Below are 72089 nucleotides of genomic sequence, written 5' to 3' on the forward strand. Positions count from 1 at the left end.
ACTCAATGTAATCAGGTCGAAGCTCTCTATTGGCTCATCCGAAAGAATTTTACCCATGTGTAATATTCATGCTTAGTTACCATGGAAACTATCATAACAATAAAGTAAACAATCTATTTGTTCATGATTGTAGTCGTTGTCGTGGAGATTTGAAATAACCACTTTCATTCTTGAAACAATGTCATACATACATCCTTGGTATCACGTTTTACAAAAACATTATATAAAATTTCAAACTCGCATATCTCCGTTGCTATAGAAGATACAGATGTGATTTTACACTCAATGTAATCAGGTCGAAGCTCTCTATTGGCTCATCCGAAAGAATTTTACCCATGTGTAATATTCATGCTTAGTTACCATGGAAACTATCATAACAATAAAGTAAACAATCTATTTGTGCATGATTGTAGTCGTTGTCGTGGAGATTTGAAATAACCACTTTCATTCTTGAAACAATGTAATACATCCTTGGTATCACGTTTTACAAAAACATTATAAAAAATTTCAAACTCGCATATCTCCGTTGCTATAGAAGATACAGATGTGATTTTACACTCAATGTAATCAGGTCGAAGCTCTCTATTGGCTCATCCGAAAGAATTTTACCCATGTGTAATATTCATGCTTAGTTACCATGGAAACTATCTATAACCGATGTGCCAATTACAAATCCCCAGATGTGCCAATTACAAATCTCCATTGCTTTCCCCCAAGATCTTAATTTCTGCTCTCTGAGAAGAAAACCAGATGCCCCGAGAAGCCAGCAAAGCCAGCGTTCATTCCCATGAAGCCTCCCATATATCACCGCCCCTACTTCAAGAGGAAGGAAACAGTGTGTCCGGCAATAAACTCCCATATCTGTCCTGTACAAATTCATCTAAACTCTGGCTCACGTCAAGATAATTTCAGCCCAGATGGAGCCTATCAAGATAATTTCGGCCGAGAAGGAGCTAATCACCTGGAACTTCAGGCATTTAAAATTTAAAGGCCCCAAGAAGATTTTTTCCCTCGCTTAAACAAGGACTCTCTGTTCTCGTGAGATGCTGCAGGTGGCCAGGCTCGGATTCTAGACAGTCGCCCTACACATGGTGCTCTCCACGAGACGCATAAATTCCACAACCACCGCCCGCTAGTCTGGCTCATAGACAGCTCAGTGACAATAAGGATTAGTATGGAATTTTGAACCTCAACCCCGCCAGAACATTTCTCTTCATATCTCCTCGCTTCGATGTGATTTCGACAGCAAAGGAAGGAATAACTTTACCGAAGTGTCCGAGTTGTGTGCGATAAAATTTGAGCTGAGAGCCATTAAAATTAATTAGAACAGATGCTTTTCATTCCCCGAGACCAGCTCTCAAACAACGTGCTATTGTGTTTTCATGCTATGCGATTATCGCCTCTCAGTAAGCGATTCTCGCCCTTAACACCCCCGTGTGTTACGATTATCGCCCCTACAGATGAAGTGACCACGTGTGGGCGGAGCAAAAAGTTCAACGACCAATAGAGTGAAGGACAATTCTTCGGAGAACGGAAAGAAAAGACGAAGTAAGGACTTAGAAAATAGAGTGAAAAAGTTAGAGTGGAAAGTTAGGGTTCGATTTGGGAGTTCGACATTCACTTTTTAGAGAGACAGTTTTAGAACATTCACAGTTAAAACTTTCAGCACCTTTATAGTTCGAAGAGAAGTTGTTTTCTCTTCTCTGGACCATGCATAGAGTCCTAGCTTTGTGATATCAAAATTCTCTAACGTAACTGATTAGGAAATGGTGCTAGAGTATAGTGTTTACGTGCAGCGTCAAACATCAACGGCCTGCGCTGCCAGCTTGTTTTAACGCAGTGCATTATGGCCCCTCGAGTGTTTTGTCTGGTGTAGGTGACGACAGAAATTGTAAGTATTTCTACAGTGATGTATTAAATATTATATTGTAACATGTCCTAGTGTTCTGATTTCTGATTTTTCAATTTTTGATTCCTACCTGTAAACAACATTTGGCTTGTAAACGAAGACCAATGCAGAGGGAACATCTTCGTCTTTCTCCATTGGCCGAACCAGTGACCGTTCACACAATGTACAATTCTAACCTTATCTAATTGAAATTGTGTAAGTACATTGTAATTGCTCCTTACATGAAAGAACATCCATGCCTTAAATAATGTAACCTTGGTTCGAACCCCCTAAACGCCCCTTTTATTAATTTCTTATTAATTTTTTATTTTTAACTATTGTTATAAATGGCTTTTCCCGAACAGGGACTTGTTTACAAAGCCAAGTTGTCATTTGTTAGGTACTGCTAAAATTCTAAATTTGCCCTAAATTTTAAAAAGAAATCAGGACACTGCAATAGTCTTTTTTTTTCATGTCACGCGAGTGCACTAACCTCCGCTAAAACTAACAACAAACACTTGTTTGATTTTTTTTCTCTCTCTCTCTTTCTCTCTTGTAAATTTCGAATGCCCATAACCAGAAAAATGGCATTGACCATGGAAGAGCTTAGGGACACCCTAATGGAAATACTCAAAGATACTAATACGAAATTAGAAGCTAATAATAAGAAGTTAGAAGCTAATAGTGAGAAGTTAGATTCGTTAAGTAAGGAAGTGAAAGCAACCAGGGAGGAATTGAATTCTAAGATTGAGGCACAGATAAAGAAATGTGAAGTAACAAGAGGGAAAGTAGACCAGTTAGAGAAGAGGGTAGAGAAGTCAGAGGGAGAGAATAGAGAGTTAATTGTTAGGGAAGTACAACAAGCAGAAGGTAGACTTAACAGAGAGGCTGTTAGCTACATGAACTCGTTAAGGGATGCAAGGGAACATGAGTTCAATACCTACAAGGTTAGCTTTGAAGCGAAAAGTAAAAAAGAGCTTGAAGTGATCAAGCGCAGAGTAGCTGGTATTGAAGATCTTAATAAGGAAGGGAATGATCAGGTGAATGCTAGGTTGGGTGAGTTAGAAAAGGGAAATGCTAAAATACTGAATAAGTTACAGAGCAGATTAGATAGAATTGAGAACCTATCTAAAAATGTAAAAGGAATGAAAGATAATAGTGGGGAAATTACCAAATTAGAGAAGGCTGTCGAAGAGCTAGAAAAAAAATATGAGAGCAATCAGGGGGAGATTAGCCAGCTAAAGATAAAAAGGGAAAAACAGGCGGTTAAGCCTAAGGTTCAATCCCAAAGCACCCCTTATGCTTCCTCGGACTCGGATAATGACTCCGGGGTAGAGCATAGGCCAAGGAAAAGGACTACCGTCAGGTTTGGGGACCTAGATAAACTCCCCAAATTCAGTGCTGCAAGACCTGAGTACCTAGCTTCTCAGTTCTTGGCAGACATTGAAGAGTCGTTTTGCTTGCTGGGTGTGCAGGAGGAGGATATTTTATCCTACCTGCCAAAGTTACTAACAGGGGTAGCCAAAAACTGGTACCTCCAAGTAAAGGGGAATTTTGATACCTATTCGGGGTTCAAGGCATTGTTTCTGTCCACGTATCAATCAGATACGTGGAAGTCAACATACCTAGCTAAGGTAATGAATAGTAGGTATACTGACCATAGCAAGGGCTCCATGCTTTCCTATTTTTGGCAGCAAGTCAACTTGCTTAATAACATACAAACTGGCATGACAGACCAACAAAAGACGGTCATCATAGCCAACCAGCTCCCCAACAAGGTTAAGGAAGCTCTCTTAATCCACCCCTATATTAGCCTAGAGATGGCAGCCGAGATTGTAGCCAGGTTAGACATAGTGTCCCAATCCAGTCAAAGGGAGGACCAAAGGAGGTTCCAACCCCGGTACCCCCAAAATAGACAAGAAAACTTTCAGGCTAGGCAGGTCAGGGTACGAAGACCTAGGTTCGAACCCAGTCCCCCACGAAGAACTGAAAATAACTTCCGTCGGGGTAGCGCTTGGGATAACAACCCGCGGCGCAACAACTCATACCGGGGCAGATCGAGCACATACTCCGATAATCGTAATGGGGGAGGTAGTAGTTTCAGCTACCGTAACGGGAGAGGAAACTCCCCGGTACGTAGGAACAACAACCAGGCTAGCCAGGGTAGGGGTCCCACTTATGCACAAGTGGTGGCTGCGGATCGAACCCGAGCACCAGAACAAGGCCCCACCTTAAATCCTAACAGCCCTCCATTTAGAACTGGTAACCAGCCTACCAGATCTTTAAATGCTTAGGCTCCCCTCTTACAGAAGGTAGGCAAGGGGGAAGCTCCATTGATACTGATGACAGGGAAACACAAGTAAAGCAACTGGTGAATGATGAAAATAAATATGAAATTTGTAGGGTTGACTTAAATTTTTATGAGGATTTTGAAGATAATGAGGAATATTATAGTGCAAAAAACCTTTCATTGCCAGTAAATATCAGGAACAAAGTAAAATGTAGTTCATTTGTTAATGTAAGTTTCAATAATAAAGAATATAAGGCACTTGTAGACTCGGGAGCAGAAATTTCTGTAATGGCTGAGAGTGTTTGGAGAGAAATAACAAGTGAAATTTCAAGACCTACCTTGCTTAATACTGATAACATAATGCTGATAGATTACAGTGGGAAAAGGAGACAAAAATCACTAGGGAAATTTATTACAGATGTGAATATTGGAGGTAAAGTAGTAACCGTACAATTTTTAATAGTCAGAGAACTACCAGCAAGAATTTTGATTGGGTTGGATTTACTTTTTGCACTAGAGGCTAAGCTAGACCTGAAGGAAAGAGAATTGTTATTAAACACAGAGCAAGGGAGTAAAGTAGTACCATTGTTACCCCTACCACTTGCTGAAGGCACTCAGGATTTAGATAATCCTTGTAACCAGGTACACAGGCAACCTAGGTATACAGTACCATTTGGGAATACTGATTGTAATACACAGGCCACATCCCAAGAACTTTTTCAAAAAGCACAAGATGCAGAAATTTTAAATCCTACTGAAAAGGATATACTTTTAGATACTTTACTAGAATTTAATGATCTTTTTGATGACAAGCCTGGGTGTTGCAATAAGTATGTACATAAAATAGAGGTAGATACCGCAGAACCTTTGGTAGCGAAGACTTATCCCATACCGTATAACTATAAATCTCAAGTCAGGGAACACTTACAGAAACTTTTAGAGTGGGATATAATAGAATTTAGTGAATCTTGTCACCTCAACCCCCTGGTGGTGATACCGAAATCTGATGGGTCGCTACGCATTTGCACTGACATGCGTAATGTCAACTTGCACCAGAAATTGATTCAAACAAAGCCTGTTAGGATAGATGAGGCTTTGCAAGGTTTTCAAGGCAAAAAATACATAACCACCATAGACATGTTTTCAGGTTTTTACCAGATTTTGATTACCGAGGAGTCTAAACCACTTACAGCATTCAGTTTCGATGGTAAACTATACCAGTATAAAAGGTTAGTTTTTGGTTCTTCAAACGGAGTGCAAGCTTTTATTGAAGCTATGAATAGAACACTGGGGGATACACTTTCAGATAAGGTTATGATCTATGTAGATGATTTGTGTATTAGGACAGAGACTTTTGAAGAACACATAGAGCTCTTAAAAGAAGTATTTTCAAAGATTAGGGCTGCTAACATGACCATCAAACTGAAGAAAAGTTTCTTTTGCAAAGAGAAAATAAACTATTTAGGCCATACAATTGATCAGAAAGGGATTCACATAAATCAGGATAGGATACAGTCAATAGTTGAACTTCCTAGACCTAGAACTAGGAAACAACTACAGAAAATTTTAGGTGCTTTTGGTTGGTTGAGAAAATTCATTCCCAGTTACTCAGAAATTTGTAAACCACTAACAGACTTGCTTAAGAAAGACAAAAAGTGGGAGTGGGGTAGAAAAGAAGAAAATAGTTTCTTATCTATGAAAGATGCCATAGCCAGGGATGCTACATTACACCACCCTGACATGCAAAAGGAATTTTTCATACAGACAGATGCGAGTGGAATTGGCATAGGGGGATATCTATTTCAAATTGATAACGGGGAGCCTCGTGTCATCTATTATGTAAGTAGAACATTGAGACCATATGAGGAAAAGTACACCATCACTGAACTAGAGTGTTTGAGTATAATCTTTTGCATTTCTAAATTTAGACAATATGTAGCTGGTACTAAATTTACAGTCATTTGTGACCACCATGCTTTGCAGTGGCTAAACAACTCAAAAAACTGGAATGCTAGGCTAACCAGGTGGTCTTTACAGTTGCAAGCCTACCAGTTTCAAGTGCATTACTGAAAGGGCAAAGAAAATGGTCTGGCAGACCTGTTAAGCAGGACTTTTGAAAGTAAAGAAACCGAAAGCTTACATATAAATGCCACAAGTGAACCGTTCCGTAACGAGATACTTGACTTTTCCGTTGAATTCGTAGCTGCGGAGCAACGGAAAGACCCCATACTTCTTCCTATCATACAGTTTTTGGATGGTACGCACACAGAAAATTCAACCAGGTCTAGAAATTGGTTTAAGTTTTACAAAATTTTGCCAAATAACTTGCTAGTTACTAGGGATTATCATTTTTTGAATGAATGGAAGCTCTGCATACCAGAATCATTTGTTCCAGTAGTTCTTAGAGCTTACCATGACAATTTAGGACATTTTGGGGTAGATAAAATGATGAGAAGGATTTTAAAACTGTATAATTGGAGAAATATGAGGAAAGATGTCAGATCTTATGTTGCAGACTGCATAACATGTCAAAGTACTAAAGATAACACACACCCGCCTAGACAAACGCTGTTAATGCACAGTATGGAAGGTAGAGATATTGTTTTGTTCATAGATATTCAGGGCCCATTACCAAGGGGTAAGAGAGGTGAAAGATTCTTACTAACTATTCAAAATGCAAAAACTAGGTTTCTAACCGCATACACCTTACGTAACAGTACTACCGACAGCATACTACGGAAGCTAATTGATGTCTATTTTTTACATTTCGGGATCCCAAATTTAATAGTAAGTGACAATGGAGTTCAGTTCAAGGCAAATAAATATGTACAGTCATTAGCCTCTCTAGGCATAAAGGTTGCTTACACCCCGGTATACAAACCGAGCAGTAACCTAGTAGAGAGGATACACAAAGATTTGAACCGGCTTATGCGAGTAGTCTGTGAAGGCGCGCATAATGCCTGGCCAGAGCATGTCACCAAAGTTGTTAACTTATTGAATGGAAGTGTCAACCATTCCACTGGTTTCGCACCCATAGAGCTTCAATTAAATTATCCCATTGACAATGCAGTAAAAGCACACTTTGAGTTGCCACCTGGTGAAGAAATGAACTGGGAACACAAGCTGTACATGGCTAATATTAATACAACGGGTGAAAGGAACAAAAGAAACACCAGGATAAATGCACAATTGTCCCAAAGGCAAAATGTCTCTGTAGGTAACTTAATCTTTTTGAAAACACACTTTCTTAGTAGCTTATTGGATGCCATAACCAGGAAATACTGCAATACCTTTTCCGGTCCTTATTACTGCTACCAGGAGGAGAGAGTTGATGTGTTCACGCTGTTGGACTGCTGTACCGGCCAGATGGTAACCAATCAGCATGTGGAAAACATGAAGCTATGGCACTGTACCGAAGGTAAAAGGACATTGTACCTCAGGATGTTGAAGGGTAAGAGACCAGATCTTTTTCCACAGGATGTTAATAATACACATGTTACATAACACACATACTTTCAAAGGGAAGTCCTCTTAAAGGACTGGAGGCTGGGAGACTCTTTTACACTTGATTCTCAGGATGGCGTAAATAGAATCTTGTTCTTTATTTCTCCTTCAACCTAAAAATTGGTTCTTAAAAACAATATTTGGCTTATCTTTCATTTTCCAAACTAAAAGCATTACGCTGTTAAATAAGGCACTTAAAATGAATTTTGAACATAAAAGCTACAAATTTTTACATTTAGAACTTAATAATAACAATTAAACTATAAATTACTTAAATATAAAGAGTTAAGCTTGTATTGCTTCATAAATTTGAACTACTGTGACATAAAAATCCAAATTTTGTCTGAACTAGTACTTTTGCGGAGAACTTTAATTTTAAATCAACCATAAAATGCTTAATTACAGTTGGATCTTTATGAAAACTAATTACTGAAGTCATAAACAGACTACCCTTGAGGAAAATTACAAAAAATCAACCAGGACTTGCATAATTTTATTTTTAATTATTCAGTTTTTATACGAAGGTGTCGTATCGGAGGCTCGTAAACCGAGAAACTTTGAATTTATGTAAAATTTTTACTTTTATTTCAGGATATCTACTTCAAACTTGTTTAATTATTTAATATAAGTGTTCAAGAAGTTTTGCAACCAACTACCATTTAAAGTTAGTGAAAATCAGTGTTGCCAGCTAATTTTTTTTGAAAATTTTTGACGTTCCGAGGAATTATTTTCCGAAATCACCTTTCTTCGATGTACTGATTTAACCAGCATACCTGTGACTTGTGTAATCATACAGTATAATAGTTACTAGGTAACAATTCATTATAAATGGTTTTGCAACCATCAACTTGAATATTTTTCTCAGCAAGCGTGCTTACCTGTACCTGCTGAATGCGACGGATGACCTGATGATAGATAAGAATTTATAATGAAAGGGAGACCAACTTCTTCGTTTTATATATCTCCCTAGGGTTAATTTCTTGCTATAGAGAACCTCAAAGATCAAAATTTCTATTCTCAAAGGAGACTAGAACCCAAAATTCATTTTTGCCACCATTTTGGAATACTTTTGGTATACCCCGGGTAACTTGAAAGATTTTTTTTGGTGTGGAGGTTTAGGAGTTAGGAAGAGGAAGATTGGAGCACACCGCGTGTCACCTGTCCTCCCAACCGCTCATAAGACGCTATGGCAGCGTGAGCTAAACATGATTTTAATATGGATTTGACTTAATCATTGCGGAATTCGACAGTTTTCATGCGCGGAGCATATTTTATTTTACACTTTGCCTTCTTTAGGCTTTAAGGGATTTTTTTTTATTATCAACATATTATCTTGCTGTCGGATTCAAGGGGGGGGACTCTTTTATATATACATGCGGGTTGGGTTTGGACGTGTTCGGTTCCTGGATTCTATCAGCCACGTGACAGGTCGACATTTGGCTGCTAGAAGTTAGGGCCTAACTACGTAGTCCTCATAAAATAGCCTTGCGGGGCTAACACATTGCAACAATTGCTTAAGAATAAGTAAGACAACAATTACACTCGACCAAAAGCAAAATTTCATACACATGCATACACTCGTAATATAGTTGTATTTTAATCTTTTGATTTGTGTTTATGATGTAACTAACAGAAGGTGGTGTTAGATCTTCTGTTTGTAATAATCTCATGCATTTGCTCATATTAACTTCTTTATTATATTTAAACAATCATGTCATCTATTATTTTTGTGTGTTTAAATTTTATGTTTTTATCATTTTGTAATCCTAATTTTTGTAAACTTGTGTAATCAGGTGCAACACTATATAGGCACACACGTGACTCAGTAAGTCACCTTATCATTTTATTAATGTCTAGTTAGTGGAGAAACTTATAATTTTGTTTATTTAGCACAGTCATAGTGCCATGTAATCTTTTTATTTTTATTTTCTTAGGAGAAGTAGTTGTTTAGATTGTTTCATTTATTTGTCAATATTTACAGAAAATATTAATATCAATTGATTATTGTTTGATCTATTTCTATGTTTTATCTAAAGAGGTATTTTGATTTATTATAGTTGATATTTGATAGGCTAGACACACCAGACCAACCAAGGCATGGAACGGCCAGTGATGTATGATGAAGGAAATAAGTTGGGTCTGTATAGTAAAATAAGGATTATGTTTTTATAATAACTAGTTTCATGCACCATTTAACTTTGATCAGGAGAAAATGGAGGCTAGATCTCCATAATAATTATTCACTGTTTGCTTTTTATGTTGATAAGGAGAAAATTTAAATTTTTGCATCTTAAGTGGCTCAAGTTGCATAATTTTACTTAATGTAAGGTATAAAACACAGAATAAATACATCTACCACATACACTTGCCAACAACACATAACAAGGATGGTATTGTTATAAGAAGTTTGTAATTTTTAATTTGCCCAAGGAGGCCTATGCTTTACATAGCATAATGACGGTGCCTATGATGCACACATAATTCCTGCCATAGAGCAGAAGGTTTGCCCATAGTGGCCATTATAGTTTTAAGTATGCACACGTAAGGGGCTAAGTGCCCGTGCAGTAAATACTGCCTAACCTATGAAGTGTGTTAGTGGAATAGACTTGTGTTGGTAAAGCCTTGAGCCCATAATGAAATATGAAATAAGCTAAAAGCAATGAGATAAGTTGAAGAGAAGGGTGCATGAAGAAAATAAAATAAAGGGAATTTCCTTATTTTAATGTGTGTATTGGTAATTTTTCAATTTTTAATTTCAAAACTAGCCAACAAATTTTTATATAATATTTTATTAAATCCTGTATTGATTTTCATACTATCTTTATAGAAGCTACAAATTTTTGTGTAATTTTCAATTTTCATAAAAATGTAATCAAGAGACATAGTGGTCAAGTGCACAAAGACAAGGAACTTAAAGTGGTAAAGAGACTTGAAGTTGTGACATGTGAAGAAAGTGCATGAAGATAGGTTAAGACTTTCAACTAAGCATATTCTAATGCCTTTAAAACTTTCACAGAATAAGACACTACAGCCAAAGAGATGGCAGGAGAAGAGGCACCAAGGAGACTCCGGACACATTTCTCCAGCTGATACGGGAACTCCAGTCAGGCAGACCAAATGGCAGAAGGAGAAGCCAAGACAGGCTACCATTACAAGACGACTAGGCAATGAGGGCGTCCCGCCATTATTACCGACCGTATCCCTGAGCCACTCGACACCAGAGTTAGCAGTTGGAAGAGGGAAGAAGATGCCAGGGACACCAAATGAAGCAGCAAGGGCACAACTCACTTGCCCAGAGCCAATCCAGGCAGGAGGAGAAGCAGCAGAAGAGAACTACAGCCATGAGAGAAGGAGAGAGGCAGGCAGACTTGCCCATAAGAGGCAGATGTGACCCGAACACTTAAGTCTACGGGTGCTAGGGTTACATTCTGACCTAAGTTAACATCGGTAGGCAAGACACATCAGAAGTCCTGCAGGAGGCAACGCAACAGCTAGCTGAGAAAATTTGCTTCCCTACAGTTCAGCAAATTTTATTCGGGAGCAGGGGGATGTATAACCGATGTGCCAATTACAAATCCCCAGATGTGCCAATTACAAATCTCCATTGCTTTCCCCCAAGATCTTAATTTCTGCTCTCTGAGAAGAAAACCAGATGCCCCGAGAAGCCAGCAAAGCCAGCGTTCATTCCCATGAAGCCTCCCATATATCACCGCCCCTACTTCAAGAGGAAGGAAACAGTGTGTCCGGCAATAAACTCCCATATCTGTCCTGTACAAATTCATCTAAACTCTGGCTCACGTCAAGATAATTTCAGCCCAGATGGAGCCTATCAAGATAATTTCGGCCGAGAAGGAGCTAATCACCTGGAACTTCAGGCATTTAAAATTTAAAGGCCCCAAGAAGATTTTTTCCCTCGCTTAAACAAGGACTCTCTGTTCTCGTGAGATGCTGCAGGTGGCCAGGCTCGGATTCTAGACAGTCGCCCTACACATGGTGCTCTCCACGAGACGCATAAATTCCACAACCACCGCCCGCTAGTCTGGCTCATAGACAGCTCAGTGACAATAAGGATTAGTATGGAATTTTGAACCTCAACCCCGCCAGAACATTTCTCTTCATATCTCCTCGCTTCGATGTGATTTCGACAGCAAAGGAAGGAATAACTTTACCGAAGTGTCCGAGTTGTGTGCGATAAAATTTGAGCTGAGAGCCATTAAAATTAATTAGAACAGATGCTTTTCATTCCCCGAGACCAGCTCTCAAACAACGTGCTATTGTGTTTTCATGCTATGCGATTATCGCCTCTCAGTAAGCGATTCTCGCCCTTAACACCCCCGTGTGTTACGATTATCGCCCCTACAGATGAAGTGACCACGTGTGGGCGGAGCAAAAAGTTCAACGACCAATAGAGTGAAGGACAATTCTTCGGAGAACGGAAAGAAAAGACGAAGTAAGGACTTAGAAAATAGAGTGAAAAAGTTAGAGTGGAAAGTTAGGGTTCGATTTGGGAGTTCGACATTCACTTTTTAGAGAGACAGTTTTAGAACATTCACAGTTAAAACTTTCAGCACCTTTATAGTTCGAAGAGAAGTTGTTTTCTCTTCTCTGGACCATGCATAGAGTCCTAGCTTTGTGATATCAAAATTCTCTAACGTAACTGATTAGGAAATGGTGCTAGAGTATAGTGTTTACGTGCAGCGTCAAACATCAACGGCCTGCGCTGCCAGCTTGTTTTAACGCAGTGCATTATGGCCCCTCGAGTGTTTTGTCTGGTGTAGGTGACGACAGAAATTGTAAGTATTTCTACAGTGATGTATTAAATATTATATTGTAACATGTCCTAGTGTTCTGATTTCTGATTTTTCAATTTTTGATTCCTACCTGTAAACAACATTTGGCTTGTAAACGAAGACCAATGCAGAGGGAACATCTTCGTCTTTCTCCATTGGCCGAACCAGTGACCGTTCACACAATGTACAATTCTAACCTTATCTAATTGAAATTGTGTAAGTACATTGTAATTGCTCCTTACATGAAAGAACATCCATGCCTTAAATAATGTAACCTTGGTTCGAACCCCCTAAACGCCCCTTTTATTAATTTCTTATTAATTTTTTATTTTTAACTATTGTTAAAATTTCAAACTCGCATATCTCCGTTGCTATAGAAGATACAGATGTGATTTTACACTCAATGTAATCAGGTCGAAGCTCTCTATTGGCTCATCCGAAAGAATTTTACCCATGTGTAATATTCATGCTTAGTTACCATGGAAACTATCATTACAATAAAGTAAACAATCTACTTGTGCATTATTGTAGTCGTTGTCGTGGAGATTTGAAATAACCACTTTCATTGTTGAAACAATGTAATACATCCTTGGTATCACGTTTTACAAAAACATTATATAAAATTTCAAACTCGCATATCTCCGTTGCTATAGAAGATACAGATGTGATTTTACACTCAATGTAATCAGTTCGAAGCTCTCTATTGGCTCATCCGAAAGAATTTTAACCATGTGTAATATTCATGCTTAGTTACCATGGAAACTATCATTACAATAAAGTAAACAATCTATTTGTGCATGATTGTAGTCGTTGTCGTGGAGATTTGAAATAACCACTTTCATTGTTGAAACAATGTAATACATCCTTGGTATCACGTTTACAAAAACATTATAAAAAATTTCAAACTCGCATATCTCCGTTGCTATAGAAGATACAGATGTGATCTTACACTCAATGTAATCAGGTCGAAGCTCTCTATTGGCTCATCCGAAAGAATTTTACACATGTGTAATATTCATGCTTAGTTACCATGGAAACTATCATTACAATAATGTAAACAATCTATTTGTGCATGATTGTAGTCGTTGTCGTGGAGATTTGAAATAACCACTTTCATTGTTGAAACAATGTAATACGTCCTTGGTATCACGTTTTACAAAAACATTATATAAAATTTCAAACTCGCATATCTCCGATGCTATAGAAGATACAGATGTGATTTTACACTCAATGTAATCAGGTCGAAGCTCTCTATTGGCTCATCCGGAAAAAAATTACCCATGTGTAATATTCATGCTTAGTTACCATGGAAACTATCATAACAATAAAGTAAACAATCTATTTGTGCATGATTGTAGTCGTTGTCGTGGAGATTTGAAATAACCACTTTCATTCTTGAAACAATGTAATACATCCTTGGTATCACGTTTTACAAAAACATTATAAAAAATTTCAAACTCGCATATCTCCGTTGCTATAGAAGATACAGATGTGATTTTACACTCAATGTAATCAGGTCGAAGCTCTCTATTGGCTCATCCGAAAGAATTTTACCCATGTGTAATATTCATGCTTAGTTACCATGGAAACTATCATTACAATAAAGTAAACAATCTACTTGTGCATTATTGTAGTCGTTGTCGTGGAGATTTGAAATAACCACTTTCATTGTTGAAACAATGTAATACATCCTTGGTATCACGTTTTACAAAAACATTATATAAAATTTCAAACTCGCATATCTCCGTTGCTATAGAAGATACAGATGTGATTTTACACTCAATGTAATCATTTCGAAGCTCTCTATTGGCTCATCCGAAAGAATTTTAACCATGTGTAATATTCATGCTTAGTTACCATGGAAACTATCATTACAATAAAGTAAACAATCTATTTGTGCATGATTGTAGTCGTTGTCGTGGAGATTTGAAAGAACCACTTTCATTGTTGAAACAATGTAATACATCCTTGGTATCACGTTTTACAAAAACATTATATAAAATTTCAAACTCGCATATCTCCGTTGCTATAGAAGATACAGATGTGATTTTACACTCAATGTAATCAGGTCGAAGCTCTCTATTGGCTCATCCGAAAGAATTTTACACATGTGTAATATTCATGCTTAGTTACCATGGAAACTATCATTACAATAAAGTAAACAATCTATTTGTGCATGATTGTAGTCGTTGTCGTGGAGATTTGAAATAACCACTTTCATTGTTGAAACAATGTAATACGTCCTTGGTATCACGTTTTACAAAAACATTATATAAAATTTCAAACTCGCATATCTCCGATGCTATAGAAGATACAGATGTGATTTTACACTCAATGTAATCAGGTCGAAGCTCTCTATTGGCTCATCCGGAAAAAAATTATCCATTTTAATATTCATGCTTAGTTACCATGGAAACTATCATAACAATAAAGTAAACAATCTATTTGTGCATGATTGTAGTCTTTGTCGTGGAGATTTGAATTAACCACTTTCATTCTTGAAACAATGTAATACATACATCCATGGTATCACGTTTTACAAAAACATTATATAAAATTTCAAACTCGCATATCTCCGTTGCTATAGAAGATACAGATGTGATTTTACACTCAATGTAATCAGGTCGAAGCTCTCTATTGGCTAATCCGAAAGAATTTTACCCATGTGTAATATTCATGCTTAGTTACCATGGAAACTATCATAACAATAAAGTAAACAATCTATTTGTGCATGATTGTAGTCGTTGTCGTGGAGATTTGAAATAACCACTTTCATTCTTGAAACAATGTAATACATCCTTGGTATCACGTTTTACAAAAACATTATATAAAATTTCAAACTCGCATATCTCCGTTGCTATAGAAGATACAGATGTGATTTTACACTCAATGTAATCAGGTCGAAGCTCTCTATTGGCTCATCCGAAAGAATTTTACCCATGTGTAATATTCATGCTTAGTTACCATGGAAACTATCATAACAATAAAGTAAACAATCTACTTGTGCATTATTGTAGTCGTTGTCGTGGAGATTTGAAATAACCACTTTCATTGTTGAAACAATGTAATACATCCTTGGTATCACGTTTAACAAAAACATTATATAAAATTTCAAACTCGCATATCTCCATTACTATAGAACATATAGATGTGATTTTACACTCAATGTAATCAGGTCGAAGCTCTCTATTGGCTCATCCGGAAAAATTTTACCCATGTGTAATATTCATGCTAAGTTACCATGGAAACTATCATAACAATAAAGTAAACAATCTATTTGTGCATGATTGTAGTCGTTGTCGTGGAGATTTGAAATAACCACTTTCATTGTTGAAACAATGTAATACATCCTTGGAATCACGTTTGACAAAAACATTATATAAAATTTCAAACTCGCATATCTCCGATGCTATAGAAGATACAGATGTGATTTTACACTCAATGTAATCAGGTCGAAGCTCTCTATTGGCTCATCCGGAAAAAAATTACCCATGTGTAATATTCATGCTTAGTTACCATGGAAACTATCATAACAATAAAGTAAACAATCTATTTGTGCATGATTGTAGTCGTTGTCGTGGAGATTTGAAATAACCACTTTCATTCTTGAAACAATGTAATACATCCTTGGTATCACGTTTTACAAAAACATTATAAAAAATTTCAAACTCGCATATCTCCGTTGCTATAGAAGATACAGATGTGATTTTACACTCAATGTAATCAGGTCGAAGCTCTCTATTGGCTCATCCGAAAGAATTTTACCCATGTGTAATATTCATGCTTAGTTACCATGGAAACTATCATTACAATAAAGTAAACAATCTACTTGTGCATTATTGTAGTCGTTGTCGTGGAGATTTGAAATAACCACTTTCATTGTTGAAACAATGTAATACATCCTTGGTATCACGTTTTACAAAAACATTATATAAAATTTCAAACTCGCATATCTCCGTTGCTATAGAAGATACAGATGTGATTTTACACTCAATGTAATCAGTTCGAAGCTCTCTATTGGCTCATCCGAAAGAATTTTAACCATGTGTAATATTCATGCTTAGTTACCATGGAAACTATCATTACAATAAAGTAAACAATCTATTTGTGCATGATTGTAGTCGTTGTCGTGGAGATTTGAAAGAACCACTTTCATTGTTGAAACAATGTAATACATCCTTGGTATCACGTTTTACAAAAACATTATATAAAATTTCAAACTCGCATATCTCCGTTGCTATAGAAGATACAGATGTGATTTTACACTCAATGTAATCAGGTCGAAGCTCTCTATTGGCTCATCCGAAAGAATTTTACACATGTGTAATATTCATGCTTAGTTACCATGGAAACTATCATTACAATAAAGTAAACAATCTATTTGTGCATGATTGTAGTCGTTGTCGTGGAGATTTGAAATAACCACTTTCATTGTTGAAACAATGTAATACGTCCTTGGTATCACGTTTTACAAAAACATTATATAAAATTTCAAACTCGCATATCTCCGATGCTATAGAAGATACAGATGTGATTTTACACTCAATGTAATCAGGTCGAAGCTCTCTATTGGCTCATCCGGAAAAAAATTATCCATTTGTAATATTCATGCTTAGTTACCATGGAAACTATCATAACAATAAAGTAAACAATCTATTTGTGCATGATTGTAGTCTTTGTCGTGGAGATTTGAATTAACCACTTTCATTCTTGAAACAATGTAATACATACATCCTTGGTATCACGTTTTACAAAAACATTATATAAAATTTCAAACTCGCATATCTCCGTTGCTATAGAAGATACAGATGTGATTTTACACTCAATGTAATCAGGTCGAAGCTCTCTATTGGCTAATCCGAAAGAATTTTACCCATGTGTAATATTCATGCTTAGTTACCATGGAAACTATCATAACAATAAAGTAAACAATCTATTTGTGCATGATTGTAGTCGTTGTCGTGGAGATTTGAAATAACCACTTTCATTCTTGAAACAATGTAATACATCCTTGGTATCACGTTTTACAAAAACATTATATAAAATTTCAAACTCGCATATCTCCGTTGCTATAGAAGATACAGATGTGATTTTACACTCAATGTAATCAGGTCGAAGCTCTCTATTGGCTCATCCGAAAGAATTTTACCCATGTGTAATATTCATGCTTAGTTACCATGGAAACTATCATAACAATAAAGTAAACAATCTACTTGTGCATTATTGTAGTCGTTGTCGTGGAGATTTGAAATAACCACTTTCATTGTTGAAACAATGTAATACATCCTTGGTATCACGTTTAACAAAAACATTATATAAAATTTCAAACTCGCATATCTCCATTACTATAGAACATATAGATGTGATTTTACACTCAATGTAATCAGGTCGAAGCTCTCTATTGGCTCATCCGGAAAAATTTTACCCATGTGTAATATTCATGCTAAGTTACCATGGAAACTATCATAACAATAAAGTAAACAATCTATTTGTGCATGATTGTAGTCGTTGTCGTGGAGATTTGAAATAACCACTTTCATTGTTGAAACAATGTAATACATCCTTGGAATCACGTTTGACAAAAACATTATATAAAATTTCAAACTCGCATATCTCCGTTACTATAGAAGATACAGAAGTGATTTTACACTCAATGTAATCATGTCGAAGCTCTCTATTGGCTCATCCGGAAAAAAATTACCCATTTGTAATATTCATGCTTAGTTACCATGGAAACTATCATAACAATAAAGTAAACAATCTATTTGTGCATGATTGTAGTCGTTGTCGTGGAGATTTGAAATAACCACTTTCATTGTTGAAACAATGTAATACATCCTTGGAATCACGTTTGACAAAAACATTATATAAAATTTCAAACTCGCATATCTCCGTTTCTATAGAAGATACAGAAGTGATTTTGCACTCAATGTAATCATGTCGAAGCTCTCTATTGGCTCATCCGGAAAAAAATTACCCATTTGTAATATTCATGCTTAGTTACCATGGAAACTATCATAACAATAAAGTAAACAATCTATTTGTGCATGATTGTAGTCGTTGTCGTGGAGATTTGAAATAACCACTTTCATTCTTGAAACAATGTAATACATCCTTGGTATCACGTTTTACAAAAACATTATATAAAATTTCAAACTCGCATATCTCCGTTGCTATAGAAGATACAGATGTGATTTTACACTCAATGTAATCAGGTCGAAGCTCTCTATTGGCTCATCCGAAAGAATTTTACCCATGTGTAATATTCATGCTTAGTTACCATGGAAACTATCATAACAATAAAGTAAACAATCTATTTGTGCATGATTGTAGTCGTTGTCGTGGAGATTTGAAATAACCACTTTCATTGTTGAAACAATGTAATACATCCTTGGTATCACGTTTTACAAAAACATTATATAAAATTTCAAACTCGCATATCTCCGTTGCTATAGAAGATACAGATGTGATCTTACACTCAATGTAATCAGGTCGAAGCTCTCTATTGGCTCATCCGAAAGAATTTTACACATGTGTAATATTCATGCTTAGTTACCATGGAAACTATCATTACAATAAAGTAAACAATCTACTTGTGCATTATTGTAGTCGTTGTCGTGGAGATTTGAAATAACCACTTTCATTGTTGAAACAATGTAATACATCCTTGGTATCACGTTTAACAAAAACATTATATAAAATTTCAAACTCGCATATCTCCATTACTATAGAACATATAGATGTGATTTTACACTCAATGTAATCAGGTCGAAGCTCTCTATTGGCTCATCCGGAAAAATTTTACCCATGTGTAATATTCATGCTAAGTTACCATGGAAACTATCATAACAATAAAGTAAACAATCTATTTGTGCATGATTGTAGTCGTTGTCGTGGAGATTTGAAATAACCACTTTCATTGTTGAAACAATGTAATACATCCTTGGAATCACGTTTGACAAAAACATTATATAAAATTTCAAACTCGCATATCTCCGATGCTATAGAAGATACAGATGTGATTTTACACTCAATGTAATCAGGTCGAAGCTCTCTATTGGCTCATCCGGAAAAAAATTACCCATGTGTAATATTCATGCTTAGTTACCATGGAAACTATCATAACAATAAAGTAAACAATCTATTTGTGCATGATTGTAGTCGTTGTCGTGGAGATTTGAAATAACCACTTTCATTCTTGAAACAATGTAATACATCCTTGGTATCACGTTTTACAAAAACATTATAAAAAATTTCAAACTCGCATATCTCCGTTGCTATAGAAGATACAGATGTGATTTTACACTCAATGTAATCAGGTCGAAGCTCTCTATTGGCTCATCCGAAAGAATTTTACCCATGTGTAATATTCATGCTTAGTTACCATGGAAACTATCATTACAATAAAGTAAACAATCTACTTGTGCATTATTGTAGTCGTTGTCGTGGAGATTTGAAATAACCACTTTCATTGTTGAAACAATGTAATACATCCTTGGTATCACGTTTTACAAAAACATTATATAAAATTTCAAACTCGCATATCTCCGTTGCTATAGAAGATACAGATGTGATTTTACACTCAATGTAATCAGGTCGAAGCTCTCTATTGGCTCATCCGAAAGAATTTTACCCATGTGTAATATTCATGCTTAGTTACCATGGAAACTATCATAACAATAAAGTAAACAATCTACTTGTGCATTATTGTAGTCGTTGTCGTGGAGATTTGAAATAACCACTTTCATTGTTGAAACAATGTAATACATCCTTGGTATCACGTTTAACAAAAACATTATATAAAATTTCAAACTCGCATATCTCCATTACTATAGAACATATAGATGTGATTTTACACTCAATGTAATCAGGTCGAAGCTCTCTATTGGCTCATCCGGAAAAATTTTACCCATATGTAATATTCATGCTAAGTTACCATGGAAACTATCATAACAATAAAGTAAACAATCTATTTGTGCATGATTGTAGTCGTTGTCGTGGAGATTTGAAATAACCACTTTCATTGTTGAAACAATGTAATACATCCTTGGAATCACGTTTGACAAAAACATTATATAAAATTTCAAACTCGCATATCTCCGTTACTATAGAAGATACAGAAGTGATTTTACACTCAATGTAATCATGTCGAAGCTCTCTATTGGCTCATCCGGAAAAAAATTACAAATTTGTAATATTCATGCTTAGTTACCATGGAAACTATCATAACAATAAAGTAAACAATCTATTTGTGCATGATTGTAGTCGTTGTCGTGGAGATTTGAAATAACCACTTTCATTGTTGAAACAATGTAATACATCCTTGGAATCACGTTTGACAAAAACATTATATAAAATTTCAAACTCGCATATCTCCGTTTCTATAGAAGATACAGAAGTGATTTTACACTCAATGTAATCATGTCGAAGCTCTCTATTGGCTCATCCGGAAAAAAATTACAAATTTGTAATATTCATGCTTAGTTACCATGGAAACTATCATTACAATAAAGTAAACAACCTATTTGTGCATGATTGTAGTCGTTGTCGTGGAGATTTGAAAGAACCACTTTCATTGTTGAAACAATGTAATACATCCTTGGTATCACGTTTTACAAAAACATTATATAAAATTTCAAACTCGCATATCTCCGTTGCTATAGAAGATACAGATGTGATTTTACACTCAATGTAATCAGGTCGAAGCTCTCTATTGGCTAATCCGAAAGAATTTTACCCATGTGTAATATTCATGCTTAGTTACCATGGAAACTATCATAACAATAAAGTAAACAATCTATTTGTGCATGATTGTAGTCGTTGTCGTGGAGATTTGAAATAACCACTTTCATTCTTGAAACAATGTAATACATCCTTGGTATCACGTTTTACAAAAACATTATATAAAATTTCAAACTCGCATATCTCCGTTGCTATAGAAGATACAGATGTGATTTTACACTCAATGTAATCAGGTCGAAGCTCTCTATTGGCTCATCCGAAAGAATTTTACCCATGTGTAATATTCATGCTTAGTTACCATGGAAACTATCATAACAATAAAGTAAACAATCTACTTGTGCATTATTGTAGTCGTTGTCGTGGAGATTTGAAATAACCACTTTCATTGTTGAAACAATGTAATACATCCTTGGTATCACGTTTAACAAAAACATTATATAAAATTTCAAACTCGCATATCTCCATTACTATAGAACATATAGATGTGATTTTACACTCAATGTAATCAGGTCGAAGCTCTCTATTGGCTCATCCGAAAGAATTTTACCCATGTGTAATATTCATGCTTAGTTACCATGGAAACTATCATAACAATAAAGTAAACAATCTACTTGTGCATTATTGTAGTCGTTGTCGTGGAGATTTGAAATAACCACTTTCATTGTTGAAACAATGTAATACATCCTTGGTATCACGTTTAACAAAAACATTATATAAAATTTCAAACTCGCATATCTCCATTACTATAGAACATATAGATGTGATTTTACACTCAATGTAATCAGGTCGAAGCTCTCTATTGGCTCATCCGGAAAAATTTTACCCATGTGTAATATTCATGCTAAGTTACCATGGAAACTATCATAACAATAAAGTAAACAATCTATTTGTGCATGATTGTAGTCGTTGTCGTGGAGATTTGAAATAACCACTTTCATTGTTGAAACAATGTAATACATCCTTGGAATCACGTTTGACAAAAACATTATATAAAATTTCAAACTCGCATATCTCCGATGCTATAGAAGATACAGATGTGATTTTACACTCAATGTAATCAGGTCGAAGCTCTCTATTGGCTCATCCGGAAAAAAATTACCCATGTGTAATATTCATGCTTAGTTACCATGGAAACTATCATAACAATAAAGTAAACAATCTATTTGTGCATGATTGTAGTCGTTGTCGTGGAGATTTGAAATAACCACTTTCATTGTTGAAACAATGTAATACATCCTTGGTATCACGTTTAACAAAAACATTATATAAAATTTCAAACTCGCATATCTCCATTACTATAGAACATATAGATGTGATTTTACACTCAATGTAATCAGGTCGAAGCTCTCTATTGGCTCATCCGAAAGAATTTTAACCATGTGTAATATTCATGCTTAGTTACCATGGAAACTATCATTACAATAAAGTAAACAATCTATTTGTGCATGATTGTAGTCGTTGTCGTGGAGATTTGAAATAACCACTTTCATTGTTGAAACAATGTAATACATCCTTGGTATCACGTTTACAAAAACATTATAAAAAATTTCAAACTCGCATATCTCCGTTGCTATAGAAGATACAGATGTGATCTTACACTCAATGTAATCAGGTCGAAGCTCTCTATTGGCTCATCCGAAAGAATTTTACACATGTGTAATATTCATGCTTAGTTACCATGGAAACTATCATTACAATAATGTAAACAATCTATTTGTGCATGATTGTAGTCGTTGTCGTGGAGATTTGAAATAACCACTTTCATTGTTGAAACAATGTAATACGTCCTTGGTATCACGTTTTACAAAAACATTATATAAAATTTCAAACTCGCATATCTCCGATGCTATAGAAGATACAGATGTGATTTTACACTCAATGTAATCAGGTCGAAGCTCTCTATTGGCTCATCCGGAAAAAAATTACCCATGTGTAATATTCATGCTTAGTTACCATGGAAACTATCATAACAATAAAGTAAACAATCTATTTGTGCATGATTGTAGTCGTTGTCGTGGAGATTTGAAATAACCACTTTCATTCTTGAAACAATGTAATACATCCTTGGTATCACGTTTTACAAAAACATTATAAAAAATTTCAAACTCGCATATCTCCGTTGCTATAGAAGATACAGATGTGATTTTACACTCAATGTAATCAGGTCGAAGCTCTCTATTGGCTCATCCGAAAGAATTTTACCCATGTGTAATATTCATGCTTAGTTACCATGGAAACTATCATTACAATAAAGTAAACAATCTACTTGTGCATTATTGTAGTCGTTGTCGTGGAGATTTGAAATAACCACTTTCATTGTTGAAACAATGTAATACATCCTTGGTATCACGTTTTACAAAAACATTATATAAAATTTCAAACTCGCATATCTCCGTTGCTATAGAAGATACAGATGTGATTTTACACTCAATGTAATCAGTTCGAAGCTCTCTATTGGCTCATCCGAAAGAATTTTAACCATGTGTAATATTCATGCTTAGTTACCATGGAAACTATCATTACAATAAAGTAAACAATCTATTTGTGCATGATTGTAGTCGTTGTCGTGGAGATTTGAAAGAACCACTTTCATTGTTGAAACAATGTAATACATCCTTGGTATCACGTTTTACAAAAACATTATATAAAATTTCAAACTCGCATATCTCCGTTGCTATAGAAGATACAGATGTGATTTTACACTCAATGTAATCAGGTCGAAGCTCTCTATTGGCTCATCCGAAAGAATTTTACACATGTGTAATATTCATGCTTAGTTACCATGGAAACTATCATTACAATAAAGTAAACAATCTATTTGTGCATGATTGTAGTCGTTGTCGTGGAGATTTGAAATAACCACTTTCATTGTTGAAACAATGTAATACGTCCTTGGTATCACGTTTTACAAAAACATTATATAAAATTTCAAACTCGCATATCTCCGATGCTATAGAAGATACAGATGTGATTTTACACTCAATGTAATCAGGTCGAAGCTCTCTATTGGCTCATCCGGAAAAAAATTATCCATTTGTAATATTCATGCTTAGTTACCATGGAAACTATCATAACAATAAAGTAAACAATCTATTTGTGCATGATTGTAGTCTTTGTCGTGGAGATTTGAATTAACCACTTTCATTCTTGAAACAATGTAATACATACATCCATGGTATCACGTTTTACAAAAACATTATATAAAATTTCAAACTCGCATATCTCCGTTGCTATAGAAGATACAGATGTGATTTTACACTCAATGTAATCAGGTCGAAGCTCTCTATTGGCTAATCCGAAAGAATTTTACCCATGTGTAATATTCATGCTTAGTTACCATGGAAACTATCATAACAATAAAGTAAACAATCTATTTGTGCATGATTGTAGTCGTTGTCGTGGAGATTTGAAATAACCACTTTCATTCTTGAAACAATGTAATACATCCTTGGTATCACGTTTTACAAAAACATTATATAAAATTTCAAACTCGCATATCTCCGTTGCTATAGAAGATACAGATGTGATTTTACACTCAATGTAATCAGGTCGAAGCTCTCTATTGGCTCATCCGAAAGAATTTTACCCATGTGTAATATTCATGCTTAGTTACCATGGAAACTATCATAACAATAAAGTAAACAATCTACTTGTGCATTATTGTAGTCGTTGTCGTGGAGATTTGAAATAACCACTTTCATTGTTGAAACAATGTAATACATCCTTGGTATCACGTTTAACAAAAACATTATATAAAATTTCAAACTCGCATATCTCCATTACTATAGAACATATAGATGTGATTTTACACTCAATGTAATCAGGTCGAAGCTCTCTATTGGCTCATCCGGAAAAATTTTACCCATGTGTAATATTCATGCTAAGTTACCATGGAAACTATCATAACAATAAAGTAAACAATCTATTTGTGCATGATTGTAGTCGTTGTCGTGGAGATTTGAAATAACCACTTTCATTGTTGAAACAATGTAATACATCCTTGGAATCACGTTTGACAAAAACATTATATAAAATTTCAAACTCGCATATCTCCGATGCTATAGAAGATACAGATGTGATTTTACACTCAATGTAATCAGGTCGAAGCTCTCTATTGGCTCATCCGGAAAAAAATTACCCATGTGTAATATTCATGCTTAGTTACCATGGAAACTATCATAACAATAAAGTAAACAATCTATTTGTGCATGATTGTAGTCGTTGTCGTGGAGATTTGAAATAACCACTTTCATTCTTGAAACAATGTAATACATCCTTGGTATCACGTTTTACAAAAACATTATAAAAAATTTCAAACTCGCATATCTCCGTTGCTATAGAAGATACAGATGTGATTTTACACTCAATGTAATCAGGTCGAAGCTCTCTATTGGCTCATCCGAAAGAATTTTACCCATGTGTAATATTCATGCTTAGTTACCATGGAAACTATCATTACAATAAAGTAAACAATCTACTTGTGCATTATTGTAGTCGTTGTCGTGGAGATTTGAAATAACCACTTTCATTGTTGAAACAATGTAATACATCCTTGGTATCACGTTTTACAAAAACATTATATAAAATTTCAAACTCGCATATCTCCGTTGCTATAGAAGATACAGATGTGATTTTACACTCAATGTAATCAGTTCGAAGCTCTCTATTGGCTCATCCGAAAGAATTTTAACCATGTGTAATATTCATGCTTAGTTACCATGGAAACTATCATTACAATAAAGTAAACAATCTATTTGTGCATGATTGTAGTCGTTGTCGTGGAGATTTGAAAGAACCACTTTCATTGTTGAAACAATGTAATACATCCTTGGTATCACGTTTTACAAAAACATTATATAAAATTTCAAACTCGCATATCTCCGTTGCTATAGAAGATACAGATGTGATTTTACACTCAATGTAATCAGGTCGAAGCTCTCTATTGGCTCATCCGAAAGAATTTTACACATGTGTAATATTCATGCTTAGTTACCATGGAAACTATCATTACAATAAAGTAAACAATCTATTTGTGCATGATTGTAGTCGTTGTCGTGGAGATTTGAAATAACCACTTTCATTGTTGAAACAATGTAATACGTCCTTGGTATCACGTTTTACAAAAACATTATATAAAATTTCAAACTCGCATATCTCCGATGCTATAGAAGATACAGATGTGATTTTACACTCAATGTAATCAGGTCGAAGCTCTCTATTGGCTCATCCGGAAAAAAATTATCCATTTGTAATATTCATGCTTAGTTACCATGGAAACTATCATAACAATAAAGTAAACAATCTATTTGTGCATGATTGTAGTCTTTGTCGTGGAGATTTGAATTAACCACTTTCATTCTTGAAACAATGTAATACATACATCCTTGGTATCACGTTTTACAAAAACATTATATAAAATTTCAAACTCGCATATCTCCGTTGCTATAGAAGATACAGATGTGATTTTACACTCAATGTAATCAGGTCGAAGCTCTCTATTGGCTAATCCGAAAGAATTTTACCCATGTGTAATATTCATGCTTAGTTACCATGGAAACTATCATAACAATAAAGTAAACAATCTATTTGTGCATGATTGTAGTCGTTGTCGTGGAGATTTGAAATAACCACTTTCATTCTTGAAACAATGTAATACATCCTTGGTATCACGTTTTACAAAAACATTATATAAAATTTCAAACTCGCATATCTCCGTTGCTATAGAAGATACAGATGTGATTTTACACTCAATGTAATCAGGTCGAAGCTCTCTATTGGCTCATCCGAAAGAATTTTACCCATGTGTAATATTCATGCTTAGTTACCATGGAAACTATCATAACAATAAAGTAAACAATCTACTTGTGCATTATTGTAGTCGTTGTCGTGGAGATTTGAAATAACCACTTTCATTGTTGAAACAATGTAATACATCCTTGGTATCACGTTTAACAAAAACATTATATAAAATTTCAAACTCGCATATCTCCATTACTATAGAACATATAGATGTGATTTTACACTCAATGTAATCAGGTCGAAGCTCTCTATTGGCTCATCCGGAAAAATTTTACCCATGTGTAATATTCATGCTAAGTTACCATGGAAACTATCATAACAATAAAGTAAACAATCTATTTGTGCATGATTGTAGTCGTTGTCGTGGAGATTTGAAATAACCACTTTCATTGTTGAAACAATGTAATACATCCTTGGAATCACGTTTGACAAAAACATTATATAAAATTTCAAACTCGCATATCTCCGTTACTATAGAAGATACAGAAGTGATTTTACACTCAATGTAATCATGTCGAAGCTCTCTATTGGCTCATCCGGAAAAAAATTACCCATTTGTAATATTCATGCTTAGTTACCATGGAAACTATCATAACAATAAAGTAAACAATCTATTTGTGCATGATTGTAGTCGTTGTCGTGGAGATTTGAAATAACCACTTTCATTGTTGAAACAATGTAATACATCCTTGGAATCACGTTTGACAAAAACATTATATAAAATTTCAAACTCGCATATCTCCGTTTCTATAGAAGATACAGAAGTGATTTTGCACTCAATGTAATCATGTCGAAGCTCTCTATTGGCTCATCCGGAAAAAAATTACCCATTTGTAATATTCATGCTTAGTTACCATGGAAACTATCATAACAATAAAGTAAACAATCTATTTGTGCATGATTGTAGTCGTTGTCGTGGAGATTTGAAATAACCACTTTCATTCTTGAAACAATGTAATACATCCTTGGTATCACGTTTTACAAAAACATTATATAAAATTTCAAACTCGCATATCTCCGTTGCTATAGAAGATACAGATGTGATTTTACACTCAATGTAATCAGGTCGAAGCTCTCTATTGGCTCATCCGAAAGAATTTTACCCATGTGTAATATTCATGCTTAGTTACCATGGAAACTATCATAACAATAAAGTAAACAATCTATTTGTGCATGATTGTAGTCGTTGTCGTGGAGATTTGAAATAACCACTTTCATTGTTGAAACAATGTAATACATCCTTGGTATCACGTTTTACAAAAACATTATATAAAATTTCAAACTCGCATATCTCCGTTGCTATAGAAGATACAGATGTGATCTTACACTCAATGTAATCAGGTCGAAGCTCTCTATTGGCTCATCCGAAAGAATTTTACACATGTGTAATATTCATGCTTAGTTACCATGGAAACTATCATTACAATAAAGTAAACAATCTACTTGTGCATTATTGTAGTCGTTGTCGTGGAGATTTGAAATAACCACTTTCATTGTTGAAACAATGTAATACATCCTTGGTATCACGTTTAACAAAAACATTATATAAAATTTCAAACTCGCATATCTCCATTACTATAGAACATATAGATGTGATTTTACACTCAATGTAATCAGGTCGAAGCTCTCTATTGGCTCATCCGGAAAAATTTTACCCATGTGTAATATTCATGCTAAGTTACCATGGAAACTATCATAACAATAAAGTAAACAATCTATTTGTGCATGATTGTAGTCGTTGTCGTGGAGATTTGAAATAACCACTTTCATTGTTGAAACAATGTAATACATCCTTGGAATCACGTTTGACAAAAACATTATATAAAATTTCAAACTCGCATATCTCCGATGCTATAGAAGATACAGATGTGATTTTACACTCAATGTAATCAGGTCGAAGCTCTCTATTGGCTCATCCGGAAAAAAATTACCCATGTGTAATATTCATGCTTAGTTACCATGGAAACTATCATAACAATAAAGTAAACAATCTATTTGTGCATGATTGTAGTCGTTGTCGTGGAGATTTGAAATAACCACTTTCATTCTTGAAACAATGTAATACATCCTTGGTATCACGTTTTACAAAAACATTATAAAAAATTTCAAACTCGCATATCTCCGTTGCTATAGAAGATACAGATGTGATTTTACACTCAATGTAATCAGGTCGAAGCTCTCTATTGGCTCATCCGAAAGAATTTTACCCATGTGTAATATTCATGCTTAGTTACCATGGAAACTATCATTACAATAAAGTAAACAATCTACTTGTGCATTATTGTAGTCGTTGTCGCGGAGATTTGAAATAACCACTTTCATTGTTGAAACAATGTAATACATCCTTGGTATCACGTTTTACAAAAACATTATATAAAATTTCAAACTCGCATATCTCCGTTGCTATAGAAGATACAGATGTGATTTTACACTCAATGTAATCAGGTCGAAGCTCTCTATTGGCTCATCCGAAAGAATTTTACCCATGTGTAATATTCATGCTTAGTTACCATGGAAACTATCATAACAATAAAGTAAACAATCTACTTGTGCATTATTGTAGTCGTTGTCGTGGAGATTTGAAATAACCACTTTCATTGTTGAAACAATGTAATACATCCTTGGTATCACGTTTAACAAAAACATTATATAAAATTTCAAACTCGCATATCTCCATTACTATAGAACATATAGATGTGATTTTACACTCAATGTAATCAGGTCGAAGCTCTCTATTGGCTCATCCGGAAAAATTTTACCCATGTGTAATATTCATGCTAAGTTACCATGGAAACTATCATAACAATAAAGTAAACAATCTATTTGTGCATGATTGTAGTCGTTGTCGTGGAGATTTGAAATAACCACTTTCATTGTTGAAACAATGTAATACATCCTTGGAATCACGTTTGACAAAAACATTATATAAAATTTCAAACTCGCATATCTCCGTTACTATAGAAGATACAGAAGTGATTTTACACTCAATGTAATCATGTCGAAGCTCTCTATTGGCTCATCCGGAAAAAAATTACAAATTTGTAATATTCATGCTTAGTTACCATGGAAACTATCATAACAATAAAGTAAACAATCTATTTGTGCATGATTGTAGTCGTTGTCGTGGAGATTTGAAATAACCACTTTCATTGTTGAAACAATGTAATACATCCTTGGAATCACGTTTGACAAAAACATTATATAAAATTTCAAACTCGCATATCTCCGTTTCTATAGAAGATACAGAAGTGATTTTACACTCAATGTAATCATGTCGAAGCTCTCTATTGGCTCATCCGGAAAAAAATTACAAATTTGTAATATTCATGCTTAGTTACCATGGAAACTATCATTACAATAAAGTAAACAATCTATTTGTGCATGATTGTAGTCGTTGTCGTGGAGATTTGAAAGAACCACTTTCATTGTTGAAACAATGTAATACATCCTTGGTATCACGTTTTACAAAAACATTATATAAAATTTCAAACTCGCATATCTCCGTTGCTATAGAAGATACAGATGTGATTTTACACTCAATGTAATCAGGTCGAAGCTCTCTATTGGCTAATCCGAAAGAATTTTACCCATGTGTAATATTCATGCTTAGTTACCATGGAAACTATCATAACAATAAAGTAAACAATCTATTTGTGCATGATTGTAGTCGTTGTCGTGGAGATTTGAAATAACCACTTTCATTCTTGAAACAATGTAATACATCCTTGGTATCACGTTTTACAAAAACATTATATAAAATTTCAAACTCGCATATCTCCGTTGCTATAGAAGATACAGATGTGATTTTACACTCAATGTAATCAGGTCGAAGCTCTCTATTGGCTCATCCGAAAGAATTTTACCCATGTGTAATATTCATGCTTAGTTACCATGGAAACTATCATAACAATAAAGTAAACAATCTACTTGTGCATTATTGTAGTCGTTGTCGTGGAGATTTGAAATAACCACTTTCATTGTTGAAACAATGTAATACATCCTTGGTATCACGTTTAACAAAAACATTATATAAAATTTCAAACTCGCATATCTCCATTACTATAGAACATATAGATGTGATTTTACACTCAATGTAATCAGGTCGAAGCTCTCTATTGGCTCATCCGGAAAAATTTTACCCATGTGTAATATTCATGCTAAGTTACCATGGAAACTATCATAACAATAAAGTAAACAATCTATTTGTGCATGATTGTAGTCGTTGTCGTGGAGATTTGAAATAACCACTTTCATTGTTGAAACAATGTAATACATCCTTGGAATCACGTTTGACAAAAACATTATATAAAATTTCAAACTCGCATATCTCCGTTACTATAGAAGATACAGAAGTGATTTTACACTCAATGTAATCATGTCGAAGCTCTCTATTGGCTCATCCGGAAAAAAATTACCCATTTGTAATATTCATGCTTAGTTACCATGGAAACTATCATAACAATAAAGTAAACAATCTATTTGTGCATGATTGTAGTCGTTGTCGTGGAGATTTGAAATAACCACTTTCATTGTTGAAACAATGTAATACATCCTTGGAATCACGTTTGACAAAAACATTATATAAAATTTCAAACTCGCATATCTCCGTTTCTATAGAAGATACAGAAGTGATTTTGCACTCAATGTAATCATGTCGAAGCTCTCTATTGGCTCATCCGGAAAAAAATTACCCATTTGTAATATTCATGCTTAGTTACCATGGAAACTATCATAACAATAAAGTAAACAATCTATTTGTGCATGATTGTAGTCGTTGTCGTGGAGATTTGAAATAACCACTTTCATTCTTGAAACAATGTAATACATCCTTGGTATCACGTTTTACAAAAACATTATATAAAATTTCAAACTCGCATATCTCCGTTGCTATAGAAGATACAGATGTGATTTTACACTCAATGTAATCAGGTCGAAGCTCTCTATTGGCTCATCCGAAAGAATTTTACCCATGTGTAATATTCATGCTTAGTTACCATGGAAACTATCATAACAATAAAGTAAACAATCTATTTGTGCATGATTGTAGTCGTTGTCGTGGAGATTTGAAATAACCACTTTCATTGTTGAAACAATGTAATACATCCTTGGTATCACGTTTTACAAAAACATTATATAAAATTTCAAACTCGCATATCTCCGTTGCTATAGAAGATACAGATGTGATCTTACACTCAATGTAATCAGGTCGAAGCTCTCTATTGGCTCATCCGAAAGAATTTTACACATGTGTAATATTCATGCTTAGTTACCATGGAAACTATCATTACAATAAAGTAAACAATCTACTTGTGCATTATTGTAGTCGTTGTCGTGGAGATTTGAAATAACCACTTTCATTGTTGAAACAATGTAATACATCCTTGGTATCACGTTTAACAAAAACATTATATAAAATTTCAAACTCGCATATCTCCATTACTATAGAACATATAGATGTGATTTTACACTCAATGTAATCAGGTCGAAGCTCTCTATTGGCTCATCCGGAAAAATTTTACCCATGTGTAATATTCATGCTAAGTTACCATGGAAACTATCATAACAATAAAGTAAACAATCTATTTGTGCATGATTGTAGTCGTTGTCGTGGAGATTTGAAATAACCACTTTCATTGTTGAAACAATGTAATACATCCTTGGAATCACGTTTGACAAAAACATTATATAAAATTTCAAACTCGCATATCTCCGATGCTATAGAAGATACAGATGTGATTTTACACTCAATGTAATCAGGTCGAAGCTCTCTATTGGCTCATCCGGAAAAAAATTACCCATGTGTAATATTCATGCTTAGTTACCATGGAAACTATCATAACAATAAAGTAAACAATCTATTTGTGCATGATTGTAGTCGTTGTCGTGGAGATTTGAAATAACCACTTTCATTCTTGAAACAATGTAATACATCCTTGGTATCACGTTTTACAAAAACATTATAAAACATTTCAAACTCGCATATCTCCGTTGCTATAGAAGATACAGATGTGATTTTACACTCAATGTAATCAGGTCGAAGCTCTCTATTGGCTCATCCGAAAGAATTTTACCCATGTGTAATATTCATGCTTAGTTACCATGGAAACTATCATTACAATAAAGTAAACAATCTACTTGTGCATTATTGTAGTCGTTGTCGTGGAGATTTGAAATAACCACTTTCATTGTTGAAACAATGTAATACATCCTTGGTATCACGTTTTACAAAAACATTATATAAAATTTCAAACTCGCATATCTCCGTTGCTATAGAAGATACAGATGTGATTTTACACTCAATGTAATCAGGTCGAAGCTCTCTATTGGCTCATCCGAAAGAATTTTACCCATGTGTAATATTCATGCTTAGTTACCATGGAAACTATCATAACAATAAAGTAAACAATCTACTTGTGCATTATTGTAGTCGTTGTCGTGGAGATTTGAAATAACCACTTTCATTGTTGAAACAATGTAATACATCCTTGGTATCACGTTTAACAAAAACATTATATAAAATTTCAAACTCGCATATCTCCATTACTATAGAACATATAGATGTGATTTTACACTCAATGTAATCAGGTCGAAGCTCTCTATTGGCTCATCCGGAAAAATTTTACCCATGTGTAATATTCATGCTAAGTTACCATGGAAACTATCATAACAATAAAGTAAACAATCTATTTGTGCATGATTGTAGTCGTTGTCGTGGAGATTTGAAATAACCACTTTCATTGTTGAAACAATGTAATACATCCTTGGAATCACGTTTGACAAAAACATTATATAAAATTTCAAACTCGCATATCTCCGTTACTATAGAAGATACAGAAGTGATTTTACACTCAATGTAATCATGTCGAAGCTCTCTATTGGCTCATCCGGAAAAAAATTACAAATTTGTAATATTCATGCTTAGTTACCATGGAAACTATCATAACAATAAAGTAAACAATCTATTTGTGCATGATTGTAGTCGTTGTCGTGGAGATTTGAAATAACCACTTTCATTGTTGAAACAATGTAATACATCCTTGGAATCACGTTTGACAAAAACATTATATAAAATTTCAAACTCGCATATCTCCGTTTCTATAGAAGATACAGAAGTGATTTTACACTCAATGTAATCATGTCGAAGCTCTCTATTGGCTCATCCGGAAAAAAATTACAAATTTGTAATATTCATGCTTAGTTACCATGGAAACTATCATTACAATAAAGTAAACAATCTATTTGTGCATGATTGTAGTCGTTGTCGTGGAGATTTGAAAGAACCACTTTCATTGTTGAAACAATGTAATACATCCTTGGTATCACGTTTTACAAAAACATTATATAAAATTTCAAACTCGCATATCTCCGTTGCTATAGAAGATACAGATGTGATTTTACACTCAATGTAATCAGGTCGAAGCTCTCTATTGGCTCATCCGAAAGAATTTTACACATGTGTAATATTCATGCTTAGTTACCATGGAAACTATCATTACAATAAAGTAAACAATCTATTTGTGCATGATTGTAGTCGTTGTCGTGGAGATTTGAAATAACCACTTTCATTGTTGAAACAATGTAATACGTCCTTGGTATCACGTTTTACAAAAACATTATATAAAATTTCAAACTCGCATATCTCCGATGCTATAGAAGATACAGATGTGATTTTACACTCAATGTAATCAGGTCGAAGCTCTCTATTGGCTCATCCGGAAAAAAATTATCCATTTGTAATATTCATGCTTAGTTACCATGGAAACTATCATAACAATAAAGTAAACAATCTATTTGTGCATGATTGTAGTCTTTGTCGTGGAGATTTGAATTAACCACTTTCATTCTTGAAACAATGTAATACATACATCCTTGGTATCACGTTTTACAAAAACATTATATAAAATTTCAAACTCGCATATCTCCGTTGCTATAGAAGATACAGATGTGATTTTACACTCAATGTAATCAGGTCGAAGCTCTCTATTGGCTAATCCGAAAGAATTTTACCCATGTGTAATATTCATGCTTAGTTACCATGGAAACTATCATAACAATAAAGTAAACAATCTATTTGTGCATGATTGTAGTCGTTGTCGTGGAGATTTGAAATAACCACTTTCATTCTTGAAACAATGTAATACATCCTTGGTATCACGTTTTACAAAAACATTATATAAAATTTCAAACTCGCATATCTCCGTTGCTATAGAAGATACAGATGTGATTTTACACTCAATGTAATCAGGTCGAAGCTCTCTATTGGCTCATCCGAAAGAATTTTACCCATGTGTAATATTCATGCTTAGTTACCATGGAAACTATCATAACAATAAAGTAAACAATCTACTTGTGCATTATTGTAGTCGTTGTCGTGGAGATTTGAAATAACCACTTTCATTGTTGAAACAATGTAATACATCCTTGGTATCACGTTTAACAAAAACATTATATAAAATTTCAAACTCGCATATCTCCATTACTATAGAACATATAGATGTGATTTTACACTCAATGTAATCAGGTCGAAGCTCTCTATTGGCTCATCCGGAAAAATTTTACCCATGTGTAATATTCATGCTAAGTTACCATGGAAACTATCATAACAATAAAGTAAACAATCTATTTGTGCATGATTGTAGTCGTTGTCGTGGAGATTTGAAATAACCACTTTCATTGTTGAAACAATGTAATACATCCTTGGAATCACGTTTGACAAAAACATTATATAAAATTTCAAACTCGCATATCTCCGATGCTATAGAAGATACAGATGTGATTTTACACTCAATGTAATCAGGTCGAAGCTCTCTATTGGCTCATCCGGAAAAAAATTACCCATGTGTAATATTCATGCTTAGTTACCATGGAAACTATCATAACAATAAAGTAAACAATCTATTTGTGCATGGTTGTAGTCGTTGTCGTGGAGATTTGAAATAACCACTTTCATTCTTGAAACAATGTAATACATCCTTGGTATCACGTTTTACAAAAACATTATAAAAAATTTCAAACTCGCATATCTCCGTTGCTATAGAAGATACAGATGTGATTTTACACTCAATGTAATCAGGTCGAAGCTCTCTATTGGCTCATCCGAAAGAATTTTACCCATGTGTAATATTCATGCTTAGTTACCATGGAAACTATCATTACAATAAAGTAAACAATCTACTTGTGCATTATTGTAGTCGTTGTCGTGGAGATTTGAAATAACCACTTTCATTGTTGAAACAATGTAATACATCCTTGGTATCACGTTTTACAAAAACATTATATAAAATTTCAAACTCGCATATCTCCGTTGCTATAGAAGATACAGATGTGATTTTACACTCAATGTAATCAGTTCGAAGCTCTCTATTGGCTCATCCGAAAGAATTTTAACCATGTGTAATATTCATGCTTAGTTACCATGGAAACTATCATTACAATAAAGTAAACAATCTATTTGTGCATGATTGTAGTCGTTGTCGTGGAGATTTGAAAGAACCACTTTCATTGTTGAAACAATGTAATACATCCTTGGTATCACGTTTTACAAAAACATTATATAAAATTTCAAACTCGCATATCTCCGTTGCTATAGAAGATACAGATGTGATTTTACACTCAATGTAATCAGGTCGAAGCTCTCTATTGGCTCATCCGAAAGAATTTTACACATGTGTAATATTCATGCTTAGTTACCATGGAAACTATCATTACAATAAAGTAAACAATCTATTTGTGCATGATTGTAGTCGTTGTCGTGGAGATTTGAAATAACCACTTTCATTGTTGAAACAATGTAATACGTCCTTGGTATCACGTTTTACAAAAACATTATATAAAATTTCAAACTCGCATATCTCCGATGCTATAGAAGATACAGATGTGATTTTACACTCAATGTAATCAGGTCGAAGCTCTCTATTGGCTCATCCGGAAAAAAATTATCCATTTGTAATATTCATGCTTAGTTACCATGGAAACTATCATAACAATAAAGTAAACAATCTATTTGTGCATGACTGTAGTCTTTGTCGTGGAGATTTGAATTAACCACTTTCATTCTTGAAACAATGTAATACATACATCCTTGGTATCACGTTTTACAAAAACATTATATAAAATTTCAAACTCGCATATCTCCGTTGCTATAGAAGATACAGATGTGATTTTACACTCAATGTAATCAGGTCGAAGCTCTCTATTGGCTAATCCGAAAGAATTTTACCCATGTGTAATATTCATGCTTAGTTACCATGGAAACTATCATAACAATAAAGTAAACAATCTATTTGTGCATGATTGTAGTCGTTGTCGTGGAGATTTGAAATAACCACTTTCTTTCTTGAAACAATGTAATACATCCTTGGTATCACGTTTTACAAAAACATTATATAAAATTTCAAACTCGCATATCTCCGTTGCTATAGAAGATACAGATGTGATTTTACACTCAATGTAATCAGGTCGAAGCTCTCTATTGGCTCATCCGAAAGAATTTTACCCATGTGTAATATTCATGCTTAGTTACCATGGAAACTATCATAACAATAAAGTAAACAATCTACTTGTGCATTATTGTAGTCGTTGTCGTGGAGATTTGAAATAACCACTTTCATTGTTGAAACAATGTAATACATCCTTGGTATCACGTTTAACAAAAACATTATATAAAATTTCAAACTCGCATATCTCCATTACTATAGAACATATAGATGTGATTTTACACTCAATGTAATCAGGTCGAAGCTCTCTATTGGCTCATCCGGAAAAATTTTACCCATGTGTAATATTCATGCTAAGTTACCATGGAAACTATCATAACAATAAAGTAAACAATCTATTTGTGCATGATTGTAGTCGTTGTCGTGGAGATTTGAAATAACCACTTTCATTGTTGAAACAATGTAATACATCCTTGGAATCACGTTTGACAAAAACATTATATAAAATTTCAAACTCGCATATCTCCGTTACTATAGAAGATACAGAAGTGATTTTACACTCAATGTAATCATGTCGAAGCTCTCTATTGGCTCATCCGGAAAAAAATTACCCATTTGTAATATTCATGCTTAGTTACCATGGAAACTATCATAACAATAAAGTAAACAATCTATTTGTGCATGATTGTAGTCGTTGTCGTGGAGATTTGAAATAACCACTTTCATTGTTGAAACAATGTAATACATCCTTGGAATCACGTTTGACAAAAACATTATATAAAATTTCAAACTCGCATATCTCCGTTTCTATAGAAGATACAGAAGTGATTTTGCACTCAATGTAATCATGTCGAAGCTCTCTATTGGCTCATCCGGAAAAAAATTACCCATTTGTAATATTCATGCTTAGTTACCATGGAAACTATCATAACAATAAAGTAAACAATCTATTTGTGCATGATTGTAGTCGTTGTCGTGGAGATTTGAAATAACCACTTTCATTCTTGAAACAATGTAATACATCCTTGGTATCACGTTTTACAAAAACATTATATAAAATTTCAAACTCGCATATCTCCGTTGCTATAGAAGATACAGATGTGATTTTACACTCAATGTAATCAGGTCGAAGCTCTCTATTGGCTCATCCGAAAGAATTTTACCCATGTGTAATATTCATGCTTAGTTACCATGGAAACTATCATAACAATAAAGTAAACAATCTATTTGTGCATGATTGTAGTCGTTGTCGTGGAGATTTGAAATAACCACTTTCATTGTTGAAACAATGTAATACATCCTTGGTATCACGTTTTACAAAAACATTATATAAAATTTCAAACTCGCATATCTCCGTTGCTATAGAAGATACAGATGTGATCTTACACTCAATGTAATCAGGTCGAAGCTCTCTATTGGCTCATCCGAAAGAATTTTACACATGTGTAATATTCATGCTTAGTTACCATGGAAACTATCATTACAATAAAGTAAACAATCTACTTGTGCATTATTGTAGTCGTTGTCGTGGAGATTTGAAATAACCACTTTCATTGTTGAAACAATGTAATACATCCTTGGTATCACGTTTTACAAAAACATTATATAAAATTTCAAACTCGCATATCTCCGTTGCTATAGAAGATACAGATGTGATTTTACACTCAATGTAATCAGTTCGAAGCTCTCTATTGGCTCATCCGAAAGAATTTTAACCATGTGTAATATTCATGCTTAGTTACCATGGAAACTATCATTACAATAAAGTAAACAATCTATTTGTGCATGATTGTAGTCGTTGTCGTGGAGATTTGAAAGAACCACTTTCATTGTTGAAACAATGTAATACATCCTTGGTATCACGTTTTACAAAAACATTATATAAAATTTCAAACTCGCATATCTCCGTTGCTATAGAAGATACAGATGTGATTTTACACTCAATGTAATCAGGTCGAAGCTCTCTATTGGCTAATCCGAAAGAATTTTACCCATGTGTAATATTCATGCTTAGTTACCATGGAAACTATCATAACAATAAAGTAAACAATCTATTTGTGCATGATTGTAGTCGTTGTCGTGGAGATTTGAAATAACCACTTTCATTCTTGAAACAATGTAATACATCCTTGGTATCACGTTTTACAAAAACATTATATAAAATTTCAAACTCGCATATCTCCGTTGCTATAGAAGATACAGATGTGATTTTACACTCAATGTAATCAGGTCGAAGCTCTCTATTGGCTAATCCGAAAGAATTTTACCCATGTGTAATATTCATGCTTAGTTACCATGGAAACTATCATAACAATAAAGTAAACAATCTATTTGTGCATGATTGTAGTCGTTGTCGTGGAGATTTGAAATAACCACTTTCTTTCTTGAAACAATGTAATACATCCTTGGTATCACGTTTTACAAAAACATTATATAAAATTTCAAACTCGCATATCTCCGTTGCTATAGAAGATACAGATGTGATTTTACACTCAATGTAATCAGGTCGAAGCTCTCTATTGGCTCATCCGAAAGAATTTTACCCATGTGTAATATTCATGCTTAGTTACCATGGAAACTATCATAACAATAAAGTAAACAATCTACTTGTGCATTATTGTAGTCGTTGTCGTGGAGATTTGAAATAACCACTTTCATTGTTGAAACAATGTAATACATCCTTGGTATCACGTTTAACAAAAACATTATATAAAATTTCAAACTCGCATATCTCCATTACTATAGAACATATAGATGTGATTTTACACTCAATGTAATCAGGTCGAAGCTCTCTATTGGCTCATCCGGAAAAATTTTACCCATGTGTAATATTCATGCTAAGTTACCATGGAAACTATCATAACAATAAAGTAAACAATCTATTTGTGCATGATTGTAGTCGTTGTCGTGGAGATTTGAAATAACCACTTTCATTGTTGAAACAATGTAATACATCCTTGGAATCACGTTTGACAAAAACATTATATAAAATTTCAAACTCGCATATCTCCGTTACTATAGAAGATACAGAAGTGATTTTACACTCAATGTAATCATGTCGAAGCTCTCTATTGGCTCATCCGGAAAAAAATTACCCATTTGTAATATTCATGCTTAGTTACCATGGAAACTATCATAACAATAAAGTAAACAATCTATTTGTGCATGATTGTAGTCGTTGTCGTGGAGATTTGAAATAACCACTTTCATTGTTGAAACAATGTAATACATCCTTGGAATCACGTTTGACAAAAACATTATATAAAATTTCAAACTCGCATATCTCCGTTTCTATAGAAGATACAGAAGTGATTTTGCACTCAATGTAATCATGTCGAAGCTCTCTATTGGCTCATCCGGAAAAAAATTACCCATTTGTAATATTCATGCTTAGTTACCATGGAAACTATCATAACAATAAAGTAAACAATCTATTTGTGCATGATTGTAGTCGTTGTCGTGGAGATTTGAAATAACCACTTTCATTCTTGAAACAATGTAATACATCCTTGGTATCACGTTTTACAAAAACATTATATAAAATTTCAAACTCGCATATCTCCGTTGCTATAGAAGATACAGATGTGATTTTACACTCAATGTAATCAGGTCGAAGCTCTCTATTGGCTCATCCGAAAGAATTTTACCCATGTGTAATATTCATGCTTAGTTACCATGGAAACTATCATAACAATAAAGTAAACAATCTATTTGTGCATGATTGTAGTCGTTGTCGTGGAGATTTGAAATAACCACTTTCATTGTTGAAACAATGTAATACATCCTTGGTATCACGTTTTACAAAAACATTATATAAAATTTCAAACTCGCATATCTCCGTTGCTATAGAAGATACAGATGTGATCTTACACTCAATGTAATCAGGTCGAAGCTCTCTATTGGCTCATCCGAAAGAATTTTACACATGTGTAATATTCATGCTTAGTTACCATGGAAACTATCATTACAATAAAGTAAACAATCTACTTGTGCATTATTGTAGTCGTTGTCGTGGAGATTTGAAATAACCACTTTCATTGTTGAAACAATGTAATACATCCTTGGTATCACGTTTTACAAAAACATTATATAAAATTTCAAACTCGCATATCTCCGTTGCTATAGAAGATACAGATGTGATTTTACACTCAATGTAATCAGTTCGAAGCTCTCTATTGGCTCATCCGAAAGAATTTTAACCATGTGTAATATTCATGCTTAGTTACCATGGAAACTATCATTACAATAAAGTAAACAATCTATTTGTGCATGATTGTAGTCGTTGTCGTGGAGATTTGAAAGAACCACTTTCATTGTTGAAACAATGTAATACATCCTTGGTATCACGTTTTACAAAAACATTATATAAAATTTCAAACTCGCATATCTCCGTTGCTATAGAAGATACAGATGTGATTTTACACTCAATGTAATCAGGTCGAAGCTCTCTATTGGCTCATCCGAAAGAATTTTACACATGTGTAATATTCATGCTTAGTTACCATGGAAACTATCATTACAATAAAGTAAACAATCTATTTGTGCATGATTGTAGTCGTTGTCGTGGAGATTTGAAATAACCACTTTCATTGTTGAAACAATGTAATACGTCCTTGGTATCACGTTTTACAAAAACATTATATAAAATTTCAAACTCGCATATCTCCGATGCTATAGAAGATACAGATGTGATTTTACACTCAATGTAATCAGGTCGAAGCTCTCTATTGGCTCATCCGGAAAAAAATTATCCATTTGTAATATTCATGCTTAGTTACCATGGAAACTATCATAACAATAAAGTAAACAATCTATTTGTGCATGATTGTAGTCTTTGTCGTGGAGATTTGAATTAACCACTTTCATTCTTGAAACAATGTAATACATACATCCTTGGTATCACGTTTTACAAAAACATTATATAAAATTTCAAACTCGCATATCTCCGTTGCTATAGAAGATACAGATGTGATTTTACACTCAATGTAATCAGGTCGAAGCTCTCTATTGGCTAATCCGAAAGAATTTTACCCATGTGTAATATTCATGCTTAGTTACCATGGAAACTATCATAACAATAAAGTAAACAATCTATTTGTGCATGATTGTAGTCGTTGTCGTGGAGATTTGAAATAACCACTTTCATTCTTGAAACAATGTAATACATCCTTGGTATCACGTTTTACAAAAACATTATATAAAATTTCAAACTCGCATATCTCCGTTGCTATAGAAGATACAGATGTGATTTTACACTCAATGTAATCAGGTCGAAGCTCTCTATTGGCTCATCCGAAAGAATTTTACCCATGTGTAATATTCATGCTTAGTTACCATGGAAACTATCATAACAATAAAGTAAACAATCTACTTGTGCATTATTGTAGTCGTTGTCGTGGAGATTTGAAATAACCACTTTCATTGTTGAAACAATGTAATACATCCTTGGTATCACGTTTAACAAAAACATTATATAAAATTTCAAACTCGCATATCTCCATTACTATAGAACATATAGATGTGATTTTACACTCAATGTAATCAGGTCGAAGCTCTCTATTGGCTCATCCGGAAAAATTTTACCCATGTGTAATATTCATGCTAAGTTACCATGGAAACTATCATAACAATAAAGTAAACAATCTATTTGTGCATGATTGTAGTCGTTGTCGTGGAGATTTGAAATAACCACTTTCATTGTTGAAACAATGTAATACATCCTTGGAATCACGTTTGACAAAAACATTATATAAAATTTCAAACTCGCATATCTCCGTTACTATAGAAGATACAGAAGTGATTTTACACTCAATGTAATCATGTCGAAGCTCTCTATTGGCTCATCCGGAAAAAAATTACCCATTTGTAATATTCATGCTTAGTTACCATGGAAACTATCATAACAATAAAGTAAACAATCTATTTGTGCATGATTGTAGTCGTTGTCGTGGAGATTTGAAATAACCACTTTCATTGTTGAAACAATGTAATACATCCTTGGAATCACGTTTGACAAAAACATTATATAAAATTTCAAACTCGCATATCTCCGTTTCTATAGAAGATACAGAAGTGATTTTGCACTCAATGTAATCATGTCGAAGCTCTCTATTGGCTCATCCGGAAAAAAATTACCCATTTGTAATATTCATGCTTAGTTACCATGGAAACTATCATAACAATAAAGTAAACAATCTATTTGTGCATGATTGTAGTCGTTGTCGTGGAGATTTGAAATAACCACTTTCATTCTTGAAACAATGTAATACATCCTTGGTATCACGTTTTACAAAAACATTATATAAAATTTCAAACTCGCATATCTCCGTTGCTATAGAAGATACAGATGTGATTTTACACTCAATGTAATCAGGTCGAAGCTCTCTATTGGCTCATCCGAAAGAATTTTACCCATGTGTAATATTCATGCTTAGTTACCATGGAAACTATCATAACAATAAAGTAAACAATCTATTTGTGCATGATTGTAGTCGTTGTCGTGGAGATTTGAAATAACCACTTTCATTGTTGAAACAATGTAATACATCCTTGGTATCACGTTTTACAAAAACATTATATAAAATTTCAAACTCGCATATCTCCGTTGCTATAGAAGATACAGATGTGATCTTACACTCAATGTAATCAGGTCGAAGCTCTCTATTGGCTCATCCGAAAGAATTTTACCCATGTGTAATATTCATGCTTAGTTACCATGGAAACTATCATAACAATAAAGTAAACAATCTATTTGTGCATGATTGTAGTCGTTGTCGTGGAGATTTGAAATAACCACTTTCATTGTTGAAACAATGTAATACGTCCTTGGTATCACGTTTTACAAAAACATTATATAAAATTTCAAACTCGCATATCTCCGATGCTATAGAAGATACAGATGTGATTTTACACTCAATGTAATCAGGTCGAAGCTCTCTATTGGCTCATCCGAAAGAATTTTACACATGTGTAATATTCATGCTTAGTTACCATGGAAACTATCATTACAATAAAGTAAACAATCTATTTGTGCATGATTGTAGTCGTTGTCGTGGAGATTTGAAATAACCACTTTCATTGTTGAAACAATGTAATACGTCCTTGGTATCACGTTTTACAAAAACATTATATAAAATTTCAAACTCGCATATCTCCGATGCTATAGAAGATACAGATGTGATTTTACACTCAATGTAATCAGGTCGAAGCTCTCTATTGGCTCATCCGGAAAAAAATTATCCATTTGTAATATTCATGCTTAGTTACCATGGAAACTATCATAACAATAAAGTAAACAATCTATTTGTGCATGATTGTAGTCTTTGTCGTGGAGATTTGAATTAACCACTTTCATTCTTGAAACAATGTAATACATACATCCTTGGTATCACGTTTTACAAAAACATTATATAAAATTTCAAACTCGCATATCTCCGTTGCTATAGAAGATACAGATGTGATTTTACACTCAATGTAATCAGGTCGAAGCTCTCTATTGGCTAATCCGAAAGAATTTTACCCATGTGTAATATTCATGCTTAGTTACCATGGAAACTATCATAACAATAAAGTAAACAATCTATTTGTGCATGATTGTAGTCGTTGTCGTGGAGATTTGAAATAACCACTTTCATTCTTGAAACAATGTAATACATCCTTGGTATCACGTTTTACAAAAACATTATATAAAATTTCAAACTCGCATATCTCCGTTGCTATAGAAGATACAGATGTGATTTTACACTCAATGTAATCAGGTCGAAGCTCTCTATTGGCTCATCCGAAAGAATTTTACCCATGTGTAATATTCATGCTTAGTTACCATGGAAACTATCATAACAATAAAGTAAACAATCTACTTGTGCATTATTGTAGTCGTTGTCGTGGAGATTTGAAATAACCACTTTCATTGTTGAAACAATGTAATACATCCTTGGTATCACGTTTAACAAAAACATTATATAAAATTTCAAACTCGCATATCTCCATTACTATAGAACATATAGATGTGATTTTACACTCAATGTAATCAGGTCGAAGCTCTCTATTGGCTCATCCGGAAAAATTTTACCCATGTGTAATATTCATGCTAAGTTACCATGGAAACTATCATAACAATAAAGTAAACAATCTATTTGTGCATGATTGTAGTCGTTGTCGTGGAGATTTGAAATAACCACTTTCATTGTTGAAACAATGTAATACATCCTTGGAATCACGTTTGACAAAAACATTATATAAAATTTCAAACTCGCATATCTCCGTTACTATAGAAGATACAGAAGTGATTTTACACTCAATGTAATCATGTCGAAGCTCTCTATTGGCTCATCCGGAAAAAAATTACCCATTTGTAATATTCATGCTTAGTTACCATGGAAACTATCATAACAATAAAGTAAACAATCTATTTGTGCATGATTGTAGTCGTTGTCGTGGAGATTTGAAATAACCACTTTCATTGTTGAAACAATGTAATACATCCTTGGAATCACGTTTGACAAAAACATTATATAAAATTTCAAACTCGCATATCTCCGTTTCTATAGAAGATACAGAAGTGATTTTGCACTCAATGTAATCATGTCGAAGCTCTCTATTGGCTCATCCGGAAAAAAATTACCCATTTGTAATATTCATGCTTAGTTACCATGGAAACTATCATAACAATAAAGTAAACAATCTATTTGTGCATGATTGTAGTCGTTGTCGTGGAGATTTGAAATAACCACTTTCATTCTTGAAACAATGTAATACATCCTTGGTATCACGTTTTACAAAAACATTATATAAAATTTCAAACTCGCATATCTCCGTTGCTATAGAAGATACAGATGTGATTTTACACTCAATGTAATCAGGTCGAAGCTCTCTATTGGCTCATCCGAAAGAATTTTACCCATGTGTAATATTCATGCTTAGTTACCATGGAAACTATCATAACAATAAAGTAAACAATCTATTTGTGCATGATTGTAGTCGTTGTCGTGGAGATTTGAAATAACCACTTTCATTGTTGAAACAATGTAATACATCCTTGGTATCACGTTTTACAAAAACATTATATAAAATTTCAAACTCGCATATCTCCGTTGCTATAGAAGATACAGATGTGATCTTACACTCAATGTAATCAGGTCGAAGCTCTCTATTGGCTCATCCGAAAGAATTTTACACATGTGTAATATTCATGCTTAGTTACCATGGAAACTATCATTACAATAAAGTAAACAATCTATTTGTGCATGATTGTAGTCGTTGTCGTGGAGATTTGAAATAACCACTTTCATTGTTGAAACAATGTAATACGTCCTTGGTATCACGTTTTACAAAAACATTATATAAAATTTCAAACTCGCATATCTCCGATGCTATAGAAGATACAGATGTGATTTTACACTCAATGTAATCAGGTCGAAGCTCTCTATTGGCTCATTAGGAAAAAAATTACCCATGTGTAATATTCATGCTTAGTTACCATGGAAACTATCATAACAATAAAGTAAACAATCTATTTGTGCATGATTGTAGTCGTTGTCGTGGAGATTTGAAATAACCACTTTCATTGTTGAAACAATGTAATACATCCTTGGTATCACGTTTTACAAAAACATTATATAAAATTTCAAACTCGCATATCTCCGTTGCTATAGAAGATACAGATGTGATTTTACACTCAATGTAATCAGGTCGAAGCTCTCTATTGGCTCATCCGAAAGAATTTTAACCATGTGTAATATTCATGCTTAGTTACCATGGAAACTATCATTACAATAAAGTAAACAATCTATTTGTGCATGATTGTAGTCGTTGTCGTGGAGATTTGAAATAACCACTTTCATTGTTGAAACAATGTAATACATCCTTGGTATCACGTTTTACAAAAACATTATATAAAATTTCAAACTCGCATATCTCCGTTGCTATAGAAGATACAGATGTGATCTTACACTCAATGTAATCAGGTCGAAGCTCTCTATTGGCTCATCCGAAAGAATTTTACACATGTGTAATATTCATGCTTAGTTACCATGGAAACTATCATTACAATAAAGTAAACAATCTATTTGTGCATGATTGTAGTCGTTGTCGTGGAGATTTGAAATAACCACTTTCATTGTTGAAACAATGTAATACGTCCTTGGTATCACGTTTTACAAAAACATTATATAAAATTTCAAACTCGCATATCTCCGATGCTATAGAAGATACAGATGTGATTTTACACTCAATGTAATCAGGTCGAAGCTCTCTATGGGCTCATCGGAAAGAATTTTACCCATGTGTAATATTCATGCTTAGTTACCATGGAAACTATCATAACAATAAAGTAAACAATCTATTTGTGCATGATTGTAGTCGTTGTCGTGGAGATTTGAAATAACCACTTTCATTCTTGAAACAATGTAATACATACATCCTTGGTATCACGTTTTACAAAAACATTATATAAAATTTCAAACTCGCATATCTCCGTTGCTATAGAAGATACAGATGTGATTTTACACTCAATGTAATCAGGTCGAAGCTCTCTATTGGCTCATCCGAAAGAATTTTACCCATGTGTAATATTCATGCTTAGTTACCATGGAAACTATCATTACAATAAAGTAAACAATCTACTTGTGCATTATTGTAGTCGTTGTCGTGGAGATTTGAAATAACCACTTTCATTGTTGAAACAATGTAATACATCCTTGGTATCACGTTTTACAAAAACATTATATAAAATTTCAAACTCGCATATCTCCGTTGCTATAGAAGATACAGATGTGATTTTACACTCAATGTAATCAGTTCGAAGCTCTCTATTGGCTCATCCGAAAGAATTTTAACCATGTGTAATATTCATGCTTAGTTACCATGGAAACTATCATTACAATAAAGTAAACAATCTATTTGTGCATGATTGTAGTCGTTGTCGTGGAGATTTGAAAGAACCACTTTCATTGTTGAAACAATGTAATACATCCTTGGTATCACGTTTTACAAAAACATTATATAAAATTTCAAACTCGCATATCTCCGTTGCTATAGAAGATACAGATGTGATTTTACACTCAATGTAATCAGGTCGAAGCTCTCTATTGGCTCATCCGAAAGAATTTTACAGATGTGTAATATTCATGCTTAGTTACCATGGAAACTATCATTACAATAAAGTAAACAATCTATTTGTGCATGATTGTAGTCGTTGTCGTGGAGATTTGAAATAACCACTTTCATTGTTGAAACAATGTAATACGTCCTTGGTATCACGTTTTACAAAAACATTATATAAAATTTCAAACTCGCATATCTCCGATGCTATAGAAGATACAGATGTGATTTTACACTCAATGTAATCAGGTCGAAGCTCTCTATTGGCTCATCCGGAAAAAAATTATCCATTTGTAATATTCATGCTTAGTTACCATGGAAACTATCATAACAATAAAGTAAACAATCTATTTGTGCATGATTGTAGTCTTTGTCGTGGAGATTTGAATTAACCACTTTCATTCTTGAAACAATGTAATACATACATCCTTGGTATCACGTTTTACAAAAACATTATATAAAATTTCAAACTCGCATATCTCCGTTGCTATAGAAGATACAGATGTGATTTTACACTCAATGTAATCAGGTCGAAGCTCTCTATTGGCTAATCCGAAAGAATTTTACCCATGTGTAATATTCATGCTTAGTTACCATGGAAACTATCATAACAATAAAGTAAACAATCTATTTGTGCATGATTGTAGTCGTTGTCGTGGAGATTTGAAATAACCACTTTCATTCTTGAAACAATGTAATACATCCTTGGTATCACGTTTTACAAAAACATTATATAAAATTTCAAACTCGCATATCTCCGTTGCTATAGAAGATACAGATGTGATTTTACACTCAATGTAATCAGGTCGAAGCTCTCTATTGGCTCATCCGAAAGAATTTTACCCATGTGTAATATTCATGCTTAGTTACCATGGAAACTATCATAACAATAAAGTAAACAATCTACTTGTGCATTATTGTAGTCGTTGTCGTGGAGATTTGAAATAACCACTTTCATTGTTGAAACAATGTAATACATCCTTGGTATCACGTTTAACAAAAACATTATATAAAATTTCAAACTCGCATATCTCCATTACTATAGAACATATAGATGTGATTTTACACTCAATGTAATCAGGTCGAAGCTCTCTATTGGCTCATCCGGAAAAATTTTACCCATGTGTAATATTCATGCTAAGTTACCATGGAAACTATCATAACAATAAAGTAAACAATCTATTTGTGCATGATTGTAGTCGTTGTCGTGGAGATTTGAAATAACCACTTTCATTGTTGAAACAATGTAATACATCCTTGGAATCACGTTTGACAAAAACATTATATAAAATTTCAAACTCGCATATCTCCGTTACTATAGAAGATACAGAAGTGATTTTACACTCAATGTAATCATGTCGAAGCTCTCTATTGGCTCATCCGGAAAAAAATTACAAATTTGTAATATTCATGCTTAGTTACCATGGAAACTATCATAACAATAAAGTAAACAATCTATTTGTGCATGATTGTAGTCGTTGTCGTGGAGATTTGAAATAACCACTTTCATTGTTGAAACAATGTAATACATCCTTGGAATCACGTTTGACAAAAACATTATATAAAATTTCAAACTCGCATATCTCCGTTTCTATAGAAGATACAGAAGTGATTTTGCACTCAATGTAATCATGTCGAAGCTCTCTATTGGCTCATCCGGAAAAAAATTACCCATTTGTAATATTCATGCTTAGTTACCATGGAAACTATCATAACAATAAAGTAAACAATCTATTTGTGCATGATTGTAGTCGTTGTCGTGGAGATTTGAAATAACCACTTTCATTCTTGAAACAATGTAATACATCCTTGGTATCACGTTTTACAAAAACATTATAAAAAATTTCAAACTCGCATATCTCCGTTGCTATAGAAGATACAGATGTGATTTTACACTCAATGTAATCAGGTCGAAGCTCTCTATTGGCTCATCCGAAAGAATTTTACCCATGTGTAATATTCATGCTTAGTTACCATGGAAACTATCATTACAATAAAGTAAACAATCTACTTGTGCATTATTGTAGTCGTTGTCGTGGAGATTTGAAATAACCACTTTCATTGTTGAAACAATGTAATACATCCTTGGTATCACGTTTTACAAAAACATTATATAAAATTTCAAACTCGCATATCTCCGTTGCTATAGAAGATACAGATGTGATTTTACACTCAATGTAATCAGTTCGAAGCTCTCTATTGGCTCATCCGAAAGAATTTTAACCATGTGTAATATTCATGCTTAGTTACCATGGAAACTATCATTACAATAAAGTAAACAATCTATTTGTGCATGATTGTAGTCGTTGTCGTGGAGATTTGAAAGAACCACTTTCATTGTTGAAACAATGTAATACATCCTTGGTATCACGTTTTACAAAAACATTATATAAAATTTCAAACTCGCATATCTCCGTTGCTATAGAAGATACAGATGTGATTTTACACTCAATGTAATCAGGTCGAAGCTCTCTATTGGCTCATCCGAAAGAATTTTACACATGTGTAATATTCATGCTTAGTTACCATGGAAACTATCATTACAATAAAGTAAACAATCTATTTGTGCATGATTGTAGTCGTTGTCGTGGAGATTTGAAATAACCACTTTCATTGTTGAAACAATGTAATACGTCCTTGGTATCACGTTTTACAAAAACATTATATAAAATTTCAAACTCGCATATCTCCGATGCTATAGAAGATACAGATGTGATTTTACACTCAATGTAATCAGGTCGAAGCTCTCTATTGGCTCATCCGGAAAAAAATTATCCATTTGTAATATTCATGCTTAGTTACCATGGAAACTATCATAACAATAAAGTAAACAATCTATTTGTGCATGATTGTAGTCTTTGTCGTGGAGATTTGAATTAACCACTTTCATTCTTGAAACAATGTAATACATACATCCTTGGTATCACGTTTTACAAAAACATTATAAAAAATTTCAAACTCGCATATCTCCGTTGCTATAGAAGATACAGATGTGATTTTACACTCAATGTAATCAGGTCGAAGCTCTCTATTGGCTAATCCGAAAGAATTTTACCCATGTGTAATATTCATGCTTAGTTACCATGGAAACTATCATTACAATAAAGTAAACAATCTATTTGTGCATGATTGTAGTCGTTGTCGTGGAGATTTGAAATAACCACTTTCATTGTTGAAACAATGTAATACATCCTTGGTATCACGTTTTACAAAAACATTATATAAAATTTCAAACTCGCATATCTCCGTTGCTATAGAAGATACAGATGTGATCTTACACTCAATGTAATCAGGTCGAAGCTCTCTATTGGCTCATCCGAAAGAATTTTACACATGTGTAATATTCATGCTTAGTTACCATGGAAACTATCATAACAATAAAGTAAACAATCTATTTGTGCATGATTGTAGTCGTTGTCGTGGAGATTTGAAATAACCACTTTCATTGTTGAAACAATGTAATACATCCTTGGTATCACGTTTTACAAAAACATTATATAAAATTTCAAACTCGCATATCTCCGTTGCTATAGAAGATACAGATGTGATTTTACACTCAATGTAATCAGGTCGAAGCTCTCTATTGGCTCATCCGAAAGAATTTTAACCATGTGTAATATTCATGCTTAGTTACCATGGAAACTATCATTACAATAAAGTAAACAATCTATTTGTGCATGATTGTAGTCGTTGTCGTGGAGATTTGAAATAACCACTTTCATTGTTGAAACAATGTAATACGTCCTTGGTATCACGTTTTACAAAAACATTATATAAAATTTCAAACTCGCATATCTCCGATGCTATAGAAGATACAGATGTGATTTTACACTCAATGTAATCAGGTCGAAGCTCTCTATTGGCTCATCCGAAAGAATTTTACACATGTGTAATATTCATGCTTAGTTACCATGGAAACTATCATTACAATAAAGTAAACAATCTATTTGTGCATGATTGTAGTCGTTGTCGTGGAGATTTGAAATAACCACTTTCATTGTTGAAACAATGTAATACGTCCTTGGTATCACGTTTTACAAAAACATTATATAAAATTTCAAACTCGCATATCTCCGATGCTATAGAAGATACAGATGTGATTTTACACTCAATGTAATCAGGTCGAAGCTCTCTATTGGCTCATCCGGAAAAAAATTATCCATTTGTAATATTCATGCTTAGTTACCATGGAAACTATCATAACAATAAAGTAAACAATCTATTTGTGCATGATTGTAGTCTTTGTCGTGGAGATTTGAATTAACCACTTTCATTCTTGAAACAATGTAATACATACATCCTTGGTATCACGTTTTACAAAAACATTATATAAAATTTCAAACTCGCATATCTCCGTTGCTATAGAAGATACAGATGTGATTTTACACTCAATGTAATCAGGTCGAAGCTCTCTATTGGCTAATCCGAAAGAATTTTACCCATGTGTAATATTCATGCTTAGTTACCATGGAAACTATCATAACAATAAAGTAAACAATCTATTTGTGCATGATTGTAGTCGTTGTCGTGGAGATTTGAAATAACCACTTTCATTCTTGAAACAATGTAATACATCCTTGGTATCACGTTTTACAAAAACATTATATAAAATTTCAAACTCGCATATCTCCGTTGCTATAGAAGATACAGATGTGATTTTACACTCAATGTAATCAGGTCGAAGCTCTCTATTGGCTCATCCGAAAGAATTTTACCCATGTGTAATATTCATGCTTAGTTACCATGGAAACTATCATAACAATAAAGTAAACAATCTACTTGTGCATTATTGTAGTCGTTGTCGTGGAGATTTGAAATAACCACTTTCATTGTTGAAACAATGTAATACATCCTTGGTATCACGTTTAACAAAAACATTATATAAAATTTCAAACTCGCATATCTCCATTACTATAGAACATATAGATGTGATTTTACACTCAATGTAATCAGGTCGAAGCTCTCTATTGGCTCATCCGGAAAAATTTTACCCATGTGTAATATTCATGCTAAGTTACCATGGAAACTATCATAACAATAAAGTAAACAATCTATTTGTGCATGATTGTAGTCGTTGTCGTGGAGATTTGAAATAACCACTTTCATTGTTGAAACAATGTAATACATCCTTGGAATCACGTTTGACAAAAACATTATATAAAATTTCAAACTCGCATATCTCCGTTACTATAGAAGATACAGAAGTGATTTTACACTCAATGTAATCATGTCGAAGCTCTCTATTGGCTCATCCGGAAAAAAATTACCCATTTGTAATATTCATGCTTAGTTACCATGGAAACTATCATAACAATAAAGTAAACAATCTATTTGTGCATGATTGTAGTCGTTGTCGTGGAGATTTGAAATAACCACTTTCATTGTTGAAACAATGTAATACATCCTTGGAATCACGTTTGACAAAAACATTATATAAAATTTCAAACTCGCATATCTCCGTTTCTATAGAAGATACAGAAGTGATTTTGCACTCAATGTAATCATGTCGAAGCTCTCTATTGGCTCATCCGGAAAAAAATTACCCATTTGTAATATTCATGCTTAGTTACCATGGAAACTATCATAACAATAAAGTAAACAATCTATTTGTGCATGATTGTAGTCGTTGTCGTGGAGATTTGAAATAACCACTTTCATTCTTGAAACAATGTAATACATCCTTGGTATCACGTTTTACAAAAACATTATATAAAATTTCAAACTCGCATATCTCCGTTGCTATAGAAGATACAGATGTGATTTTACACTCAATGTAATCAGGTCGAAGCTCTCTATTGGCTCATCCGAAAGAATTTTACCCATGTGTAATATTCATGCTTAGTTACCATGGAAACTATCATAACAATAAAGTAAACAATCTATTTGTGCATGATTGTAGTCGTTGTCGTGGAGATTTGAAATAACCACTTTCATTGTTGAAACAATGTAATACATCCTTGGTATCACGTTTTACAAAAACATTATATAAAATTTCAAACTCGCATATCTCCGTTGCTATAGAAGATACAGATGTGATCTTACACTCAATGTAATCAGGTCGAAGCTCTCTATTGGCTCATCCGAAAGAATTTTACACATGTGTAATATTCATGCTTAGTTACCATGGAAACTATCATTACAATAAAGTAAACAATCTATTTGTGCATGATTGTAGTCGTTGTCGTGGAGATTTGAAATAACCACTTTCATTGTTGAAACAATGTAATACGTCCTTGGTATCACGTTTTACAAAAACATTATATAAAATTTCAAACTCGCATATCTCCGATGCTATAGAAGATACAGATGTGATTTTACACTCAATGTAATCAGGTCGAAGCTCTCTATTGGCTCATTAGGAAAAAAATTACCCATGTGTAATATTCATGCTTAGTTACCATGGAAACTATCATAACAATAAAGTAAACAATCTATTTGTGCATGATTGTAGTCGTTGTCGTGGAGATTTGAAATAACCACTTTCATTGTTGAAACAATGTAATACATCCTTGGTATCACGTTTTACAAAAACATTATATAAAATTTCAAACTCGCATATCTCCGTTGCTATAGAAGATACAGATGTGATTTTACACTCAATGTAATCAGGTCGAAGCTCTCTATTGGCTCATCCGAAAGAATTTTAACCATGTGTAATATTCATGCTTAGTTACCATGGAAACTATCATTACAATAAAGTAAACAATCTATTTGTGCATGATTGTAGTCGTTGTCGTGGAGATTTGAAATAACCACTTTCATTGTTGAAACAATGTAATACATCCTTGGTATCACGTTTTACAAAAACATTATATAAAATTTCAAACTCGCATATCTCCGTTGCTATAGAAGATACAGATGTGATCTTACACTCAATGTAATCAGGTCGAAGCTCTCTATTGGCTCATCCGAAAGAATTTTACACATGTGTAATATTCATGCTTAGTTACCATGGAAACTATCATTACAATAAAGTAAACAATCTATTTGTGCATGATTGTAGTCGTTGTCGTGGAGATTTGAAATAACCACTTTCATTGTTGAAACAATGTAATACGTCCTTGGTATCACGTTTTACAAAAACATTATATAAAATTTCAAACTCGCATATCTCCGATGCTATAGAAGATACAGATGTGATTTTACACTCAATGTAATCAGGTCGAAGCTCTCTATGGGCTCATCGGAAAGAATTTTACCCATGTGTAATATTCATGCTTAGTTACCATGGAAACTATCATAACAATAAAGTAAACAATCTATTTGTGCATGATTGTAGTCGTTGTCGTGGAGATTTGAAATAACCACTTTCATTCTTGAAACAATGTAATACATACATCCTTGGTATCACGTTTTACAAAAACATTATATAAAATTTCAAACTCGCATATCTCCGTTGCTATAGAAGATACAGATGTGATTTTACACTCAATGTAATCAGGTCGAAGCTCTCTATTGGCTCATCCGAAAGAATTTTACCCATGTGTAATATTCATGCTTAGTTACCATGGAAACTATCATTACAATAAAGTAAACAATCTACTTGTGCATTATTGTAGTCGTTGTCGTGGAGATTTGAAATAACCACTTTCATTGTTGAAACAATGTAATACATCCTTGGTATCACGTTTTACAAAAACATTATATAAAATTTCAAACTCGCATATCTCCGTTGCTATAGAAGATACAGATGTGATTTTACACTCAATGTAATCAGTTCGAAGCTCTCTATTGGCTCATCCGAAAGAATTTTAACCATGTGTAATATTCATGCTTAGTTACCATGGAAACTATCATTACAATAAAGTAAACAATCTATTTGTGCATGATTGTAGTCGTTGTCGTGGAGATTTGAAAGAACCACTTTCATTGTTGAAACAATGTAATACATCCTTGGTATCACGTTTTACAAAAACATTATATAAAATTTCAAACTCGCATATCTCCGTTGCTATAGAAGATACAGATGTGATTTTACACTCAATGTAATCAGGTCGAAGCTCTCTATTGGCTCATCCGAAAGAATTTTACAGATGTGTAATATTCATGCTTAGTTACCATGGAAACTATCATTACAATAAAGTAAACAATCTATTTGTGCATGATTGTAGTCGTTGTCGTGGAGATTTGAAATAACCACTTTCATTGTTGAAACAATGTAATACGTCCTTGGTATCACGTTTTACAAAAACATTATATAAAATTTCAAACTCGCATATCTCCGATGCTATAGAAGATACAGATGTGATTTTACACTCAATGTAATCAGGTCGAAGCTCTCTATTGGCTCATCCGGAAAAAAATTATCCATTTGTAATATTCATGCTTAGTTACCATGGAAACTATCATAACAATAAAGTAAACAATCTATTTGTGCATGATTGTAGTCTTTGTCGTGGAGATTTGAATTAACCACTTTCATTCTTGAAACAATGTAATACATACATCCTTGGTATCACGTTTTACAAAAACATTATATAAAATTTCAAACTCGCATATCTCCGTTGCTATAGAAGATACAGATGTGATTTTACACTCAATGTAATCAGGTCGAAGCTCTCTATTGGCTAATCCGAAAGAATTTTACCCATGTGTAATATTCATGCTTAGTTACCATGGAAACTATCATAACAATAAAGTAAACAATCTATTTGTGCATGATTGTAGTCGTTGTCGTGGAGATTTGAAATAACCACTTTCATTCTTGAAACAATGTAATACATCCTTGGTATCACGTTTTACAAAAACATTATATAAAATTTCAAACTCGCATATCTCCGTTGCTATAGAAGATACAGATGTGATTTTACACTCAATGTAATCAGGTCGAAGCTCTCTATTGGCTCATCCGAAAGAATTTTACCCATGTGTAATATTCATGCTTAGTTACCATGGAAACTATCATAACAATAAAGTAAACAATCTACTTGTGCATTATTGTAGTCGTTGTCGTGGAGATTTGAAATAACCACTTTCATTGTTGAAACAATGTAATACATCCTTGGTATCACGTTTAACAAAAACATTATATAAAATTTCAAACTCGCATATCTCCATTACTATAGAACATATAGATGTGATTTTACACTCAATGTAATCAGGTCGAAGCTCTCTATTGGCTCATCCGGAAAAATTTTACCCATGTGTAATATTCATGCTAAGTTACCATGGAAACTATCATAACAATAAAGTAAACAATCTATTTGTGCATGATTGTAGTCGTTGTCGTGGAGATTTGAAATAACCACTTTCATTGTTGAAACAATGTAATACATCCTTGGAATCACGTTTGACAAAAACATTATATAAAATTTCAAACTCGCATATCTCCGTTACTATAGAAGATACAGAAGTGATTTTACACTCAATGTAATCATGTCGAAGCTCTCTATTGGCTCATCCGGAAAAAAATTACAAATTTGTAATATTCATGCTTAGTTACCATGGAAACTATCATAACAATAAAGTAAACAATCTATTTGTGCATGATTGTAGTCGTTGTCGTGGAGATTTGAAATAACCACTTTCATTGTTGAAACAATGTAATACATCCTTGGAATCACGTTTGACAAAAACATTATATAAAATTTCAAACTCGCATATCTCCGTTTCTATAGAAGATACAGAAGTGATTTTGCACTCAATGTAATCATGTCGAAGCTCTCTATTGGCTCATCCGGAAAAAAATTACCCATTTGTAATATTCATGCTTAGTTACCATGGAAACTATCATAACAATAAAGTAAACAATCTATTTGTGCATGATTGTAGTCGTTGTCGTGGAGATTTGAAATAACCACTTTCATTCTTGAAACAATGTAATACATCCTTGGTATCACGTTTTACAAAAACATTATAAAAAATTTCAAACTCGCATATCTCCGTTGCTATAGAAGATACAGATGTGATTTTACACTCAATGTAATCAGGTCGAAGCTCTCTATTGGCTCATCCGAAAGAATTTTACCCATGTGTAATATTCATGCTTAGTTACCATGGAAACTATCATTACAATAAAGTAAACAATCTACTTGTGCATTATTGTAGTCGTTGTCGTGGAGATTTGAAATAACCACTTTCATTGTTGAAACAATGTAATACATCCTTGGTATCACGTTTTACAAAAACATTATATAAAATTTCAAACTCGCATATCTCCGTTGCTATAGAAGATACAGATGTGATTTTACACTCAATGTAATCAGTTCGAAGCTCTCTATTGGCTCATCCGAAAGAATTTTAACCATGTGTAATATTCATGCTTAGTTACCATGGAAACTATCATTACAATAAAGTAAACAATCTATTTGTGCATGATTGTAGTCGTTGTCGTGGAGATTTGAAAGAACCACTTTCATTGTTGAAACAATGTAATACATCCTTGGTATCACGTTTTACAAAAACATTATATAAAATTTCAAACTCGCATATCTCCGTTGCTATAGAAGATACAGATGTGATTTTACACTCAATGTAATCAGGTCGAAGCTCTCTATTGGCTCATCCGAAAGAATTTTACACATGTGTAATATTCATGCTTAGTTACCATGGAAACTATCATTACAATAAAGTAAACAATCTATTTGTGCATGATTGTAGTCGTTGTCGTGGAGATTTGAAATAACCACTTTCATTGTTGAAACAATGTAATACGTCCTTGGTATCACGTTTTACAAAAACATTATATAAAATTTCAAACTCGCATATCTCCGATGCTATAGAAGATACAGATGTGATTTTACACTCAATGTAATCAGGTCGAAGCTCTCTATTGGCTCATCCGGAAAAAAATTATCCATTTGTAATATTCATGCTTAGTTACCATGGAAACTATCATAACAATAAAGTAAACAATCTATTTGTGCATGATTGTAGTCTTTGTCGTGGAGATTTGAATTAACCACTTTCATTCTTGAAACAATGTAATACATACATCCTTGGTATCACGTTTTACAAAAACATTATAAAAAATTTCAAACTCGCATATCTCCGTTGCTATAGAAGATACAGATGTGATTTTACACTCAATGTAATCAGGTCGAAGCTCTCTATTGGCTAATCCGAAAGAATTTTACCCATGTGTAATATTCATGCTTAGTTACCATGGAAACTATCATTACAATAAAGTAAACAATCTATTTGTGCATGATTGTAGTCGTTGTCGTGGAGATTTGAAATAACCACTTTCATTGTTGAAACAATGTAATACATCCTTGGTATCACGTTTTACAAAAACATTATATAAAATTTCAAACTCGCATATCTCCGTTGCTATAGAAGATACAGATGTGATCTTACACTCAATGTAATCAGGTCGAAGCTCTCTATTGGCTCATCCGAAAGAATTTTACACATGTGTAATATTCATGCTTAGTTACCATGGAAACTATCATAACAATAAAGTAAACAATCTATTTGTGCATGATTGTAGTCGTTGTCGTGGAGATTTGAAATAACCACTTTCATTGTTGAAACAATGTAATACATCCTTGGTATCACGTTTTACAAAAACATTATATAAAATTTCAAACTCGCATATCTCCGTTGCTATAGAAGATACAGATGTGATTTTACACTCAATGTAATCAGGTCGAAGCTCTCTATTGGCTCATCCGAAAGAATTTTAACCATGTGTAATATTCATGCTTAGTTACCATGGAAACTATCATTACAATAAAGTAAACAATCTATTTGTGCATGATTGTAGTCGTTGTCGTGGAGATTTGAAATAACCACTTTCATTGTTGAAACAATGTAATACATCCTTGGTATCACGTTTTACAAAAACATTATATAAAATTTCAAACTCGCATATCTCCGTTGCTATAGAAGATACAGATGTGATCTTACACTCAATGTAATCAGGTCGAAGCTCTCTATTGGCTCATCCGAAAGAATTTTAACCATGTGTAATATTCATGCTTAGTTACCATGGAAACTATCATTACAATAAAGTAAACAATCTATTTGTGCATGATTGTAGTCGTTGTCGTGGAGATTTGAAATAACCACTTTCATTGTTGAAACAATGTAATACGTTATTGGTATCACGTTTTACAAAAACATTATATAAAATTTCAAACTCGCATATCTCCGATGCTATAGAAGATACAGATGTGATTTTACACTCAATGTAATCAGGTCGAAGCTCTCTATTGGCTCATCCGAAAGAATTTTACCCATGTGTAATATTCATGCTTAGTTACCATGGAAACTATCATAACAATAAAGTAAACAATCTATTTGTGCATGATTGTAGTCGTTGTCGTGGAGATTTGAAATAACCACTTTCATTCTTGAAACAATGTAATACATACATCCTTGGTATCACGTTTTACAAAAACATTATATAAAATTTCAAACTCGCATATCTCCGTTGCTATAGAAGATACAGATGTGATTTTACACTCAATGTAATCAGGTCGAAGCTCTCTATTGGCTCATCCGAAAGAATTTTACCCATGTGTAATATTCATGCTTAGTTACCATGGAAACTATCATTACAATAAAGTAAACAATCTACTTGTGCATTATTGTAGTCGTTGTCGTGGAGATTTGAAATAACCACTTTCATTGTTGAAACAATGTAATACATCCTTGGTATCACGTTTTACAAAAACATTATATAAAATTTCAAACTCGCATATCTCCGTTGCTATAGAGGATACAGATGTGATTTTACACTCAATGTAATCAGTTCGAAACTCTCTATTGGCTCATCCGAAAGAATTTTAACCATGTGTAATATTCATGCTTAGTTACTATGGAAACTATCATTACAATAAAGTAAACAATCTATTTGTGCATGATTGTAGTCGTTGTCGTGGAGATTTGAAAGAACCACTTTCATTGTTGAAACAATGTAATACATCCTTGGTATCACGTTTTACAAAAACATTATATAAAATTTCAAACTCGCATATCTCCGTTGCTATAGAAGATACAGATGTGATTTTACACTCAATGTAATCAGGTCGAAGCTCTCTATTGGCTCATCCGAAAGAATTTTACACATGTGTAATATTCATGCTTAGTTACCATGGAAACTATCATTACAATAAAGTAAACAATCTATTTGTACATGATTGTAGTCGTTGTCGTGGAGATTTGAAATAACCACTTTCATTGTTGAAACAATGTAATACGTCCTTGGTATCACGTTTTACAAAAACATTATATAAAATTTCAAACTCGCATATCTCCGATGCTATAGAAGATACAGATGTGATTTTACACTCAATGTAATCAGGTCGAAGCTCTCTATTGGCTCATCCGGAAAAAAATTATCCATTTGTAATATTCATGCTTAGTTACCATGGAAACTATCATAACAATAAAGTAAACAATCTATTTGTGCATGATTGTAGTCTTTGTCGTGGAGATTTGAATTAACCACTTTCATTCTTGAAACAATGTAATACATACATCCTTGGTATCACGTTTTACAAAAACATTATATAAAATTTCAAACTCGCATATCTCCGTTGCTATAGAAGATACAGATGTGATTTTACACTCAATGTAATCAGGTCGAAGCTCTCTATTGGCTAATCCGAAAGAATTTTACCCATGTGTAATATTCATGCTTAGTTACCATGGAAACTATCATAACAATAAAGTAAACAATCTATTTGTGCATGATTGTAGTCGTTGTCGTGGAGATTTGAAATAACCACTTTCATTCTTGAAACAATGTAATACATCCTTGGTATCACGTTTTACAAAAACATTATATAAAATTTCAAACTCGCATATCTCCGTTGCTATAGAAGATACAGATGTGATTTTACACTCAATGTAATCAGGTCGAAGCTCTCTATTGGCTCATCCGAAAGAATTTTACCCATGTGTAATATTCATGCTTAGTTACCATGGAAACTATCATAACAATAAAGTAAACAATCTACTTGTGCATTATTGTAGTCGTTGTCGTGGAGATTTGAAATAACCACTTTCATTGTTGAAACAATGTAATACATCCTTGGTATCACGTTTAACAAAAACATTATATAAAATTTCAAACTCGCATATCTCCATTACTATAGAACATATAGATGTGATTTTACACTCAATGTAATCAGGTCGAAGCTCTCTATTGGCTCATCCGGAAAAATTTTACCCATGTGTAATATTCATGCTAAGTTACCATGGAAACTATCATAACAATAAAGTAAACAATCTATTTGTGCATGATTGTAGTCGTTGTCGTGGAGATTTGAAATAACCACTTTCATTGTTGAAACAATGTAATACATCCTTGGAATCACGTTTGACAAAAACATTATATAAAATTTCAAACTCGCATATCTCCGTTACTATAGAAGATACAGTAGTGATTTTACACTCAATGTAATCATGTCGAAGCTCTCTATTGGCTCATCCGGAAAAAAATTACCCATTTGTAATATTCATGCTTAGTTACCATGGAAACTATCATAACAATAAAGTAAACAATCTATTTGTGCATGATTGTAGTCGTTGTCGTGGAGATTTGAAATAACCACTTTCATTGTTGAAACAATGTAATACATCCTTGGAATCACGTTTGACAAAAACATTATATAAAATTTCAAACTCGCATATCTCCGTTTCTATAGAAGATACAGAAGTGATTTTGCACTCAATGTAATCATGTCGAAGCTCTCTATTGGCTCATCCGGAAAAAAACTACCCATTTGTAATATTCATGCTTAGTTACCATGGAAACTATCATAACAATAAAGTAAACAATCTACTTGTGCATTATTGTAGTCGTTGTCGTGGAGATTTGAAATAACCACTTTCATTGTTGAAACAATGTAATACATCCTTGGTATCACGTTTTACAAAAACATTATATAAAATTTCAAACTCGCATATCTCCGTTGCTATAGAAGATACAGATGTGATTTTACACTCAATGTAATCAGTTCGAAGCTCTCTATTGGCTCATCCGAAAGAATTTTAACCATGTGTAATATTCATGCTTAGTTACCATGGAAACTATCATTACAATAAAGTAAACAATCTATTTGTGCATGATTGTAGTCGTTGTCGTGGAGATTTGAAAGAACCACTTTCATTGTTGAAACAATGTAATACATCCTTGGTATCACGTTTTACAAAAACATTATATAAAATTTCAAACTCGCATATCTCCGTTGCTATAGAAGATACAGATGTGATTTTACACTCAATGTAATCAGGTCGAAGCTCTCTATTGGCTCATCCGAAAGAATTTTACACATGTGTAATATTCATGCTTAGTTACCATGGAAACTATCATTACAATAAAGTAAACAATCTATTTGTGCATGATTGTAGTCGTTGTCGTGGAGATTTGAAATAACCACTTTCATTGTTGAAACAATGTAATACGTCCTTGGTATCACGTTTTACAAAAACATTATATAAAATTTCAAACTCGCATATCTCCGATGCTATAGAAGATACAGATGTGATTTTACACTCAATGTAATCAGGTCGAAGCTCTCTATTGGCTCATCCGGAAAAAAATTATCCATTTGTAATATTCATGCTTAGTTACCATGGAAACTATCATAACAATAAAGTAAACAATCTATTTGTGCATGATTGTAGTCTTTGTCGTGGAGATTTGAATTAACCACTTTCATTCTTGAAACAATGTAATACATACATCCTTGGTATCACGTTTTACAAAAACATTATATAAAATTTCAAACTCGCATATCTCCGTTGCTATAGAAGATACAGATGTGATTTTACACTCAATGTAATCAGGTCGAAGCTCTCTATTGGCTAATCCGAAAGAATTTTACACATGTGTAATATTCATGCTTAGTTACCATGGAAACTATCATAACAATAAAGTAAACAATCTATTTGTGCATGATTGTAGTCGTTGTCGTGGAGATTTGAAAGAACCACTTTCATTGTTGAAACAATGTAATACATCCTTGGTATCACGTTTTACAAAAACATTATATAAAATTTCAAACTCGCATATCTCCGTTGCTATAGAAGATACAGATGTGATTTTACACTCAATGTAATCAGGTCGAAGCTCTCTATTGGCTCATCCGAAAGAATTTTACACATGTGTAATATTCATGCTTAGTTACCATGGAAACTATCATTACAATAAAGTAAACAATCTATTTGTGCATGATTGTAGTCGTTGTCGTGGAGATTTGAAATAACCACTTTCATTGTTGAAACAATGTAATACGTCCTTGGTATCACGTTTTACAAAAACATTATATAAAATTTCAAACTCGCATATCTCCGATGCTATAGAAGATACAGATGTGATTTTACACTCAATGTAATCAGGTCGAAGCTCTCTATTGGCTCATCCGGAAAAAAATTATCCATTTGTAATATTCATGCTTAGTTACCATGGAAACTATCATAACAATAAAGTAAACAATCTATTTGTGCATGATTGTAGTCTTTGTCGTGGAGATTTGAATTAACCACTTTCATTCTTGAAACAATGTAATACATACATCCTTGGTATCACGTTTTACAAAAACATTATATAAAATTTCAAACTCGCATATCTCCGTTGCTATAGAAGATACAGATGTGATTTTACACTCAATGTAATCAGGTCGAAGCTCTCTATTGGCTAATCCGAAAGAATTTTACCCATGTGTAATATTCATGCTTAGTTACCATGGAAACTATCATAACAATAAAGTAAACAATCTATTTGTGCATGATTGTAGTCGTTGTCGTGGAGATTTGAAATAACCACTTTCATTCTTGAAACAATGTAATACATCCTTGGTATCACGTTTTACAAAAACATTATATAAAATTTCAAACTCGCATATCTCCGTTGCTATAGAAGATACAGATGTGATTTTACACTCAATGTAATCAGGTCGAAGCTCTCTATTGGCTCATCCGAAAGAATTTTACCCATGTGTAATATTCATGCTTAGTTACCATGGAAACTATCATAACAATAAAGTAAACAATCTACTTGTGCATTATTGTAGTCGTTGTCGTGGAGATTTGAAATAACCACTTTCATTGTTGAAACAATGTAATACATCCTTGGTATCGCGTTTAACAAAAACATTATATAAAATTTCAAACTCGCATATCTCCATTACTATAGAACATATAGATGTGATTTTACACTCAATGTAATCAGGTCGAAGCTCTCTATTGGCTCATCCGGAAAAATTTTACCCATGTGTAATATTCATGCTAAGTTACCATGGAAACTATCATAACAATAAAGTAAACAATCTATTTGTGCATGATTGTAGTCGTTGTCGTGGAGATTTGAAATAACCACTTTCATTGTTGAAACAATGTAATACATCCTTGGAATCACGTTTGACAAAAACATTATATAAAATTTCAAACTCGCCTATCTCCGTTACTATAGAAGATACAGAAGTGATTTTACACTCAATGTAATCATGTCGAAGCTCTCTATTGGCTCATCCGGAAAAAAATTACCCATTTGTAATATTCATGCTTAGTTACCATGGAAACTATCATAACAATAAAGTAAACAATCTATTTGTGCATGATTGTAGTCGTTGTCGTGGAGATTTGAAATAACCACTTTCATTCTTGAAACAATGTAATACATCCTTGGTATCACGTTTTACAAAAACATTATAAAAAATTTCAAACTCGCATATCTCCGTTGCTATAGAAGATACAGATGTGATTTTACACTCAATGTAATCAGGTCGAAGCTCTCTATTGGCTCATCCGAAAGAATTTTACCCATGTGTAATATTCATGCTTAGTTACCATGGAAACTATCATTACAATAAAGTAAACAATCTACTTGTGCATTATTGTAGTCGTTGTCGTGGAGATTTGAAATAACCACTTTCATTGTTGAAACAATGTAATACATCCTTGGTATCACGTTTTACAAAAACATTATATAAAATTTCAAACTCGCATATCTCCGTTGCTATAGAAGATACAGATGTGATTTTACACTCAATGTAATCAGGTCGAAGCTCTCTATTGGCTAATCCGAAAGAATTTTACCCATGTGTAATATTCATGCTTAGTTACCATGGAAACTATCATAACAATAAAGTAAACAATCTATTTGTGCATGATTGTAGTCGTTGTCGTGGAGATTTGAAAGAACCACTTTCATTGTTGAAACAATGTAATACATCCTTGGTATCACGTTTTACAAAAACATTATATAAAATTTCAAACTCGCATATCTCCGTTGCTATAGAAGATACAGATGTGATTTTACACTCAATGTAATCAGGTCGAAGCTCTCTATTGGCTCATCCGAAAGAATTTTACACATGTGTAATATTCATGCTTAGTTACCATGGAAACTATCATTACAATAAAGTAAACAATCTATTTGTGCATGATTGTAGTCGTTGTCGTGGAGATTTGAAATAACCACTTTCATTGTTGAAACAATGTAATACGTCCTTGGTATCACGTTTTACAAAAACATTATATAAAATTTCAAACTCGCATATCTCCGATGCTATAGAAGATACAGATGTGATTTTACACTCAATGTAATCAGGTCGAAGCTCTCTATTGGCTCATCCGAAAGAATTTTAACCATGTGTAATATTCATGCTTAGTTACCATGGAAACTATCATTACAATAAAGTAAACAATCTATTTGTGCATGATTGTAGTCGTTGTCGTGGAGATTTGAAAGAACCACTTTCATTGTTGAAACAATGTAATACATCCTTGGTATCACGTTTTACAAAAACATTATATAAAATTTCAAACTCGCATATCTCCGTTGCTATAGAAGATACAGATGTGATTTTACACTCAATGTAATCAGGTCGAAGCTCTCTATTGGCTCATCCGAAAGAATTTTACACATGTGTAATATTCATGCTTAGTTACCATGGAAACTATCATTACAATAAAGTAAACAATCTATTTGTGCATGATTGTAGTCGTTGTCGTGGAGATTTGAAATAACCACTTTCATTGTTGAAACAATGTAATACGTCCTTGGTATCACGTTTTACAAAAACATTATATAAAATTTCAAACTCGCATATCTCCGATGCTATAGAAGATACAGATGTGATTTTACACTCAATGTAATCAGGTCGAAGCTCTCTATTGGCTCATCCGGAAAAAAATTATCCATTTGTAATATTCATGCTTAGTTACCATGGAAACTATCATAACAATAAAGTAAACAATCTATTTGTGCATGATTGTAGTCTTTGTCGTGGAGATTTGAATTAACCACTTTCATTCTTGAAACAATGTAATACATACATCCTTGGTATCACGTTTTACAAAAACATTATATAAAATTTCAAACTCGCATATCTCCGTTGCTATAGAAGATACAGATGTGATTTTACACTCAGTGTAATCAGGTCGAAGCTCTCTATTGGCTAATCCGAAAGAATTTTACCCATGTGTAATATTCATGCTTAGTTACCATGGAAACTATCATAACAATAAAGTAAACAATCTATTTGTGCATTATTGTAGTCGTTGTCGTGGAGATTTGAAATAACCACTTTCATTGTTGAAACAATGTAATACATCCTTGGTATCACGTTTAACAAAAACATTATATAAAATTTCAAACTCGCATATCTCCATTACTATAGAACATATAGATGTGATTTTACACTCAATGTAATCAGGTCGAAGCTCTCTATTGGCTCATCCGGAAAAATTTTACCCATGTGTAATATTCATGCTAAGTTACCATGGAAACTATCATAACAATAAAGTAAACAATCTATTTGTGCATGATTGTAGTCGTTGTCGTGGAGATTTGAAATAACCACTTTCATTGTTGAAACAATGTAATACATCCTTGGAATCACGTTTGACAAAAACATTATATAAAATTTCAAACTCGCATATCTCCGTTACTATAGAAGATACAGAAGTGATTTTACACTCAATGTAATCATGTCGAAGCTCTCTATTGGCTCATCCGGAAAAAAATTACCCATTTGTAATATTCATGCTTAGTTACCATGGAAACTATCATAACAATAAAGTAAACAATCTATTTGTGCATGATTGTAGTCGTTGTCGTGGAGATTTGAAATAACCACTTTCATTGTTGAAACAATGTAATACATCCTTGGAATCACGTTTGACAAAAACATTATATAAAATTTCAAACTCGCATATCTCCGTTTCTATAGAAGATACAGATGTGATTTTGCACTCAATGTAATCATGTCGAAGCTCTCTCTTGGCTCATCCGGAAAAAAATTACCCATTTGTAATATTCATGCTTAGTTACCATGGAAACTATCATAACAATAAAGTAAACAATCTATTTGTGCATGATTGTAGTCGTTGTCGTGGAGATTTGAAATAACCACTTTCATTCTTGAAACAATGTAATACATCCTTGGTATCACGTTTTACAAAAACATTATAAAAAATTTCAAACTCGCATATCTCCGTTGCTATAGAAGATACAGATGTGATTTTACACTCAATGTAATCAGGTCGAAGCTCTCTATTGGCTCATCCGAAAGAATTTTACCCATGTGTAATATTCATGCTTAGTTACCATGGAAACTATCATTACAATAAAGTAAACAATCTACTTGTGCATTATTGTAGTCGTTGTCGTGGAGATTTGAAATAACCACTTTCATTGTTGAAACAATGTAATACATCCTTGGTATCACGTTTTACAAAAACATTATATAAAATTTCAAACTCGCATATCTCCGTTGCTATAGAAGATACACATGTGATTTTACACTCAATGTAATCAGTTCGAAGCTCTCTATTGGCTCATCCGAAAGAATTTTAACCATGTGTAATATTCATGCTTAGTTACCATGGAAACTATCATTACAATAAAGTAAACAATCTATTTGTGCATGATTGTAGTCGTTGTCGTGGAGATTTGAAAGAACCACTTTCATTGTTGAAACAATGTAATACATCCTTGGTATCACGTTTTACAAAAACATTATATAAAATTTCAAACTCGCATATCTCCGTTGCTATAGAAGATACAGATGTGATTTTACACTCAATGTAATCAGGTCGAAGCTCTCTATTGGCTCATCCGAAAGAATTTTACACATGTGTAATATTCATGCTTAGTTACCATGGAAACTATCATTACAATAAAGTAAACAATCTATTTGTGCATGATTGTAGTCGTTGTCGTGGAGATTTGAAATAACCACTTTCATTGTTGAAACAATGTAATACGTCCTTGGTATCACGTTTTACAAAAACATTATATAAAATTTCAAACTCGCATATCTCCGATGCTATAGAAGATACAGATGTGATTTTACACTCAATGTAATCAGGTCGAAGCTCTCTATTGGCTCATCCGAAAGAATTTTACCCATGTGTAATATTCATGCTTAGTTACCATGGAAACTATCATAACAATAAAGTAAACAATCTATTTGTGCATGATTGTAGTCGTTGTCGTGGAGATTTGAAATAACCACTTTCATTCTTGAAACAATGTAATACATCCTTGGTGTCACGTTTTACAAAAACATTATATAAAATTTCAAACTCGCATATCTCCGTTGCTATAGAAGATACAGATGTGATTTTACACTCAATGTAATCAGGTCGAAGCTCTCTATTGGCTCATCCGAAAGAATTTTACCCATGTGTAATATTCATGCTTAGTTACCATGGAAACTATCATAACAATAAAGTAAACAATCTACTTGTGCATGATTGTAGTCGTTGTCGTGGAGATTTGAAATAACCACTTTCATTGTTGAAACAATGTAATACATCCTTGGTATCACGTTTTACAAAAACATTATATAAAATTTCAAACTCGCATATCTCCGTTGCTATAGAAGATACAGATGTGATTTTACACTCAATGTAATCAGGTCGAAGCTCTCTATTGGCTCATCCGAAAGAATTTTAACCATGTGTAATATTCATGCTTAGTTACCATGGAAACTATCATTACAATAAAGTAAACAATCTATTTGTGCATGATTGTAGTCGTTGTCGTGGAGATTTGAAATAACCACTTTCATTGTTGAAACAATGTAATACATCCTTGGTATCACGTTTTACAAAAACATTATATAAAATTTCAAACTCGCATATCTCCGTTGCTATAGAAGATACAGATGTGATCTTACACTCAATGTAATCAGGTCGAAGCTCTCTATTGGCTCATCCGAAAGAATTTTACCCATGTGTAATATTCATGCTTAGTTACCATGGAAACTATCATTACAATAAAGTAAACAATCTATTTGTGCATGATTGTAGTCGTTGTCGTGGAGATTTGAAATAACCACTTTCATTGTTGAAACAATGTAATACGTCCTTGGTATCACGTTTTACAAAAACATTATATAAAATTTCAAACTCGCATATCTCCGATGCTATAGAAGATACAGATGTGATTTTACACTCAATGTAATCAGGTCGAAGCTCTCTATTGGCTCATCCGAAAGAATTTTACCCATGTGTAATATTCATGCTTAGTTACCATGGAAACTATCATAACAATAAAGTAAACAATCTATTTGTGCATGATTGTAGTCGTTGTCGTGGAGATTTGAAATAACCACTTTCATTCTTGAAACAATGTAATACATACATCCTTGGTATCACGTTTTACAAAAACATTATATAAAATTTCAAACTCGCATATCTCCGTTGCTATAGAAGATACAGATGTGATTTTACACTCAATGTAATCAGGTCGAAGCTCTCTATTGGCTCATCCGAAATAATTTTAACCATGTGTAATATTCATGCTTAGTTAGCATGGAAACTATCATTACAATAAAGTAAACAATCTATTTGTGCATGATTGTAGTCGTTGTCGTGGAGATTTGAAATAACCACTTTCATTGTTGAAACAATGTAATACATCCTTGGTATCACGTTTTACAAAAACATTATATAAAATTTCAAACTCGCATATCTCCGTTGCTATAGAAGATACAGATGTGATTTTACACTCAATGTAATCAGGTCGAAGCTCTCTATTGGCTCATCCGAAAGAATTTTAACCATGTGTAATATTCATGCTTAGTTACCATGGAAACTATCATTACAATAAAGTAAACAATCTATTTGTGCATGATTGTAGTCGTTGTCGTGGAGATTTGAAATAACCACTTTCATTGTTGAAACAATGTAATACGTCCTTGGTATCACGTTTTACAAAAACATTTTATAAAATTTCAAACTCGCATATCTCCGATGCTATAGAAGATACAGATGTGATTTTACACTCAATGTAATCAGGTCGAAGCTCTCTATTGGCTCATCCGGAAAAAAATTACCCATTTGTAATATTCATGCTTAGTTACCATGGAAACTATCATAACAATAAAGTAAACAATCTATTTGTGCATGATTGTAGTCGTTGTCGTGGAGATTTGAAATAACCACTTTCATTCTTGAAACAATGTAATACATCCTTGGTATCACGTTTTACAAAAACATTATAAAAAATTTCAAACTCGCATATCTCCGTTGCTATAGAAGATACAGATGTGATTTTACACTCAATGTAATCAGGTCGAAGCTCTCTATTGGCTCATCCGAAAGAATTTTACCCATGTGTAATATTCATGCTT

Source organism: Lepisma saccharinum, chromosome 16 (genome assembly GCF_977018435.1).
Source record: "Lepisma saccharinum chromosome 16, izLepSacc3.1, whole genome shotgun sequence".
NCBI classification, from domain to species: Eukaryota; Metazoa; Arthropoda; class Insecta; order Zygentoma; family Lepismatidae; genus Lepisma; species Lepisma saccharinum.